Below are 72,089 nucleotides of genomic sequence, written 5' to 3'. Positions count from 1 at the left end.
AAATCAGATCATTTTCTCAGCTGGGTGACTCCTGGGCAGATTCGTGGTGTCTTCCTGAGGCCCCAGCATTGCTTTCTCCTCCCCTGAGCTGCCGTCAGCTTGCATTGACTTGCTGTCTTCAACTATATTGATTGCAAAGCTATTTGCCACTGAGTGGAACATAGTGACAGAGCAGAACACTCAGCTGGCACCGTTCCTCCCACAGGTCCTCCGCATTGCTGTGGTACCCAGTCACAGACAAGGAAGGGGTAGGCTACAGTGGGAGTCTGCCCACTCAGTATCTGGATGTAAAGCTCATAAAGCAGAAGGTTATAAAGGATCCAGAGGGCCAAGTAAACCTTCCTGCCCCATTCCTCCCAATCCCCCAGCACGATTCAGCCAGACAAAGGGACTGTTCTCATGGAATCCAACTTGCAAATTTTACACCTAGCGGGGTTGACATTGTAATTTAAGCTTCCTGCCTCTGGAAGTTAATAGTTTACCACTCATTGCAACCTACGCTGATAGAGATCAGGAGAACAGAGATCTGGGAGAGGGCAGCCGATAACAGGACACAATCCAAGGGAGAATGTGTGTGTGTTCCCACACAGCATTGAAAAAAATGCATAATTTTAAGCTTTTTTACTAATGTTAAAACCACAGAAGTTTGTTCACTTTTTCAGTGTTACATTATCCCCAAATAGTGTTTCTCAAAAGCTCCCAGAAATTTCTCCCTCTCTCATTCTCTCTCTCTCTCTCTCACACACACACACACACACACACACACACACACACACACACACACACACACACAGATATGGCATCTACCCCTTTGTGAAGGAGTTGGCAACTCTAGTTTTATCTGCATAAGCTGGTTCATATGGGACAACTGCGTGTAAAAACCAACCTGACAATACGTTGTTTTTTCCTTAGAGAAAAAATTTCTCATGACATGAGATGTCCAGTTAGTCTCTCTCTCCCAGTTTCTCTCCCTCTCTCTTTCTCTCTCTCTCATTTTTTCAGTTGAATATATAGCTAGAACCACCCTAAGATATTTAACTTTTATTCAAAAATAAGGGAGAAAAGGGGAAAGGCAGCCAAGTACAGTAGAAGAAACATGTTTGGACACACAGTGCATTACCACGCCCGGAGTAGGCACTGAATTCATTCTTGTTGAATGAAAACAAAAACAAATCAGATGGATCTTGAGGTAAATCCTGATTCTGACCCTCACTTGGTGTGTGACTCGCCCAAGCTACTTAGCATCTCTGAGCCTCACTGTCCTCATCTTCAAAGTGAGGAGGATGCCCACTGTCATAGAGACATGAAGATTAAATACAATGAGATAATGTATGGGAGGTGCCAGGTCCTTACACAAGACCTGGCCAACTCAATAAACAGATGTTATTATTTTGTTACCCTGTTCTTGGCTTTTCTACAGAGGCTTCTCTGTGAGCTACATGAAGCCAAACCCTGTCTACTTTATTCATCTCTGTATACAGAAAGGTGCCCAATTAATGCTCTCCTAGACAGTATTTCCCATTGACTTGCCTTCTTTTACCCTAAGGAGGACAAGATTTGCCTCTGCTTCAGGATGATTGCCATCAATTACCTCATGGGCTTAGTTCCTCAGTGATTTACTGAGCTGGGAGGTCAGGAGAGGTAGGGACCCATAGCAAAATAGTGCCCTACACTGGGAGCTCTGAGATTCTCTGCTCTGGGCCCAGGTGCTAGAAGCTTCTTTCGTGCCTCTGATGTGCACAATTGAGTTTGAAGACTGCAGGTCTATAGATTCTTATGCAGCTATTAAAAAGAATAAATGGAAACTATGCCATTTAATTTGCAAGAATATCTGCCAAGCGTTGTGGAGAAAAGTGAATGTAACAAAAGTATGAACAATATAATCCCATTTTTAGAAAACAAATAACAACAACAAAGATAGTTGTAAACTGGATATCTTTGTTACTCCCCTGCACATCCATTTCCTACCTTCTCCACTCTGATCTGCACCCTGAGAAGCCAACCTTGTGGACCAACCCAGTGGGTTCTCTGAAACCAATGATTTCCTGTTAGGCTCAGCCAGTCAGAAGCACTGTCAGGAGAGGGAGTTCAGGCTGAGTCACTGAGCATCACAGTTTTGCTCAAGACAGCCCCTTCTCTAGGGCTTTCCTTCTTTTTCTGGCAACTACTTCCTCCCCTTCTTCCTTTAGTCTTAGGGATATTAACAGCCCTGGTGTATAGCTCCAGTCCTTCTAGTTTTCGATACCTATCTGCACTTTTATAAACAATCCCATTATTAGATTCTCTTTGAACAATCTTAATTGGAAGTTGCCATCTGTTTCCTGCTGAGACCCTGGCCAATACAACCTCTATTCCTGCATGTTTACATATGTATATTCACATTTGTATACAATCACATAAACATGGAGGAATGTAGAAGGATCTATACTATGTGGTTAAAATGAGACACAGGAGTTGGGTAGAGGGGAATGGTGTGGCAGGAACAATGGTGGGTAGAACAGGGAGACAGGAGAGCTGCGAAAAAGGAAAAGAACAAAAAAAATCTGCACTAAATTACCCAAAAACAAAAAAACCCACAGAAAATATACATGATATCACATTTAACATATATATATGTATATAGACATACATAAATACATGTAATTTGAAAAATCCAGTGGGCAATATGGCAAAAGGGCCTAAACAACACAGATTTCCTGGTCACAGGGTAATGGGGGAAGCAGAGTGAGATGCTGAACATCTGGTCTGTAATGCCGAATGAAATTCTCCTAATAAGAAGCAGGGTGTCCCAGTGGAAGACGAGATTCTTAAGCAAATTGATGGGCTTGTAAAGAGTAAGAATTCTTTTCTTAGTGATCAAATATGTTCAGAGGGAATAAGGAGCCACACATCTCAAAAAAATGTCTTTTTAGAATCTTCCTTAACTGTAGGAAAGTGAGAAGAGACAAAATCATAGTTGAGAAAATGACCTAGTCTTACGCTGGAAGAGGGTTGTATTTGGAGGACAGCACAATGGAGCACGTACTCAGAGCTGGTCAAGTAGTACTGTACTTTATTCAGTGATAAAAGGAAGACATGATGAGATGAGACTCCCGGGGTTTGAGAGAATGGTTGACTTGGCATGAGACCAATTTTATTAGCCAAGAATGACAAGACTATTGAACAGAGGTGTCAGAGCTGTGAGAAGTATATAAAGCAGAAGTCCAGAGCAGAGAGGGCAGCCAAACTAATGAAGATAGTAGCTCGGTGCTCCAGAAGAATGCCCGTGCCCTTAATTTCTGTCCCTGGAATCAGACTCTTTGAGAATCTAAGATGCTTCACTAAGAAGACAAAGTAATCACATCATGTTGACCAGCAAAGAGGCTAGCATATTATGGAACCATTGTGTAAGCCATTATAGGTTTTGCTAAAGGTCCCTAGTAAACAGAAGGTCAACTTTGAATTTGAGTTAATCGGAGAAATAAAAGAGAGGATTGAATTCTAGCAGGATACTCACCCATTCTAGGGAAAGCTTTGGGGAGAGATCCAACCATGCCCTGTCCAATGAACACGTTACAAGCTCCAGGTGAATGAACATGTACGGACTGGAGAAAGTGGTGAGACCCCCTCATCCATGCATTTTAACGGAAGAGTTACCTTATTACCTTATGCTTGATCAACAGCCTTTACTGCCCATTGATTTGGTGTAACATCCTCGGCAGGGAAACAGATCAGCAAACAGCCAACTGCTAATAGTATGATACATCCTTTCTTCTCCCCCTGGGGAGTGTTATTTAGTCCCTGGACATCAAATGTATTGCAAATGAAAGGCATTTATAACACATCAACAAGTAATTATTGACCATCTCAAATTCTAGAACTATAAAGCTAAAAGAGACCATGGAGATGATTTGTATCAAATCCTTTATTTCACGGATGAAGTAGCTGAGGGACAAAAGGGGATAAGATATTTGCCCCTAAGTTTTACAAGCAACATACTTTCAAAATGGACCCACAACATATGCATAAGGGAATCTGTAGAGTTATAAATATAATACCGCAGTTACCAGTTTAAAGCATTTATTAATTAAAGAAATCTGCCCAACTTCCTTCAAACACACACACACACACACACACACACACACTCTTGGCATTCATCATCCTAACAACCCATGGAGGCATTTGTAACCTTGCATTTGTAACCAGGGAAATGGCCTTGTTTCTCAAACTAAAGAGACGATAGGGACATGAGCCAGCACATGATTAAAACAGGAAGACATTGTTCTTGAGCTCTCTCTGCATTTTCTATAATCTTAATTCCCTGCCTCACATGTCAGTTCATGGTGCCAACTGATGTCACAAGTGCAGAAACCCATCCCAGAGCGTCCCTGCCACCAGAAGTCCAGCCAAGACCAACTTTCCTGTTCCTGCCTTACTTGCTAACAATTGTGTCACAAGCTTGGACTGACCACTGAAAGAATGATCAGTCGGAGTGACAACCTTTCAGTTCTGCAGAAACTAAAACTCAAACAAGGAAACAGACGGGAGTCCTTTGAGCCAGAAACGTGGATCCATTCAGTCTCTGGCATTCCATCTTAGCTTCACCCTGGTGGAGAGAGAGAACGGTTAGTGACAGTGTAGCCATGGCGTGACAAGATGAGTGTCTGGAGAGAGCCTGATAGTCAGGCAAGGGCACCACGACGGGAAGCTGATCTTTGCTGACATAATGGTATTCCAGTTTAAACTAGTTAATTCAGTAAAGTCACTATAAATCCTCTTGTTTAGGTGAGAATGGTTGGGATGGCTAATGCTTTTGTCAAACCCGCTAGAGGACAGCTGCCCTAAATGGGCTGTTGTAAATGGATCTGATCAAATATTGAGATCTGGACCTCATCCATGAGCAAGTAGGTGGGTCCTCTAACCACATTAAATATGCTCATTCGGATAGGACCACAGACAGCAAATGATATTAATAGCCTCATGCAGAAGTCTTATCTCTCAGAAGCATCTTCTTTTCCTGGATTCCGTACCATTCTTTCTATCCTGTCATCTTCACTTCTTGGCTTGTTGTTACCTGGTTCCAGCTCATAGAGCACTGAGTGTTCAAACAGGTAAACTGAATCTATTGAGAGGCAAAGTTACATAACCTCTCTGTACCTTAGATTCCTCCTCTTTAAAAGGAGGAAAATAGTAGTCCTACTTCCTAGGATTTTGGTAAGGAGTAAATTAACTCTTTTACGGTGAAAAATGCCTGGCACATCGTAAGCACTATTTAAGTATTTGTTATCATTATTTAGAAGGGATTTAAAAGGCCTCAAATATTCCATGTCCCCACATTTGCCTGTGCCTTTAAGGATTTTAAGATTCCTGTTGGTTGGGTGGTCATTCATCCATTGAACTAAGGTTCCAAAATTCCCTCCCTCTCTCTCTCTCTCTCTCTCTCACACACACACACACACACAGTCATGAGTTTTATTGTGCACTGTAACATGTATTCATTATTCCCACATTTCAGTTATATTCGTTCCAGAGGCTTCATAACGGAGGACTCTACTGAGATCACCTACATGCCAGGTATTGTGGAAGGCGCTAGGGATATAAAGAAAAATAAGACACAAACCTGCCTTCAAGAAATCGATGGTCTAATTAGCAAGTGGGTATGGCTGACAAGTAATTGCCAAACCTTGTGATGGGTCCTACAATAGAGCCCAGAGATGCCATAGAGCCCCAGAAGAGCACACGCCTAAGGCAGGGAGGGGCTGGGAAATGGATCCCTGAAGTGTGAACTGGAGTTTAGTGAGCAAACAAAGCAGGAAAAGGGGAGTTTTTGTAGATGGAAGGACCAGTGTATACAAGGAAGAATGGTGTACAAGGTCATTGCATATGTAGAGCACTGTAAATTATTACATTACAGATGGGACAATAAATTATATCTGTTAGAAGGATCAAAGGATAAGAAATGACAGGAAAGGTGTCAGGAGATGAGGATAAAAAGGGGCCTGGTGGCCACATCAAGAAAGGTCACTAATGGATCTTGGTCATGATCAGCAAGTGGAGATGGAAGGATTTTTGAAGAGGAGCATGCACAGTGGATTTACATCTGAGATACACAAGGGAAGAGGGTTTGGGAGAAGGTGGGTGAAGGGGGAGCCAGGACCAGTGGCTGCTCACCATTGTCTAAGCCGTGACTTCATTGCTTTCCTCCTCCGCCCCTACCCTCTCTGTGCACACAACGAACTTAAGGCTCATGACCAGGCATTTGGCTCACCTGGCCCTGTGGGTGGGCATGTGACCAAACTAGCCAGAGGTCTCCTTCTTCCTGTTGTCAAATGGCCTTCGCAGCTGTAGCCTGTGGGAGATGGGACAAGAAGGAAGCAAACTCTACTTAGATTAGCGGAATCCAATCAAGTGATGCAGCCATCTGGGTGCATGATTAGTGAATCCCTCAATTCAGATCCGCTGGAACAGGTGAAGGAAGTTATAAATGAATTAGGTAAGCATTTAGCTCTCAGCAGGGGACCTCGGTTCAGCCAAAGGAACCCCATTTGTGGGTCACGGGTGCAGCACCCCCTGATGGCTGTTTGAGGAAGCCGTAGGGTGCCTGTCATGAAGGCAAGAAATTGAAGGTCCAGCTTCCCCAGTTTCTGAACTCACTTCTGGGCCTAAATCTCAGGATAACGAGAAATGCCATCCATTGAGAAGGTAGCTCCAATTTTCTGGCAATTATAAAACTGTTCCTTTATCAGGTAAGTGTTTTCCAACCTTGGAAGGTTTTAGAATTAACTACGGAGAGGACAAATTAAACAAAACCCACACTTTTAACATTTTTGTCTTGAATTTCAGACAACCCCTATATGCCTGCTAGTGAAATTGTAATGTTCGTAAAGTGTTTTTAATGTTTAAGAGATCCTGGCATAGTCGACCTTGTAATTTGCCATGTGATTCTCGTTTAAATGACTAATTAAGTGGTTGATTACAGACTAAAGCTTTAAAGTTAAAAGTTCCAAGAGAGGTTGGCTAAGTTTGTAAACAGTATTGAAAGGTTTAAGAGAACTTTAGGGTCATGATATTTAAAAGCTTAATTTATTAGATTTATAAGAACTGCTTAGGTACTTGGGAAAGTTTTGCTTGTTAGTCCAGCATTTGAAGTACTTAAAAAGAAAATCGTATATATTACATTCATAAATGTGGTTTAGATTGTTTAAGGGAACTTAATTGCCAAAATTGTAAAGTACCCCTTAAAAATTTATTAGATTTATAGATAGAATAATAAGATTTGTAGTTTGAACTTCAAAGCTAAAGAAAAAAAAAACCTTCATTACTTCAGTATACTGAATATTTATCTTAGAAACCAAGTAGCTGCAAACAGTCTTTTATGTGCATGAAGGCTGGCCTCAAGGACCCCAGAAAACTCCTACTGACTTCTTCCTGGGATTTGTTTGAACTGAGGCAGGGTGCGAGACACCTTTTCCTCTCTGGGCTTGAGTTGAGAAGCGGGTGGTCACGCGTGAAGTGCCTTCCTGCCCGGAGAGAATGAGGTGGGCAGGCAGAGTGCGCTCAGGAGGTACTGTGACCCCAGGTTCCAGTCAGACCAAAGACCAGCTCCACTCCCACCTTTATTTATTTAGGTGGGCTATTTAGGTGAATCAAAGCATGTTCCTTATCTGTTTGAGCTGACTGGAGCTGAGTCTCCAAGGCTTCCAACTAAAGAGATCCAACTATTGCCTAGAGCGTGAAGGGAGAGACCCATATTAGTGGTCCTGTGGGTTGAATTAGGCTGTGTAATTTGAAAACAACAAAACAAAACAAAACCCCTCAAACCCGCAACATATATCTCATATTTTGGTCCTCACACCTCCTTGCTTACCGTCTTCTTTTGACGATCTGGATGCTTGGCTTTGCCCTCTCCTCTCCAGAGACTCCTTCCCTCACCAAAGCCAAGGAGGTGGGCGGCCCCAGGCCGAGCCAGAAGGCAGGGTCTAGACCCTTCTATACTCCTTTGCTCTCTTTCGTCCTCGGATCTGAAGATATGGGAGCAGGAGGAGGTGTAGTGATGTAGAGAACCACTAGTCCCCGTGTATTTTGTCTCAGTTCATTATGTGGCTAGTCTCCAGATTTAAAAAGAAAATACTCTGGCCTACTTATGGGTCTCTAACTAGGACTTTGAAACTCTGTTCAAGCCCCACAGAGTACTAGTTGAGAATAGTGCCTGCGTCCTGACTTCAATAGTTATGGGACTATGGTGCCATGAATTGGAATTAGGAACTCCGAGGAGCGGTTTGAGGGGAAAAAGAGGGGTTGGGTTTGGTATAGGGAGAGTTTGAGGTGTGGGGCCGTATAGTGTTGGGAGTGCCCTTTAGGCTGTGGAGTGCCTGGTTCTAAAATTCCTGGAGCCAACTGGCATGGAAGTAAAAGTGTGAAGCATAATTATGGCGCCTTCTTACCTTTTCACTCTGCCGGGCCAGGTATAAGATGTCTCGCTAAGCACTAGACAGGGCACTGTATCCATTCCAGGAATAAGCTTGGCTCACGTAACAGAAAACCATCACGAAGTGGTTCAAATAGCTAGAGATACTTTTTTTAAGTTTATATATTTTTAATTTAAAAAATTTATTGAATATAATTGATGTATAGCATTGTATTCGTTTCAGGTGTAGAACATAATAATTTATATGTGTGTATATAGTGAAATTATTATTTTAATTTAGTTAACATCCATCACCACACCTAGTTATAGTATTTTTTTTTCTTTTAATGAAAAGGGCTTCTTTTCATTATTACCTAATAAAGTACTTGGAAGGAGGCAGCGGGCGGTATTGGCTCCCTGGCTCGATGACGTGAGAGCTGGTGTGTCTGCCGTTGTCTTGGCATTTCCCTCGTGGCCTCTGGACGGTTACTGCGTCTCCAGGCACTGAATCTGCATTCAAGGCCAAGGCAAGAGGCAAATGCAAGTTCTACTGTTTCCTTTTATTAGGAAAGAAAAATCTTCCTGACCTTCTGGCTCTGCGTGTGAGACTTCTGCTTGTGTTTCATCACCTAGCACTGCGTCCCATGGTCGCCTCCAGTTGTGAGGCGAGGCAGCAAATGAAAAGGGCATTCAGCCTGACTGTGGATTCAGCCTGTGATCTCTAGTCCCCACTGCTAGAGTCAGAGCTCGGGTCTCTGCCATGACGAATGCCTTGATTAGGCTGATGACTGAACAATCTGATTGACCTCCTGTAATTTATTTTCTTCATCTCTGGAAACTTTCTCTATAGTCTGGAACTCAGTCATTTTCCCAAGTCTGCATTAAAAAAAAAAAAAAAAGATATGGTTAATAGCTGACAATTTTGGATCTTCCCAAATGTATAGTCTGATAGTCACAAAAACCTCTAGTCTATCCCTGCAAAAATGGAGGAGTGGGAACTATGACCTGATAAACCTTGTCAAGGGCGGAGCCCCTGTGGCGTTGGACTAGGACTCTGGTAAACCTTGGCCGTGACAGCCATTTGGGGGATTATTTTAGGGAATTTGGAAGTACGTGGGACACCTGGATGTGGAGGGCTTGTCTGGGCAAGGTGATGCTTGAGGCTGGAACACTGCACAATTTTGAATTTGCCAGAAAGCTTCAGGTTCCGTCTTGTGCTACTCGGACCAGTGAGGTATCCCTCCCAAAATGGCAACATTGCAGCAATTAAGTGTTTTAGCACAGTTAGAAAAGAATAAAAGGAAAACCTCACAAGAAAAGGAAGAAGCTCTTCTGTGGTTTCTTCGGTGCTCAGGGCTGCTATTTTTAACATAAATAGGTCAATGCAGGACACTATGGTGTAAAAGTTAAGTCTACGTTTATTTTTGAGGGACACCTAAAATTAGAACTTCTGTCAGAAGAGCTTTGGTCTAGTGTTCAAATCTCTCTCTTGCTTTGTCAGCTTCAGTGGGGGCCTTGCTTTCCAGCTGTGCGCCTAGAAAAATACTTGATTCCACCAAGTTCCAAACTGGAAGGTGAGTGCCCTTTATATGACCTACTGTCCATCAGATACTATAAAAAACTGCTATTACCACATGTTAATTTTGTAAGTTATTACTTGACTTCCAATTTGATTTTCTGTTTTGTTCTGTATAGTCAATAATGCCATTGATTTCCTGGTAAGGAGCTTACATATACATTGAGTCTTAAATATATGTTCCTTTAAGTTGCCATGAATGTTCTCCCCAATTTCCTCCCTGTATCAGACACTTAGACGTCAAGAAATGTCCCACAGATTTTTATTGTGCATTGAGAAATGTTTTAATTGTTGATTGATGCTCAGTTGGTAAAGGATCCTCATGCTCTAAGCATAAGATATCCTCAGCCTGTAAGTTCTGTGGCATGTTGTTAATATTTCATAGGATCTGAACATGCTCTAGGAGCTTATTAACCTATATAATGAGATGGAGAATTTTATTCATGAAAATTCTAGGGCCTGTTCTCTATGAAATTAATACTAGTCCCAGGCCTTTCCTGGGGCTCTTCGTGAAGTGGGGGTCATGAGTTGGGAGTGGAGTCCATGAGTGGAAGGACTAGGTGGGAAGGAAGGAGGGGCAGTTAGCGTGGCGATCGCTGGTAAAAAGAGAAAGTCAGACACACAGAGAGAAATACGCATGGAGAGAAACACACACAAAGAGAACATGTGTGGGAGAGCTGCTCCTGTGGTCTTTTGGCAGGAGGATGTGTCCTTAGGAATTTTAGGATGTTTCCCTGTGTAAGGTGCTATTTAAACTCATACGCAACTCTTTCAAGAAAACCAAATGTAAAAATTTAGTTAATATATCCAGACTTCTGAGGTCAGACATGTGTAGTTCTGGGTGATGCATTCATGGACAGAGACTGGCCTCCAGGCCACCCAGACCTATTTGGGCTTCATCTGAGATTTAAGCCTCTTCCTCCTCATGACCACCCCCTTCCTGTCTGTTCTCCAGCTGCTGGGAAAAATTATTTCCTTAAAGTGGGGCATCCCCCAAATGAATTGCGATTTGTCCTAGACAGCATGTGTATAGTGGGAAGGGTATCTTGAACTTGGAATCAGAAGTCCTAGTTTCCAATCCCAGCTGTGCCATTTGCTAACTCCACACCTGAGTTTTCTTACCTATAAATGAGGCTACAGCCCAAGGTTGTGAAAATAATATCTGTAAATGTTCCTTCTACCGTGTCTGGCACATAATGAGTTTAACGGATCTTACGTCTGGATCAGTGGAGAATACCTAAATTATACCATCGGACTATTTTTACCCCGATCTTCCCATATGGGGTAGAAGTGAAGAGTCATTTCTATTACTAATATGATTTTCTAATCAAGGGCCATCTCTGGGGTCATCAATAAAAAAGAAAAATCCAAATTAGTATCAACAGACTCATTATCCTCCCCCACTGCCCTTAAATACAAAACCAGTTAAATGTTGCTGAATTTTAGACCAACAGGAAAGTTAGGGGAAGAAATGGAGGTGGGGGGAAGATATGAATTGCTTTCGGCTCTGTGTGTATCTCCAGCCGGCCCACTAATTTTTTTTTTTTTCCATGCATCGGGCCAAGGAAAATCTTGGTTCCCTGAGCCATGAGGGGGTTTGGTGGCAAGATGCTCAACGTGCATTATATACCCAGAAGTTGTGGATAAGAGCAAGTGGCTTCTGCCCATGGGACTGAGTATGTGGAGAGAGAGAGAGAGAGAGAGAGAGAGAGAGAGAAAGATATGAAAGGAGCCCATTACAGCATCTTGGGCTGGATTCCCAGAGCAGGGCATGTACATGGCTTTCACAGCCAAGGGTCCCTGTGAAAACAGTGGTTGCTGAGGAGACCCCTCACCTCATTGCCCATGCACACTTCAGCTCAGCGTTGCTGTCTTATCTAAGGAACGTCCCGGATGACATCAAAGTGTGGTCCCCACAGTAAATGCCAAAATAGTACCCCCAGGACTATACCTTGGTCTCCATCCAAAACAATGACATCTCGCAGTTAATTAAAGCTATGTAGCACTCTACTATGGTTTCCACCAGGGAGAGAAGCAACCAAAGGCTTCTCCAGTATCATTTCCTAAATTGATGGTGATTCCAGAAATAACCTTGGACACTCCAAAAACACTGCTGGGTAAGAGCGGTGCACAGAGGGAACTGAAAGGGAGCCAGGAAGGATGTTTTTCTTCTAATCCCCACAATGTCAGCCCACAGATCTGAAACAGAGCATCATCCTTCTTTGTTGACTGAGCCAGAGTCCCACCACACTTCGGTTCTACCCCTTGCCTTTTACATTATCAGGAACCGGAGTGCCTGGGTGGTTCATTTGGTTAAGTGGTTAAGCGTCTGCCTTCCACTCAGGCCGTGATGCCAGATCAAGCCCCATGTCCAGCTCCCTTCTCAGCAGGGAGTCTGTTTCTCCCTCTCCCTCTGCTCTTCCCTCCCCGCCCCCACTTGTGCTCTCTCTCTCAAATAAAATCTTAATCTTAAAAAAAAACAAAAACCCTAAGGTCTTCCAGTTGTTACTCTTTTTTTTTTCCCCCCATATAATGGAAATATGTGGGCCCTTGCAGGGACAAAGGCAAAGAAAGAAAACATTTTTGACTAAAGCTTTCTAAAATATATTTTTCTTTAAGAAAAGGCATTGATATTGCAATGCTTAGCAATTATAGCTTCTAAAAATTGCCACATTCAAAAACCTCTGAGAATGAGCTACATGGATATCTAATTTAAAAGGGAACCACAGACTGAATATAGCTAGATTTCAAATTTTGCTTTGGATTCAGAGACCGCCGATTGTCCCAGCTGAGCAGTGGGGGCCATGGCTTTAAACACAAAGTACTCTAGCTCCCTTGTCTCAGGAAGAAGTGCTTGTTGCTGGCGGTTCCTTATTCCTACAAAGCCCAGATGATTTTTTGTGTATCTGTCAAATAAGAGGTACGGTCTAGCAAATACTCCACGTTTGCGTTTCTCTTTAATGATGTATGTGGCTTGCATTAATATGGAAATAGATGCAGCCCTAAGGCACTTTTGAAGTTGTCAGGGCTGTTCTCATGTGACAAAGTTTTCATGTCTCCGATCATTGTACAGTGCTCCCTTGATTTTAAAATCTGTGCTTACCTGATGTATTGTAATTATGGGATCAAAAATGACAGGGTGATGCTATTCCAAAGTTAAAATGAATGATAATAATACCTTAGGTTAATATAGTGTCTTTCTTCTGGAAAAGTAAAAGAGTTTTTGCATATATTATCTTGTGTGAGGTATTATTAGCCCCATTTTACAGATGGAGGACCAGAAGGCAGAGAGGTTACCTGACTGATCCGAGGTCAGCTGTGTGCTCTGGCCACCGAACCACCAGAGCAGGAAACATGAAAGGCCCATTTTCACTGCTGAACTGCCTTAGCATTTAACATACTTCATCTGGAGCACACATCATTGTGTCCCTCCCGTTATGAATGACACTATGGTGTCTAATCTTTCCTCCTAGATCTTTGATAATCACATCAATTCTTTCTTTCCTTCCTTCTTCCCAGCCCCACCTTCCCTTCCTTTCCCCCATAAACATTGCCCACTAGCTTGGCATTCTGTTAGATTCTACAAAGTGAAGGAGGGCTACATTGCTCTTCCTGCCTTCCAGGAGCTCATGGATTGGTAAGACAGCCAGAGAAACAAGCAGGCAATTATCTCACGATGGCATTAGCATGCTCGGGTGTCTCCCAAGGCAGGAGGCTTAACAATGACTGGGGGGACAGAGGACTGATCCACAAACAGTTTTAAAGACAAGGACCCTGTATTATTCCTATTTGTAAGTTTCCCACACCTACCTAGCGACATGCATATGCAGTGAGATATGAAAATTTATATTCTAAATCAAGCTCACGAGCTGTTAAGAAAATTAATTCTGTCTCGTACCTTGGCAAATATACCCTTATAATGATCTGGAAGGCTGACTCCTTAGAGTTCTAAGCTGGCAGCATGGAGAGAGTGAGCCCTACCCCAGCCTGTTGCACTTAGCCTGCTTCCCTTCCCTTTTCTTCTTATCCCAGGCTCTGGCTGCACCTGGATGGGCTCATGGCAACCTGTGGGGAGACCCAAGCCCTCATGTATATAAGCTCCATCCAAACAACTTGCAAACATCAGCCAACAACTGCGAGGGACACATACTGGGGTATGGTTTGCCCCAGCTGGGTGGATCCGGAGAAGAAGCCCACACCAGTCCTGAAAGTGGGTTTAGGGCAGTTGGGCAGGGAATTCTGCCGTTCAGATTACCTGGAACATGTTTTAGAGGAAGGGTGGTTCTGAATGGGCACCTCCCCTTGGTCTCATGGACTCCTTGCCCCATGCAAAGGGTTATAGCTCTAGGAGGACCAGAGCAGAGCCTCAGGCCGGTACTCTTTTGTGAGAGCCTAAGAACACTGCTCCTGAATGGGCACTTCAGAGGTCCACCCAGTGTGTCTTGCTGAAATGTCTTTGAAGACTTTAGCTTCATTTTAAGAGGTCATACAAAATTTCTTTCTCCCTAACCAATCTTAATAATGGCAGATCCAGTTTTTCAGCTGCTTAGGTCAAGACCCTTATAGTTCTCCTTTACCTTTTCCCTGATACCCCACTTCCATGGGCAAATCCTGACACATACATCTGGACGCTGACCTCTCCTCACCACCCTCGCTGCTACTGAAGTAGTCAAAGCTACCATCATGTCTTGTCCAGACTTTTATATAAGAGCCTCCTAACTGGTTTCCCTATCTCCACCCTGTCCCCATCCTTGCTCTCCTTACAGCCAGGGGAAGCCTCTTAGAATCCAAGTCAGATCAAGTCTGTCTTCTGCTTACTATCCTCATGGCTCCCTAACCCACTCAGCAGAAAAGCCCAACTCCACACTTCTTACCTCCCACATCACTTCTTACTGTTTTTCCCCTTGGTCACCCAACTCCTGCCACATTGGCCTCCTTACTGTTCCAGGAACCTGTGGATCACACCGCAAGCTCAGGGACCTCTTTCTTGCTCTTCACCCTGTTTGGAATACTCTTCTCCAAGATACACAATCACCTCTCCTTCATTTCCTTCAGGTCTCTGCTTAAATTCACCTTTCTGGGCAATCATATACCTGACCCCCATCACGACCACCTTATCCTCATTCTACTTCATTTCTTCCATTGTGCAGATCACAGAAACCACACATCATAGACATGTCTTTGTTTTATATACATCTCACCACATACACATACCAGAATGTAAACTCCATGAGGATAAACACTTTGATCCATCAAAGACTAGACCCATGTGAGCACATGGTGGCCCCTCAATACAATATTATTGTATGAATGAATTCATTCCAGAATTCAGTTCTGAAAGGTGTCTTTTATTGTTTTTTTTTTTAGGATCTTATTTATTTATTTGAGAGAGAGAATGAGAGAGAGAGAGAGAGCACATGAGAGGGGGGAGGGTCAGAGGGAGGAGCAGACTCCTTGCCGAGCAGGGAGCCCGATGCAGGACTCGATCCAGGGACTCCAGGTTCATGACCTGAGCCGAAGGCAGTCGCTTAACCAACTGAGCCACCCAGGCGCCCCTCTTTTATTGTTTTAAGAGTAATTTCTTTTAGCTCCTTAAATTAAAATGGAAGTGTTAGGGGGACGAGTCTGTGATATTGACGTTGGCTGGTGTATTACCTCAGATCTCTAGATTGAAAGCAATGAAAGCTGGTGTGCAGTAAATGTTTGTTTTATAGAGGAAAGAATTATATTCACATTAGTGTGAATCTTGGCATCTTGTCTGTGATTCTGAAATTAACCATGTCCCGCCTTCCGTTCTCTCCGGTGTTAAGTTAGCTAAAGTTGATTACCCTATTATGACTGATTTAAGTAGTTCATTGAACTTCCTCAAGGTAACCTATGGCTTTCATGACCCCCTCTCTTCCTCACTCTTGTTTGTGCTATACTTATATGTCCTTGTTTATTTGTTATTTTGAAATGCTATTTAATTATGCCCTCCTCACATAACTAATTTCCATAAACCACCCATAAAACCCTAATCATTATAATGTAGTCAAAGCTTGCCTCTACAAATTGTAACCTCCTCAAGGTCAAGGGCTATATCTTGTATTCTTTTTTGTTCTCATCTCACACATCCTGCGTCAGTCCTTCTCCCAACATAATATCAAATGAGTCATAGGTATGAGAACTGTTGCTCAATAAGTTAAAGTCTCATGAAAAAGAAACTACCTTTGTAACTTGAGACTTTAGGGGAAGGCTGAGCGCTAACAGCCTGTGGTCCGTGGTGTCATCATATGGTTGTTGATGCCTTTAAGATCTTAAGTAAACTTTAAGTTAAGTAACCTTTCAGTTCTTCTAAGGTCTTACTGTTAATCCTCCTCATTATTTTTGTAGTTACCATGGGTTGTTAAGTTTGGGTCACTTAAAGCAGAGGAATGTAGACTATTCACACCTTTACTAATTTTTTTCTAACCTGATATATATTTATTATGGAAAACTCTGACAACATAAACAAGTGAAAGGAGAAAAAAAAAGCCCCCATGGTCCACTCCCTAGGGATTGCCATTGCCAGCATGTTCCCTGTGTCCTTTCTGTCTTTGCTTAATCATAATGCATGTATTGCTCTGTTCCCAATCTTAAATTTTTAAACTTATTTACACAAGCAATAAGTCATCCTCATTTTAGAAAACATTAATGCACAGAATCAAAGAGAAGGGAGAATCACTTATAATCTCACCTTCTAGAGATTTCCACTGTTAATATGTTAGGAATTTTCCCTTCACAATTGTACCTATGCATGTAGTCATGCATGAATATCACAGAGTACATATTATGTTTCCACCAAAATGATAAAATATGATATATACTACTCTATAAACTTCCTTTCATAAATCATATCATTAAATATTAATGATAAATAATAAATACATATCGTAAATAAATAATGATAATAAACCATACCATTAAATGTTTTTTACATCATTATCATTATTTTTGTGACACATAGCTTATTATAGAGATGTACCAAAACTTATTTATTTCCTAGCATTGAACCTATCTGTTGTTTCCTCTTTTTTTTCTGAAGTGAACATCCATGCAAGAAAGCACTTGCTGACTTTCATGAAATTTGTGGTTGTGAAATCGCTGAGACAAGAAACATCAATATTATTGGAGCTTTGTTTCAAAGTCAAATCTTCTCTGGACTTCTCTTTAACTTTTTCAGATTTTTTCGGTCATGGGCTTCTTCTGTTGAATCTTTTCCCTTCTGGAATAGTCACCACAAACAGAGCACTTTCACTTGATTGGCACCTTGCTATGTATGAGGCAGAAGGAACATCATATTGAACATAGTTTCAACTTTGATGCATGCTTTGGTTGTTCAACCAACACTCAAGAGCAATCTTGCTGAATGGAACAATAGCACCAACGTCCCCCATTCCAGATCTCTGACGTGTACTCGTGTTAACTCTTAAGACTGTTTGGAAATTAAATTGAATGTGTTAAATTTATGAGAAGTACTTTTTACTGGTCTTACGTGCCATAGGTTTTCTTCAATCAACATTAGTTCAACACTATAACCATTACTACCAGGAAATTGCTGCTGGCCCACAGTGTAGCTAATTTGCCAAGTCTCACACATGCATAAATAAACATACTTATTGTAATTCTGACCTTTCATCTCTCCACACTCCTTGAGACAAGCCAATAAGCCTCTTAAGCAAACAAACCCAAAACAACAGGGTTCCTTCCAAACTTGTTAGGAAAATAAGAGAGGAATCAGTAAGAGTCCACACTGCCTTGTACCTGGGTGTAGGTGAGATGTGTTTAGATTGATATATGTGGTGTCATTTTCTGGACCATTAAAAATTCTGTCACCTCTGGAATGTAATGCTGCAGTGATTTACCAGCAGATGACATAACATCGCACTATCATTTAGAAAGAGAAATGAGAAGCACAAGTATTGAACCGATCATATTTTTAAGTTTATCACCTTAAAAAGAAAAGATATTCTGTGTAGGAGAAAACCTGTAAATTTATTCTCTCCGATCAAGTTCTTCATCTAAATCATTTTGATTTAAATGACAAACTAAGCTTTGGGGGAATAAACAAGTGAATGAGAGAAAAGCTTTTACCAATAGGGCTGAGAGAATGACTGGTAACAAATTGCAAGCTCTTTGATGTAGGTTTTCAAGGCCATTTAAGCGATTTAATTTTTTTTTTTTTTCTGTTCTTAAGACTTCATTCACCTTTAGACTGAGCCAGAGTAAGAGGATGCCAAAACAATCCATTTTTTTTCTTTCTATTTCACATAAGCTTCTCTATATGGCTGTAGGGGTAGGAAAGCCTCAGAAATAGCAGACAACTATCTGTGGCCCATCCAAACAAGTTAAAGCAAACTGCACGTCCTGAGTCTTTCTCTTCTGACCTTGATGTGGTGATACACATGTGGTCTAAGCAATAGAGGATAGAATAGATTTTGAAGACTTTTTCTTAACATAAAAAGGATCCTTCATATTTTTTATCGTAATGGATCTAGCATTTGTTAATTTAAAAATAGAGACGGATGCAAAATTTTGTAAAGATTATCTATAATCTGTCTAACAAATGGAGTCGGTATCTATCCAGAAAACATTTGCAGCATCTGAAGCTTTTCATGATCAGTAAACAAAGTCAAATATACGTTGTCATAACTACAGAAGCTCCATTTAGGGATAAAACTAGATTTTTTTTAAAGTTTATATTCATTATTTCTGCAGCACTGGCAAACTGGAGAATAAGTCATAGAAAATAGGTTGTAATGAAAGATATTTGAAGTCCTTAGATCTAAGAACACCTAGAAGGAAAACAGTAGTTGATGATTTATTAGATGAAAGAAGGAATGAGTTTATTTTGTGTTGTTCTGGGAAAAAAAATGAATGGGCCAGTAATTCTTCTGGAGACATTACCTTCTTTAGCGGAAATACTGAAAAGGTACTGCCTAGTCCTTACTTTATAACTGCCCCTTCTATCAGAGGCACGTAAGCCAGAGACATATACCTGCTGAATGATACTAACTTGGAGGCCATGTTTGCATAAGATGACCCCATTCTCTTGGTTCCAACTAATTGTGCCAGGGCCGCATGTCTCAGATCCCCTTTCTCAAAACCCCAAAGAAAGGAACTGTAGTCAGATGGCTGGGGACAGTGGAACTGGCTTCAAGGTCAGAGTCAGCCTAATGGTAAGTCAGCGTTACTGGAGCCTGTCTGAGGAATCTAGTCTGCAAAAAAAACAAGAAAGAAGCAGATGTGTAGGGAAAAAAAGAGGTAAGAGACTGAAAGCCCAGAGAAGGGGATGGAGGGAAAAATAACTGGTGGAATTCCAGATTCTGGAAGTCCAGAATTAGGGTAGCCAAGATGATTCCGTATCCTTTCAATGAGCCATGCTCACCCCCATTCTCTTTGTAAGCCATGTTGAGTGGGTTTTCTATTCCTTGAAATCAAAATTCCCAAAGAAACCCAGCAACTCAGAGTCTCCTCATTTCTTCTCCCTGTCCTTCAAATGCTAAGACTAGGACAAATGAGAATAAGTTATAGAGAAATGGATCTCATTTAATGATTAAAACTGTCCAGGACTCAGAATGTGCTGTCACCGAAAGTGTTGAGGGTTGATACAAGCTTTGTAGTCCTCGCTTGCTATCACAAATCATGCCATGGGAATTGTTTACGTCTGGTCGGTTTTGTTCCACTTATAATCTTTGCTTATACTCAGAACAGTAGTTAAGGTTTGGAAAACCAAAGCGATTCCCTAACCTTGTATGCACGTGACTGTGTCCCTCACCAATTGCCCCCAGTCTCACCAATAATCTTGGTCTACATAAGGTCTGGTGGGGAAGTGACTCTGTAGGGTAAAAGCTGTTTGACTTTGGGAAGGTTTCTAAACCTCTTAAAGCCCTGATTTCGTCATCTATAAATTGGGTCCACAATCTCTTCTCTACAACCTTTGGATCAGAAATATTTCAGATTTCAGAATTTTAAGATGTAGATAGTTCACATGGTTTATATATACCGTGTTTTATGTAGCTGCCTCTTTGAGGTTTGTGCAAGTGCTCGATGATGATGCCATGTCTGCAGTAAAACGTTTGGTGGTTCACACCAGCTGGCATGAAGCCCATAAGTAGGCGTCACGTCAATTCAGGTCAGATTTTGCTTTCAAGTGAGTTTGCCACAGATCCAGCACAACTTTTTCGTGTTTTGGAACTTTTTGGATTTCAGGGTTGTGGGCAGGGCTTGTGACCCGCAATACTTACCTCCTGGGGGTGTTATAAGGGTGGAATGTGACCATGTCTCTGCCGCCCGTGGGAACAGGCTCTCGTTACCTCTTTTCCCATCCACTCCTGCTTTGGATGAGATTCAACCCTGATCCTGGGACCCAGCCTGTGCATCTAAGGCCACCATCTGGTCCTCATAATTTCTTTCTGTCCCTTCTTCCCTCCCAGCCTTGAGCAACAGCTCCAGTCCCCAAACTGACTATGGGAGAGGTTTTAAAGGCAGCTCTATAACCAGCTGAAACTTCTGTTGAGAGAGCTACTTGGCACATAGTGAGTGTTCCGTGTTGACCACCATCACAACTGTTTCTACTACTCCTGGTGGTATGATTATTGTCTTTCTATCCCAGATGCCAATGCCTGGCATGGTTCCATTTTTAAGGAGAATGTGCATCCTGAGTGACATGTTACTGTCAACACAAAAGCATAGAAAAATGAAAGATCTGGGAACAGTAAACAAATGGCTTCCTTTTCAGGAGAGAGTACAGGTAAAAAGAAATGAACATGCAAGTTTGCCTTCGTGGTCATCTGTATCTTGGCTGTCATCACACCACTGCTTCTAATGATTACAGAAAGAGCACTGGAAATTGGCCATTTGGGTCATCATCTTTGACTCTTAGGCAGAACCACACAGAAGCACATTCTTATAAGAGCTCTTAGAACATTTTTAATTGACTGAAGAACCATCAAAACTTTAGCAGTGAGGGGCTCTCCTTTCTTCTTTACCCTAGTAGTTTCTTATACTTGGGAAATGTGCCATTGAAAAGTCTCAAACACTCCTGCAGCCTCCAAAGGAGGCAAAAAATGATGTCAGCACTGAAACCAGCATAGCTTCTGTTTTTCCATCTCTCCTCTGTAACCAAGAAGGCTGAGAGTTTCTATGTGCTGCCATTTCAACCATTTCAAATGGAATTCTGATGGAAATTTCATTTTTCTACCTGCCCCCTCTCCTGGAACTAATTGCTAACTTCTCCTTTTTTTTTTTTTTGGCCATCACCACTGAACCAAATTCTAAATTTTATAAGCATAGGACAGACTAGCAAAGGATAGTTAGGGAATTTAAAGGAGAAACAGAGAGTTCAAAATGTTTCATCAACACTAACAAGATTTCCTGAGAGCACTCATGATCGACAGAAATTTTCAAGAGCACATTCCCAAATGAGTCTACATAGGTGAGGCCAAACCTTCCTGTGCCAAGAAGCCCTAATTTGTTGCATACCAACAAAAAAAGTATCTAAAAGCCCATTGATTTAATCTCATTAATGGTTTAACCCCAAAAGCACTGATGTGAGAAGTTTTCCACAAATTTGCTTCTAAATAAAAAGAAGAATAATCAAATTTAGAATTAAGCAGATTGCCTTAGTCTGCCATTTAAAAACAGCACAAGTAATCTAATTAGCTAAATTTATTAGGAGTAAATGTGAATGAACTCAGAATATTGAATCTGGGGACTAGCACTGGCACAGTCTCTGCATTAACATGTCAGAGAGCAAAGCTAGATAAAAAAGTCTTTTTCTTTCCAAAGCCTGAACATACATTAAACAAAACAAAGGATGATGTGCAAATAAAAGAAACTGCATTGGTTCCCACAGCATCTTACACCAGAGTCAATAAGATCTATTGGAAGCAACAGACCTATTTTTATAGGGCTTAAGTGTCTACATATGTCCTTACTCGTGGTGTTAGGCTTAAGTAGATCTTACTACTATTTGGGAAGCATTTTGAGCTTAAGAAAAAAAATTCTCTAACTTCCCATTGCTGGTTCAGATTTATGGTTTAAATTTTGTCTCCATTGTGACTGTCCAGGATAAGAAGTTAGCATCTCACTATAAGAGAGGGGCGAGGCAAAGAAGGGAAATGACATTTCAAAGGCTGGATTGGGAGAACTCTTACTGCTCCTTTCATGTTTATAAAATCAACTTTTCTTTGATTACTGGCATTGTCCTATATGCCCATACCACTGTCATTCAGGTAACAGGAAAAGGGAACTCACTTTAGGCCAGATTACTTTATTTTATTTATTTATTTTTAAAGATTTTATTTATTTATTTGCCAGAGAGAGAGAGAGAGGGAAAGAGCACAAGCAAGGGGAGCAACAAGCAAAAGGCACCCAATTTTATTTTATTTTTTTTAAGATTTATTTATTTATTTGAGAGAGAAAAAGAGAGAGAGACAGCAGGGGGTAGGGGCAAAGGGAGAGGAAGAAGGATAATCCTCAAGCCGACTCCCCACTGATCTTGAAATCCCGCCCGATGGGGGCTCAATCTCGCAACCATAAGATCATGAGCTAAGCCAAATCAAGAGTCAGATGCTTAACCAACTGAGCCACCCAGGCATCCCAAGGCCAGATTCTTGATACAAGTACTGCTGTCAGGGGCGCCTGTGTGGCTCAGATGGTTAAGCGTCTGCCTTCGGCTCAGGTCACGATCCCAGGGTCCTGGGATCGAGCCCCGCATCGGGCTCCCTGCTCTGTGGGGAGCCTGCTTCTCCCTCTGCCTCTGCCTCTCTCTCTCTCTCTCTCTCTCTCTCTCTCTCTCTCTCTGACTCTCATGAATAAATAAATAAAACATAAAAAAAAAAAAACAAAAACAACAACAAGTACTGCTGCCAAACTCCCACAGCCCTGGGGGGGTGGGGGGTGGTGACTATTATTGTCCCTCTTTACAAATGAGGAAACTGAGGCCTAGAGATTTTAGGTCACTTACCCCATTTCATTCAGCTGGTAAATGATGAAACTGAGATGCATGTCCTTATTTGTCTAAATTCAAAGACTGTCTTTTATTAAAAGCTATTCAATGAATATTTGTATGAATGGTTGTGGTCTACTTAAAGAAAACCGTCCAATTTTTACGTCTAATAACAACATCCATAACCAATGGTTTTCTACTTTCAAATCCAGTTTTTCTTTTCCTACACTGCTGGTACCTTCATTGAAGTCTTGGGTGTTGGGAGAAGGACAGTCATCATTCTCATTTTACAAACGAAGAGCCCGAGACACAGTGAGTTTAAGTAACATACTTAAAATCAATCACACATTTATAAGTAAACATGGATCTCAAACCAGATGGGTGAGCTCAAACCCCAAGCTTTGCACTATTCTCCACTGCCTCCTGTATCCAAGGACAACGAAACACGGATAGAGAGCCAAAGTCTGTCTTCTGGCCTCTGATACCTAACTACGACCAGGTCTCTAAGACTATGACCATTTGGAGAAGAAAAATAACTATACAGCAAGGGCTTGATTACTCAATTCGAACTGGAAGGAGCCGGTCCGTCATTTGGTGGTCCATTGCTTTAGACAAGAAGTAGATTATAATTTGGGCAACCCAACGAACATTCTCGCAGGACACGTTAGTCTGGTCCTCCTACCATGGCACAACATTTCTACTATAAATTTTCCTTTTGGTTTATTCTGTATAAGCCTCCGGATTACAATTTAATCCCACCTTTGCTCGGCCCCTCAGGTACCCTGGGTCACTTTCCTGATTTACAGGGAAAGTATTAAGCCTCATTTTTCTTCAACTGAAAGACCAAAGCCACCAGAGCAGAGACAACAGGGATGTGACAAGGCCGTGAGGCAATTACATGTCCCTCTCCGGTGTACCTGCCGGAATGCTTATGTGAAATCGGGAAAGGACAAGATGCCCTTCTTCCTGTGAAGTCTCTACTGATCACAGAAGCAGATTCAAATAATCTTTTCCGTTTTGCTCCTCTGGGCTGCTTGGCTTTGTAAACTGTCAGCAAAGCCGTCAAAGTGGGAAACCAGATATTGCCAGCTCTATAGGCGGATGCCGCCCAAATCACACGTATGTGCTGGCAGGCGCAGAGGCCGGAGCAGACCGTGTTGCTGCGATATTCCTGAATTCCCCAGGCTAATTAGGCCTTCACATTGTCTTATAACAGCGAACAAAAAGCAGCTACTTGGAGATTCTGTTAGAAGCTCTACGCTTGCGAGACACTTGAAATTGCCCAGGTATTGCTGCGGGTAAAATGAAACCTTCCTCTCTTGATTTGGGATCATTAGCTTTCTGTTTTACAGCCGATCATCTGCTGTTCTCATCTCCAGCCCGAGATGCAAGGGAAGCCCTTTCATCAGCCCCAGGGACAGCATTGTCAGCCACAGTGGCTGAGCGCTCCCCATCGCATCGGGGAAGGGAGCGCTCGGGTGCTCACAGGGCAGGCAGGAGGAGAGAGAAGCAAAGTACCGGGCTGCTTTGTGGGGAGTCCTGACTCTGTGCCTGGCCGGGGAAGAAAGAACCAGATGCCTGATTTTACTTTATCTTTCCATCCACCCTGCGGAATAGGTCGGATTGTTATCCCCATTTTACAGATTGAGGAAACTGAGGCTTGCCTAATATCAGAGTGAGTGGTGAAAAATCTTTGGACTGTTTTATGACGAGTCACGTAAAAAGGTACCCTGCAGGTACAAATTTTCTTCTTCCATGTGAAGGCTCGCTCTTCGAAGTGTAAATTTCTTTTTTTTTTTATAAGTTTTATTTTATTTTATTTTATTTTAAAGATTTTATTTATTTATTTGAGAGAAAGACAGATAGAGAGAGCATGAGAGGAGGGACGGTCAGAGGGAGAAGCAGACTCCCTGCTGAGCAGGGAGCCCGATGTGGGACTCGATCCCAGGACTCCAGGATCATGACCTGAGCCGAAGGCAGTCGCTTAACCAACTGAGCCACCCAGGCGCCCTCGAAGTGTAAATTTCTTACCATGGAAACCACATTCTCTTTATTCCACAATATTTTAGGTAGAATCATCAAATCATTTCATTTCCTACATTAGCCTTCATTTACCTTAAAATCATATTCAGGCACCTGGGTGGCTCAGTCAGTTAAGCGTCTGCCTTTGGCTCCGGTCATGGTCCCGGGATCCTGGGATGGAGCCCCGCATCGGGCTCCCTGCTCGGCGAGGAGCCTGCTTCTCCCTCTCCCTCTGCTGCTCACCTTGCTTGTGCTCTCTCACTCGCTCTCTGTATCAAATAAATAAATAAAATCTTTAAAAAAAAATCCGTATTCAATAGAACAAATACAATGTATAACTAAGAAATGATTTAAAAGCTTGCACTGATTACCCTGACTGGTGTGACACCATAACCAAATATATAACAGGTCATCATAGTCAGAAAATATTATTCCCATATATGTGCATCAAATGTCATTCAGCAAGTAGTTGAGTGGCTACTAAGTATCAGACCTATGTTAGATGGTAGAGATTCACTGGTAAAAAGATAGCATTTTTTTTAAATGGACTTTATACAGAAAACATACTTTAGAAAAAAAATATCACTTACATATAAATAATTTTGTGTTTCTGAAGCTGAGATACGAAATGAAAAGACCCTAGTGTATTATAATCTTTCACTTAAGAGAGCACAAAATGTGCATTACATAAAACAGTTGCATAAGAACAGTTTTATTAGAGGAAAAAAAATGGCCATCACATCCCTTAAGGAGTAGTTATTGAAAAGAATTAATGAACAAATGAATAATAAAAAAGTAAGCTTCTAATCTGATTACCACTGATAAATAACATCCAGCAATGCTTTTGATATGCTCCAGAGCCATATGTCAGACTCTTCATTCTCAGCTTGACAGCATCTAAAACAGGATTCTCAGCAAACAGCAACATTTTGTACATAAGCTGAGTGTACACTTGACTATCTCTGGAGACAATACCTTTTACCAGATGATGTTTTTCTTTTTTTTTTTTAATTCTTATGTTAATCCCCATACATTACATCATTAGTTTTAGATGAAGTGTTCCATGATTCATTGTTTGTGCATAACACCCAGTGCTCCATGCAGAACGTGCCCTCCTCAATACCCATCACCAGGCCAACCCATCCTCCCACCCCCCTCCCCTCTAGAACCCTCAGTTTGTTTTTCAGAGTCCATCGTCTCTTATGGTTCGTCCACCCCTCCGATTTCCCCCGCTTCACAGATGATGTTTTTCTGACACAGTTTGAGCTCTGCAGTGAGGAGCACAGTTCAGTTATTTCCCAGTTTGCAAGGGAAAGGGTTAGAAAAAGAGATACAAACTAGTGATTTCTGTTACCCACAGAGATACACCCAAAAGCATGGATACAATGTTCAACTGCTTAGTGGATTTTTTGTATCATTTTACAAGACTTCGCTGAGCACACCTCAATTTAGAAGAATAGCCATGAGATCTCCAATTAGAACTATAATTAAATGTCATTTGGGAACTAATAACCAAGGCTTGAATCATTATCTGGGTTGATGATAGTGGGGAAGGGATGAGGTTGCCCCGTTCAGCTTCTGGTCAGAAGTGCCAGCTGGTCATTATACTCCAGTAAATTTCATGCACCGATGTATTTATTGCTGCTATAAAATGAAAATATGACAGGAAGAAAAAAATAGGGAGCTATTGGTTGCATGATAGGCCTTGGAGGTTCAGTTTGCTATCCGTTATTCCTCAATAACAAATGTGCCTTTTGGTTTTATCCAATCCAACTGGTTTCCCTCATTGCCAATCTTTTGTGAAGATAAGCATTAAATACAAATACGTTTACAAAACAATCTCTATCTGCTTATAAAAGTATGGCTTTTCACCTTGGAGCAGTGGTCCGGCCCCAAACCTCTCTCACAGTGGAATGCTGAAGGCATTTAGGACTTGGGATCTGGATCTTGAGACATTTGGGCGGTTTTGCTGTCTTGATTTCCCTGCAAAAGATGGGAATTGTAGGCTAACTCTTGAGCTAACAAATTATTTAGCTACGATAGGTCTAGAAATGGTCCTCTCTGGGGGTAAATTTTTGAGAGAGCTTTATAATTTCTTTGCTTTACTTTTAGATTTTAGAATCACACAGAAAATTAAAACCTGCCTTTAGTAGATTTTTCTCTTAGCCCAGTATGGTTTTTTTTTTTTTTTTTGGTGCATGTTGGGCTTTAGTACTTAAGCCACAACTGAAAATCCACTGCTTCTAGGCTGTTCTGTTCAGAAATCAGGAATGGGAACTCATGGCAGGAAAATGGCTACAGCAATTGGAATAACTTGAGGTTAGAATAGCATTGAAGAACATCATGTAAAAGAAGCAAAAATAAAAAAAAAATACTATGCTTATTTATAAATAGATGAAGTGAGCAAGTGTGGATTTAGGCTGCTGTGAGGTCAGGGAAGAAAGTGGCTTTTGTATAAATAGGAAGACGTTGAGGAAGTTGGAACATAAAGGCAGTGGGAGGATTTGATCAGTTCAGCAGCTGGCTCATGGCTTTGTAGGACCTATTTTGGCAAATCTGGCATATGTGGTCATGCGTCAGGCTGGACTTTATGGGGAGTCCTATATTTACCAGGTAAGTGACCAGATGTCTTTGCCAATGTGTAATAATTTCTGACGAAGGGATTTAAAATTCAGCCATGCCTCCCAAAATAGGAAGCTAGCTCTTCTTGCTTTAAAGGAAATTTATGGATAATTCAAGATAAGCCATCTGTGCACTAAGAAATACACATCCTACAGATGGTGAGAATTATAGGATACATAATACTGTTAATAATAGCATCATATTCTGATGTATTGTATGAGAAATATATGTACATGTGTGCATTGGGTCCATTAAGGTAGCATTTTATATTTATACACTGTAATTAGACTCCATCTCTGATATAGTGCTAGACACATAGTAAGCTATCAATAAGTCTGGAAGGAAGGCAGGTAGGAGGGGGGTGAATGAAGGAAGGAAGGAAGGAAGGAAGGAAGGAAGGAAGGAAGGAAGGAAAGGGTGAGTTTTAGGGTTATCTTGTTATGTGTTATACTTTAGGAGTATCTGTTATGTGTATTAATTAAAATTAAATATGCTAGGCCATGTAACTGAGCAAATTTGGGTCTGACTGATTTGACAGAAGGGAGGAAGCAGAGGCAGATGTTTTGTGTAGCCAGGTCCTCTCCTCCCATCATAATATGACTCTGATATTTACCTCTGTTCCCAGTACCTCAGGGCCAAAAGTGGGCAGAGATGAGGATGCAGATCCAGACCCTTCCAGGGTGGGTGTGGGCAGGAACCAGGAGGTCTCCTGCATCCTGAGATTGCAGTTACCTGAACTCATTTTGAAAGGAGGAGCCAATTCCTTCTTCCCATTGTGACTGCCTCAGTGTATATGTAGTAATTTCGATTCATTTTATATCCTATTTTGACTAGTTTTGTTTTAAATCCACGTGGCATGCTAAGCCTGCTGGGTGGCTACCCGTTAAATTTCCAGGAAATTGGTGAGCCAGCTGTTCAACACAGCATTTATTAAAAATTAAGTTACCTACACTTGCAATTGAACAACTTGTATTTAAAAACAAAGGTAATGAATATTCAAACTCATTCCTCGAATCCCTGCATTTTACCAGGATCCGTGCCCTTGAGGTTGTGGGCTTCTGTCCTATCTGCAGAGGGGAGACACCTTAAAATGTGAGGCTACTGCGTGGATCTTCCCAACGCTGCATTCATTCCGTGATGTCACAGGGGTAGCCCGAAATTTGCTGTAGCAGCAGCGTTCACGTTGCAGAAATCGTAAATGCTCCAAGTCAGGGTTTTCTTTTTGTGAGAGAGGAGGATGGTGGTTAAACTTCTACCAGCACCCTGCTGAATAGCCATCTTGTTTTTCATTTCATCTGTATCTACCACACCCTGTCTGGGCACCACATCCTGCTTCTATTAGGTAACCACCTTTTCCCTCTTTACGTGGTTTGAGGGAGGCTTCGGATTATACTACCCCATTCCTTGATCACAGATACAAGAACATGACCTAGGTTTGGCAAATCAAAATTACCCTTCCCCTTGACCACAGTGATAAGCCCATAGGGATGAGCATGTGACCTAGGCCAAACCACTTAGTACTTCCCTGAGAATTTGCTAGATGGATGCTGGGAAAATTAAGGCTTCTCTTTTTGTTCTGGAGTAGCTAAGCTGGGATGGTGTAAGCCCAAGGTTGCCTGTGGCCATGTTTTCCCCAATATCCACATCACACTTAAGCAGCCAGTCCCTATTATAAGGACCTGAAGGCAGCCACGGAGAGCAGCAAAACCCTGAGGCAGAGGACAACCTGGTAATATCATTGGAGCCCTTGGGGCCAGACGGGCCTTTCATCCATATTATTTCCAGGTATGAAAGTCAATAAATTCCTGGTTTTGCTTCAGCTCCTTTGAGTTGGGTTTCCATCACTTGCAACTAAAAATCCTGGCTAATCCAGTTGATTTGGGATGATCCACTTCTCTCTTGTTGACTCTCTGTTTTCCTGGTTCATCAGTGATATGTATGTATGAATTGTATGTTGATACCGTAAAATTGATCTAGAGAAAAAAAAAAAAAAAGTCATTCTAGAAAACCAGATGCAGTCTTTCAGGAAATCCATAAATCTCTCTTAACTAGAACTTCCAAGGTTTTGCTGCCACCATGGGGCTTGGGGTCATAAAATGCAGAGGTTTATCACCTTTAAACTCAAAGTCTGCCAAGAAGAAACAAGATTCCGACTCTGTAATTCATTAGTGTTGCTCCAGCAGAAGAGCTGTATAATGGTGGGAATATCTCTTGAAATGCAATCCCCATGAAAGGACTGGTTGGTTGGGGGCGCCTGGGTGGCTCAGTCGTTAAGCATCTGCCTTCGGCTCAGGTCATGATCCCAGGGTCCTGGGATGGAGCCCCGCATCGGGCTCCCCGCTCCGCGGGAAGCCTGCTTCTCCCTCTCCCACTCCCCCTGCTTGTGTTCCCTCTCTCGCTGTGTCTCTCTCTGTCAAATAAATAAATAAAATCTTTAAAAAAAAAAAAAGGACTGCTTGGTTGGCTGTCTTGATTAAGTTACAGAAGCGGAAGCTTGTTACATTATTCACAGTAGAACTGATTGATTGGTATAAGAAAATAAATAAAAAAGAATAAAGAAAAAGAAAAAGAAAAACTGAGAGAAAAGAAAAACGGGGGGGGGAGAACAGAAACTAGCTTAAATTCCTGTGACTTCATCCTGTCCACCTGTCCCTCTGTGTAGGAATTGTGCCACGCTGGGACTCGGTGTTGGCTTCTTTGGTTGGTAAGTTGGACACTTAGTAGGGCCAGTGGCCATGTTAGCCTTGGGGAAGTAAAAAAATATTACGTGGTTAAGATGCTCCAAGTTAGGATTGTTTGAAACCTCTTTGCCCAGCCACCCTGATGCTTCTTGAATAGGTGATGTGACATGGCTTTGGAGGTAGTGGTAGAAATTATGTGTAGGCTCACAGAGACCTCTTAACAGAAGTGTCCTGTGCTCACTGCCAGTGGTGTTACTTACTGCTAGTAGTAACACCTCCCAGCTAAGGGGAGCATCACAGTGGTCTTCACCCGACTAGTTTTGTACTATGATTTTAGATATTAGACTTCACTGCATAATACTGAGGCCTTTAGACTTGCCACTCTGTGAGCTAGTCAAGAGACCTTTAATAAATTTTCTTCCCCACGGAAAGCAGTCGGAGTTACTTCTGTTACTCACATTCAAGCTTCTTGACCAACTCACCGAGGCATCATAGCATCAGGGTCATGGTTAGGAAGGCAGTGATGAGCACTGAGGCCAACACAGGGGGTGAGGTTCAAAATGGAGGAGTAAGGAAATCATCTGAGATTAGGGTGGGATGTGTGTGTGGACTGTGTTTAGATGTGACCCTGAGCAGCCTACTGAAATTCTACCTGCCTTAGGGAGTGGGTCCAACGGCTCAAAACCCCGGGCCACACTAAAACACGGGATGTTCAGACCTTCCCAGACAATAGAAAGTGGGAAGGCTTCATAATGAATATGGTAATTTTTCCCAGAACTGGTATTTTAGCTGGAAATATGTAATTGTGGTAATACATCTGTTGAACTTCAAATGAGACAGATAATAGGGTATAAAAGGTCATATTACTCATCATATACAATCTCTGTTCCAAAACACACTGCTCAGAGCAAAACTGTTCTAGAAGATACTACTGTATGTTTCCTATCTTAGGAGCTAAAAATATAAATAATTTGCATTCTTTGTTAAGTGAACATTTCCTTAACATACATTCAGTATCATCTCTCCTTGGATTATTTAAATTTGAATGAATTACCATCATAAAATAGAAATCATTTACCTAATATTTTTTCTTATTAATATGTGGCACTTAATAGCACTTTTTCATCAGATAGTTCTTTCTCCAGCCATTTATTCCTAATTAATTGTTTCAGTTTACCATATTCTTGAATCATTTACTCTCCATCTTTTTTTAAATTATTAATTATATTCTAAATGATCATCTCTGGAGGCACCACTATTTCATCTCCACTTAGAGGATTTTTCTGCTTACCATTAATAGATTGTGGTCATCTTTTTGTATTTTGCAGAGCAGGAGGTGATGAAGGTGATGCAGATGGAACTGAGTCCATCAGGCTTTGGGTGCCATGAAAGCCCACTGACAGGGAGGTATTTTTTTCCAGGAAAGGGAGTGGCTGTTTGCACTGACGACTTCCATTCTGTCCTGGGATTGTAGGAGAGTGTATGGGCTAGAAAGATTAAGTCATGAAGAAGGTACAGGAACTTCTGGACAAATTAGATCCTCTGTGATTGACTGACCCACCTTTGTCACCTGTGACTCTGGTCCCTTCTGGCTTCTTCCTTATCAGAAGGACAAGCTTAAGAACAATAAAACTCCCCCTGACTCTAGAATACCGATAGTTCAAAATCTGCATGAGAAAAAAAAAATATTCAGGGTGCTGGCAGTTAAGGACAAGAGCTTGAATGGAGAGCAATCCAGGTACTCTTTGAGAATAATCAGGAAAAATAAATTATTTAGAAAGTTTCTTTGATTTAGATAAGCGCAAAAATGTTCCCTTTTCTCCTCCTCCTCATTCAGTCTTTCTGTTATAAGACTCATGTATTCTTTTTCAAAACTTTAGAGTGCCGAGCAAAAGCAATGGGCTAGCTAAGCTGTGGTTCTCCTGATTAAAACTGCAGCCTGTAAAGTCCCATGTTTTACCCTGTGGGTCCCATCAGACCCCCACATTTGTGGTGATGTACAAAATATCACTTTCAACAATCAACTCACAGTAAAGTTACAAACCAAGTGTTTGTTCCCTAACACTAGCATTCAAATGAGGTTGACCATAATGAAATATTGTCAGATATATGAGCTCAAGGATTTTCTTTCCTACTTCTCATGTTCCAGGTCTATTAAGTAATTGATGTTCACAACTGAATGCACAGAGGACCCATGGATATTTATGTGGTTGAACCAAAAGCCTGCGAACAGACCTTCCAAGCATATGACAATGTATAATTTGAGATCATCCAACACAAACATGATACTGGAAAAGCAACTGATGTTTTGCTAAGAATGTAGACTTCAAATCTACTAGTATACTTCTAAATCACAGGCAGAGTACTGAAATGGCCTTGGAGCTCTGCTTTCTGTGACTGCCTTTCCAGCACCATTTACTATAGAATCTATTGCAAAGACCACCCTTCTTAAACAACTGTTCCCAGCTTTAAGACAAGGAATCAGGTATCTCATCCTTGGGGGTGTAGTGAAAGGTTAAAAGTAACCACTGAAAAGTTATTTTTTAGTCATGATGTTACTTGTGTGAATGTAAAAAAAATCCAGTGCTTTTACTCATTTGTCTATTCAAATTACATTATCAGACACTGTCAGGACAAGAGTTAGAATGATGGATTATGAACGGTCTCTCAAAAGTAGGTAGGTAGGTACATAGATATATAGTCAGGTGGATGAGATGGACAAGGGCAATCACTGACCTCTGTGTAGTCAGGAGAACAGGAGATGGACGTACGTGCAGGCTACTACAAAAGCCATATAGCAAAGCAGTTGGAGGTTTAGATTTGGGCTCAAATTCTGACTTTTCCACTTACCAACTGTGGTAACTTGAGGCAATTTCCCTGACCACTCTGGGCTTTAATTTCCTCATCTGTGAAAGAGGAATAATAATCATTTTCACCTTACAGAGCCTTTTTGAGGATTAAATCAGAACAGCTCTTCCCAAAGTGTGATCTTCTCAAAATGTGGTCTGGGGCCTCCTGAGGTCCCTGCAATCCTTTCAAGGGTTCTGAAGGATCAAAACTATTTTCATAATTATGCAAAGACATATTTAACTTTTTCACTCTCCTTTTATAATAATACTAAGCTATTAAATGCCTTTTCCTTCCTAGTCTTTCACGAGTGTACAGTGGAGTTTTTAAGAGGCCACCTGACATGTGCTATCTCAGCAGACTGAACACAGAAGATGGAAGAATCCAGATTTCTTCTATAAAGCCAGACATTAAGGAGATTTACAGAAATGTAAACAAAATCGCTCCTCACATTTTTGTTTTGAAAAGTACATTCTTTTTCATTAGAAAGTATTTATGTTAACACTTTATCATAATTCTCATCAGAAACTTATGATTTATCTCAGTCATTATTTTTAAATGAATTGATATTTTGAGGTTTTCTCAGCTTTAATTTCTAGTATTACAAATATTGATAGATATGACCCACATAAACAGAAGCTCTTTGGTGTCCTTAAGGGATAATGTAAAGGGGGCCGAAGAGCAAAAAGTTTGGGAACAACTAAATTAAAACATTGTCTGATACATATAGCAACTAGTATAAGACTTAGAACCTAGATTGTTTGTGATGGGGATTCTGTTGGGACTCAGTGGAGCAAGAGTAGTCAAGGAAGCCTGAGGATTAAAACCTAAAATGAGGGTTTTTTTTTTAAATTTTTAATTTTTTAAAAGATTTTATTTGTTTATTTGATAGACAGGGGAGGGGCAGAGGGAGAGGGAAAAGCAGACTCCCTGTTGAGTGGGAAACCCTACTTGGGGCTCGATCCCAGGACCAGGAGATCATGACCTGAGTTGAAGTCAGACGCTTAACTGATCAGACACCCCAGAACCTAAAATGAGCTTAAAAGAACTGATATCACCTGCATCTCTGGATTTAAAAGGTGGTGAGTAAGTTAACCTGGACATTGGCCTTATTTGACACATTCTATTCATCATGGTAGGGTTAAAATTAGAGGTATGAGACCATGCTGGCATGAATGTAGCTGAAAGTCTACTTGGAAAGACAAAACTTGGACACAGGAAAGATAACTCATGGTATAAGATTACAAAATGAGGGGCTAGTATCAGTGGGGGAAGGAAGGGGTATTAGTGAGGGGGTATGATAAGAGGCAAAAAAAAGACCAGGAGGTATTGGAAGAGTCATAGAGGGTTCTCATTGAAGGGACATGCAGTTATCTTTTGGAGCAAACATTTTATTTCTATGTTTTAAAATTATACAAGTATTGCAGGAATAGGTGTTGTACTTAAATATTCTAACAGTCCTCAGTGAGGATTTTTTGGGTAGAGGGGTAAGGTAGGAAATGAAATTGAAACTTTAGCTCTCTACCCAATCATCCTCTTCTGCCCTGAGTTGATTTCCACAAAGTTTGGTAAATATCTTTTAGACCTTGTTTAATTCATTAGAGAATGATGAGATCAAAACTTATAGCACTTACCAGATGCCAAAAGTTATTCTAAACCATACAGTCTTTATACAACTCATACAATCTTCACAGATCCCATAAGGCATTTACTATTATTACTCCTCCTTACCAGTGGGGGTGAGGGGAGAGTCTGAGGCACAGAGAGACTAAGCAACTTACATAAGCTCATGGAGCTAGTGCATGAGATAACATGCTTCATTTAAATGGGTAGACAGATATATAGATAGGAAGGTATATAGAAACATAGGGTTTTTTTAATGTTTTTATATAAATGGGATTGTATCATACATGTCATTGTATGACTTGCTTCTTTCACCTAACAGTGAAAATGGAACCTCAGTGTATTTGACTTAAGAGTTCCACAGTCTTTGTAATGGGTGTGTTTTCAGCTTCATGAACACTTTGGGATGCTGGGATACAAGCATGAAAGTGTTTAATATTTCTCCAACCAAAGCCTATCTAATCTCATTTTCAAGCCTTTTAATGACACCTAGGCCTGATCTCTCAGTAATTCAAACAATAGCAAACTCAGTAAGTCCAACTTAAAAGCCCCATGTCTCTTCCGCTGGGCCTGTCCTGCAGAAGCTCCTGTCTCTGGTAGTTAGGACTGGGGTGGTGGACAGTGGTGGTGGTGGTGGCCCAAAGGGGCAAATGTCACTTCACCTGCCTGGAAGTGCAGCCTGCACCAGTTGGTGTTTGGAGCCTCCTGTGTGGCAGGCGTCCAGACGCTTACTTAGTTTGGGGACATGCATGAGTTCCTCTGGACCCTCAGGACCTCTCTGAGAGGCAGGTAGCTGTATCTGAGTGCTTATCATTAAGTTAGAATCCTTGAAGTCTTTCTGATATGGGAAGGGGAGACCTGCACCATCTTCCGTGGGCTTTCAGTAGAGAAGAAGTCTCCTATAAAGAACAGAAACCCCTACCCCACACAGGTTTGTGGGATGTGAATTTACACTACTTACATGGTTTGGGATCCCCAAACAAGAATTAATTAACATAGATAGGAGTCTAGAAGAAACAAATGTAAAAACCCTCTGTAGGTTTGCTCTCACATGCCAGGGCACAATCCTGCAAAGATGAGCTCACACTAAAAAATTGCAAACCACAAGAAGAAAACCACCATGAAAGTGAAGGTGTGTCTGTACATGCAACACACAAGAGAATGAGCCCCCCGAGAACTAAAAATACTAGAATGGTATGAAAGAGATGATGACCTAAATCTTTAAATGATTAAAATGGGAAAAAGAAAACAATGAAAGAGTAGGAAAAGTTAAAATGTAATTCATTTTCTATATTTTTCTTAATCTTTTATGGAATTACTTTATATGTTACCTCTTTAATATGCCTATAATTTATTTATTCAGAGGATTCAGGGATCTGGCTTATTTTGCCAGTGGATGCCTCTTTTCCCTAAATCATTTTGTAAAGAGTTTCCTTTCTTCACTGACTTTGAAATGCCAAGATGGTCATAATAAATTCCTAAATATTCCATATAGATGTGAATCTATTTTAAGATGCTGTTCTCCATTGTCTATTACCATACCAACACACTCTTTTTTTTTTTTTTTAAAGATTTTATTTATTTATTTGAGACAGAGAGAATGAGAGACAGAGAGCATGAGAGGGAGGAGGGTCAGAGGGAGAAGCAGACTCCCTGCAGGGAGCCCGATGCGGGACTCAATCCCGGGACTCCAGGATCATGACCTGAGCCGAAGGCAGTCGCCCAACCAACTGAGCCACCCAGGCGCCCCCAACACACTCTTAATTAATGTAATTTTTAGCATGTTTTGATGTTAGTTTGGAAAGGTGATCTTTCATAATTCTTGTTCTGCATTTTTTTTCAAATTATTTTCTACTTTTTAAATTCTAGATCGTGCATTCTCAATGGAAGTGATATCACTTCCAAGGAGGTGGGAATTAGCTGTTGGAGGGTGGAAGATCTCACTCTTTCTATGGTTAAGCACTTGATAGAGATACATATAGCAGTTAAATAGATATGTTCTATATTTGTGGTATTAAAATTTCATGGGGGGTCATTAGAAAAAAAATATTAAAACATCCCCTTAGAGTGGTGATAATATTAATAATAATATTAATAATAAAAACAATGATCATAAAAATATCAAAAGACACTGTTTTAGGTGAACTTTGGAATTAGCTTGTCAATTCCTCCTGCTGATTTTTTTGGGGGGAAAAAAAAAAGGCTTTGGAGACCAGAGAGATGACATGATTTGACCTAGGTCACATTGCAAATTAGGAGTAGATCTGGGATGAACACCCACTCTCGACTTTTACTTCTAGTTTCTTTTCACCGTACAGCCTATTCTGATTTATCTTGGCACCTTGAACATAAAATCTCTTCCAGACTTTTGAGCAGCTTCTGTGCATCAGACCGCTCCCAGCACAAATTGCCCTTAACCCTTCATCCTTAGTCCAGGGAGGCTGCTTCTGCATATGCCAGTGGATGTCCATCTTCTGGCCTATCCCTTTCTTTCCCCAATTCCATACCCTTTCTTAGAGCCTGGCCGGTCAGTAATAGCATCAGTTGGGACCCTCCAGTTAAGAGCAGGGATAAGTACCCCACCATGAAGCCCTAGGGTTTGGGTTCCAGGCTCTACCGAAACCTACCAGAAGTTCAGAGGAGAGGAAGATCTGTGGGCTATGTTGATCAGGAAGGCTAAGAGGGGATGAGAGAAGATGAATACAGCAAGGGAAAGAGAGCACATCCATAAGAGAGGGGGAGCAAAAGTTTGACAATTGCTGAAGATTGTTACATTATATCTTTCTTTATATCTTTCTTTACTTTTGTGTAATAAAAGTGAACAAAACAAGCAAAAAATTTTTATTTCTCATCATATTCAAAGGTTCTATTTTTTTTCACCAGCTCACTCCTCATCTGTATTTCTGCTGATCATCAGTGAAGCAAGGGGCATTATCAGTATTTTTTTTTTCTTTGATCCATCTATCTCTGCTACCTCTGACTCCTTCAGGGAAGGGAATAGCAGAGCAAAAAAAAATAAAGGAGAAAAAACTCTTTTATTTAGCAGGTGCCATCTGTAATTCTCTCTTGGCTATTAATTATGCTGGTCCCGGATGGGATGGCTACAGAGGATTCTTTTGCTGGCTTTTTACAATTCCACTCCTGATAACCAGCCAGATGTGCCCGACGATCTCTGCCTTCTAGTATTCTCCCTCTGTAATCCCCTCCCATGTTGTACCAGGGTTGCCTCCATCTTTACATTAATTCTCCTTTGTCAGGGTCTTTTATTCCTCTGTCTCTTATAAGAACACTTGTCATTGGATTTCAGGCCCATCTGGGTTATCCAGGATGATCTCATCTCAAGAACCTTAATTATATTTGCAAACATGCTTTTTTCCCAAAAAGGTCACATCCGCCAGTTTTGAGGGGGAGGATAAATGCATCTTTTTAGGGGCTAGAGTTCTTTTATCTCAGCAGTCACCAGGTGACAAGGAATTACTAATTACTCTTGATTCCGTCTCATTTAGCTTGAGGATGTTACTAACACTCCTCTCTTTCTCTCCCATTTTGGCCAGAGGTGGATGTTGGGCTCAGGATGAAGTGACTGGGAATGCTGGTTTACACCTCTTGACCAGTGTAGTTATTAATAGCCCCCCTTTCACTTCCAAATTGTCCCAGTTGGGATAAGTTCTTGAACATCCAATTAAGGTTTTGGCCAACTTTTAGCAAGCCTTGCAGGTAAATGTCTAGAAACTTTCTTTAGAATCTATGGATACTTGATACCCAATAATCTAAAAGAATAACAAATTTTTATTTAACATACAGTTATAGTTATTATTATTAATATTCATTTCCTGAAGAGGAAGTACCCCCAGAGGTTTGGTGCTAATATAATCATATCGTATGTGTCACGAGGAGGAAGAAAAGGGATAGAGAGTGAATATTTCAATGCCTGCATTTTTACAAAGCAAGGCTGAAGGGACCTGGTCTGGAAATGTCATGAAGCAAGGGCAGAGTTCTCACCCCAGAGGTCCTCTAAAATTGGGGGTTATACAAATAATGTTTATCAGTGTCCAGTTCTACAGGGAAAAGACAGGATATTGGGGACCTTGAAGTTGGGAGCCACTGAGTTCCAGACTCCTTGCCCAAACTTAGGGTGGGTTAAGAGCAAGCTCACATATAGGGGCAAGAACAATCCCAACAGGCGAAGAAGGAGACCAGGTCAGCCAAAGCCACCATCTACAGTAAAACTGGCCTCATTGGGTTGATTAATTGATTCCCCTCATGATGTTAGGGCTTTTCATTCCCAACCACTAACATGGGTAGATAAGCCCAGGTGAAAGGAAAATGAGCATTGTCAGTGTTCCACAACAAAAAGGTCTTTGCTTTCATTATTTGTTTACTCATTTGTATGTGTATACCAAACTTTTCTTGCTCTGCTTTATTCCAGTGACTTGGGAAAATTTGCTGGGTGTTAAGTTGTCAGTTTCTTCCTATGTGAAGTGAAAGTGCTACATATATTCTGTGGTTCTTAACTATTTGGGAGGATAATCACCTCTTCAACTGTCCAATTACTACTCACCCTCCAGATATTAACTTAAATGTCAGTTCTTCCAATACTCCATTCTGATGACAACCATACTCCATGCCTCCCAGGCTAGGGTAGGTACTCAGTTTATGTACTTCTTTTGCCACAAGATAACCATGCTTTATTATAATTGCTTATTTAATTGTGTGGCTTCTCTTCCTTCTCTTCTGGACTTAAAAGAGAGATAATGGTCCCCATTTTGTTTGCTTGCTAATTTTTGCCCATAGAATCTGACATATAGCCAGTACTCAAAAAATATTTGTTGAATGACTGGAAAAGCCTAATATATGGGTGGTTCTTACCCATTTTGGAATATTTGAATAATGAATGAAATCTATAGACCTTTTTCTCAGAAAATTTCAAGGGATTCACAGTTACCACCCACTCTCAGTCATGGATTCTGGGTTAATAACCCTTAGGCTCGTTGACTTGTCATCAAGCCTCTACCAGCCCTGACATTCTAAGATTCTATAAAATCAGAAGCCTCCAAACCTCTGAGAATATGGCCCTCTGTAGTGTCCCTTGATGCAAGAGATGAAGCAGAATTCAACACAACCACAGTGAAATATCACATGGATATAATGATTAGTGCCTGCAAATAATAAAAGGTATTTCAAGGAAGGGAGGTGCAGAAGCATCAAGTCAGGGGGTTTTGAATTGGGAAGGACCTTACAGATCATTCAGTCAATCCCCTGTTCAAAGCAAGAATCCTTGCTATGCCATACCTGATGAGAAAACACTCACCCCCTCCGTACACAGCCAGATAAAAGGCACTCACAATATTTTAGCAAGGTTTGAAAACTGGTGGTTGACATCTTGTGTTTAGTTTAGAATCACCCCCCACCCCCAACAGTGTTTTCAAATTCAGAAAATTTCACATTAAAAAAATCCGTATTTCTGGGTTTCTTCATGAAACTGTGAGATTGAAAAACACTGGCTGCCCTTTCCCACATGGAAACATGGCTAGAAATGAAGAGATTCCCTTGCACGAATCTCTCCAGATAACTACAATCTGGACTGCTCCCTCTTCCTAGATACTACCTGGTCTGATTCAGTCATGTACAATTACCTTCCTATGCCCTGTAGGTGGTGTTAGACTGGAGGTGGAGTGAGGAGCCCTGGTTTGTAGCATTTGCCAATTTCCATAGTGTAAATACTCCCACCATGGTCAATTTCAAGCTAATAATCTGATGCCAGCCTGCTAGATTTCTTAAAATGTAACAAGGCTCTTTCATGAATCAGTACAAGTTGACAGAGCATACCACTGTTATTTGTGACCTTAAAATGTTGGAAAAACTGAGTTTGCTTAAGTTGAACCAAAACTTCACTTCCTGTATTCTCCACCTATATTCTCAGGTCTTCCCTCCACATCAGGGTTTATCGTAAGACAGCCACGCAATTATTTTTAACAGAGGAACTATTACTGACTACTATCAAAGCTTCAAAATCTGTTTCCTAATTTTGATAATTAATTGAAGTAGATCATCAAAAACTGATAAAACAACAGAAAAGAAAACCCAACATGATAAGAGTAGTAATCTCAGAGCAGTATGATTATATGTGATTCTTACTTTATTCTGTGTACTCTTTAGTATTTTCCAACCTTTCTACAGTAAATATGTATTGCTTATGTAAATGTGCTTCCATCATACTATAAAGAAAATTTAATCATTTCAGTCTTACTATGTGTGTAGTATAGCCTGAAATAAACTATCCTTTGTTAGATAGGAAACAAAATGATCTTCAGATCACCATTGTTTACTTCTGAATGCACACTGGTGAATGATTTGGTATAAGTTGACCCTGTTAGCTAAATGTTCCTGTGAAATAAGAAATGTGAAAGATTGAAAATGAAAATGAAGCTAGAGGCATGAGGACGGCATCCTGGTGTAGGACAGAAAGAATTAAGGTGGTTGAAGGGGGATAGAAGAGGATAGGAAGTCGCATTTTTAAAGAGCTAGTTTCTATTTATCATATATTTTTCCTGATGAAAGGATGATACAGAAAGTAGCTTATGCCCTCTATTTTGACAGCAATCTCTCAATAGTAATAAGGTAAATTTCACATTCAGCAAAGTTCACAGTTATTTGGTCTTGGGCTCATAACATCTCATAAGTGTCTAAAGCTCTTCTGCAAATCAAGCAGGTCTACTCAGTGGAATCACACACACTCTCTTACACACATCCACACACACACATAATCATTTCTAATTCTCTCCCAGAACTTTCTTCAAAATAATAATGTCCAAATAAATTCCTAAATAGAGGAAAAAAGTCTTTTCTTGTGTGATATGCCATGGATATGATTTCTGAATTGTACAGCACTTGATAAATATTAAGTCAATTGACAAATTCTCTGAATAGATCATTTTTAAAAATGATCTATCCCCAAGAGAAGACAATGCTACTCACAATGAATCTCTAGAAGACTGACTGACGGCAGTAGATTTCTTTTTAATAAATAGAATAAATATACTTTTATAGCTAAAAATAGAGTCAGTAGACGTGCTCATGATTTAAAGATAGGCTTCGTTTAAGTCAAGACACCTCTTGATACAAAGAAAATAAAGCATAATGTTTATAAAATTTTTCTCCCTATAAAAAATGCCTGTGTAATTACCATGATGGGTTGAAATACACAAAATAGCCTAACATCATTGAGTTCGTTATGATTCTCAGAAGCATTAAAGCTCATTAGTCATATTCAGAGTATTTTCAGGAACCACTCTACTTTTCTGAAAATTGGTCAGTAAAGGGGAAGAATGAACTCTATGCAATCTGTACCCCAGGGTATTCAAATCATCATGGAAAGAGAGTTCTTCTTTATAAATTTTAGGTAATAAATACATAAGGAATAATACGATTAAAATACCACCACTTGGCAGCCCTGAATGAAGTAATGGGTTAGGTAAAGACCATTAAAAGCTGCTAAAATTGTTAGATGAAACAACAATGGGGAGTCTTTAATGGATGGATAAGCTGGCAACACCTACGAAAAGAGAGAACCAGACATGGTGAGCTTCCCTATGGTGCAAAATGAATTTATAAACAGCTCAGAAGTATTACTGCCTAAAAATGAAACTTGTGCCCAGCTGAATCCTTAGATCAAAGTGCCAGTTTATGAGAAATAAAAGGAGAGAGGAACATGATAAATAACACCATGGGGATGTGACCAGCAAAATCCAGAGTGTGGGAATTTTAAAGGGCAAAATGACCTAGCTTCTTAACAAATAAATGGCAAAGAAAAAAGTTGGAGGGACTTATAGATTTAAAACAAACATAGCAAGTAAATCATAGATGTGAAACCTGATTCAAGCACTTGAAATGTAAAAATAACTTTTGAGAGATGAGCCAAAAAAGAAATAATTCTCTCTGCCTATTTGATTATATTAGCAACTTGTTGTTATTTTTGATGTGATAATGGTATTGTGGTTATATATTTTTAAAAAGGGTATCTTTTTCAGATTCAGACCAAAGTATTATGAATGAAAGTATGTGTTTGGGATTTGATTCAGAAGAGTCCGGATGGACATGAGGAGTATATGTCAAACAAGGTGGGCCACATGTTTATTGATGTTGAAACTAATAACATGTGGGGATGTGTTCTATTATTATCTCTATTAAATATATAAGTTAGTTGGGGCGCCTGGGTGGCTCAGTCGTTAAGCGTCTGCCTTCGGCTCAGGTCATGATCCCAGGGTCCTGGGATCGAGTCCCCACATCAGGCTCCCTGCTCGGCGGGAAGCCTGCTTCTCCCTCTCCCTCTCCCCCTGCTTGTGTTCCTGCTCTTGCTATCTCTCTCTCTGTCAAATAAATAAATAAAACCTTAAAATATATATATATATATATATATATATATATGTTAGCTATTGTAATAATGCTTCATAACAAACAACCACAAACTTCAGTAGCATATAGCAATAAATATGTATTGCTTATGTTTCTGGAATCAACTGTGATTTGTCTAAGTGGTATGGTTTCTTTTGGCCCGGATCATTCGTATATCTGGTGTTTGCTAGATGTTAGCTGACGTAAGATGGCTATGGTTGGAGCATTGAAGTGACTCAGCTTTGTTTCACAAATCTCCCATTCTTCAGCAGGATAGGCAGGCATGGTTTTACAGCTCTGACAGAGGTGCAAGAGGGCAAATAAAACACACAAAGCCCTTTTGAGACCTAGGCTTGAAGCTAGCTTCGTTCTGTTGGCCTCATCAAGTCACATGGGAAAGGGAAGGAGAGTACAACAACGTTATGTGGCAAAGGATCTGGATTGAGACCAGTCTATGTCTGGAATTCTCCATATTTAAAAGTCTGTTTTAATGGTTGTGTATGATATATAAAATGCAATAGCTAAATAGATAAAAACAATATTTTGATACTAAAACAGTTTGCTTGAATACTGTGATGAATTCAGACTATTTTGCTAATTTTTAATCATAAATCATTGATAGGATAATAATACCTGCTTCATGAAAGCAGCATCAGTATTAAATTAGATTTTGTTTAGAAAGTGCTTAACATAGTATTGGCATGTAAGTTCTCAATAAATGAAAATAGTAGTAACAATAATAGCTACTATTACTGTTATCATTATTAGCTAAAATTATTGATCTCTGCGGACATCATGGTTATAACATGATAACACCTATAATTTCACTTTAGGTCAAATAAATTATTTGATTATGTGTGCTGTATCTCATTTAAAAATAATGCAAATTAAGTAATTGTGAATGCATTATCAGATAAGCTGTCAGAATATTTTTGCGGCATTGCTTATGAAAGCAACATACAAACCAACAGAAAACTTGGAAATAATCTCAATGTTCAAAAATAAGGGAATGTGTAAGTAAGTTATGGTATACACAAGGGTGCCATGCATTCATGACGTGATAAAGTTGTAGAAATATATTTGATTATGTATCATGTAGGCTCATTTTGTAAAACTATACATAATTGTTTAGATTCATGATATACATGCACCTAAATGTTAACAAGACTTTTCCTTAAGTGCTAAGATTTTTTTCTTTCTACATTGTTTATAATAAATTCTTTTAAGCAAGACCATCTTCATGAAATCCTGGAGTATTTGATATACTGTTTAAGGAAATATGTGGTGGAGCCCAAGAATCACTATTGTAAATGACGTCATTAGCTACATCCACATGTGCATAATTAATTTAAATTATTTGTTAAATTATTACTATTGGTAATGATTGCTCAGTTGCTGACTATTTATGCTAACTTGTTAGAGGCTCCATGGAGTGAAAATAGTCAAATCAATTGCATGTAGTCATGACCTCATGCCATGAGGTGTGCTAAAATGAGCAAAACCTGGACTTTCTCCAAAAAAACATGTTCCCTTAAGGCAAGGGACATGGGAACATATACTTGACTAGAAGCACGTAGCAGTATCCATAGTGGAGAAGCATTTGTCAGTATCAGGTCCAATGAAGGAAGCAAAGGGGAAGACTTAAAAAATGAATTGGGTATGTATTTTTGGACTTGACTAGCCAGAGTCCATATCTCATCTTGCCTTAGGGGGAACAACGGTCAGTAAACTTTCAAAGGGGTTGGAACTATTAAACATGGAATGATTTTTATTGACCCTTGTGAAGGCAATAAAAATGCCAACTCTTAATTTTGGTCAGTTGGCTTGGCCATGTATAGACAATTTGGGATAAATATTCCAAGGCTTTCCTATAACTATTGTGGAATGCTTGCCATTGGGTACCTCTGTGATTGAAATATTGTGGGATGTCTGAAATGACCAACTTGTTCACATTTAGAGTGAACACCAGGGTCTGGGTTTAGTTGTTTGAGACACAGCTCATCACTTGGCTCATTACTTGGCTCATCCCTGAGATTACTAAGATAGCAAAATATCATGATGGGAAATATTCTATTTTATATAACTTAGAGAAATGTGGTTTGTATGTCAAGCACACTATTAGTGTAATGTCTCAATTTATAGCAATCATATAAGTAATGAACTACACAGTGACTATAATGTGAACTGTTGATGATCTTTCAATCACTGAAAGTCATTTTGATAATGTAAGTTAACAAAAAAAGTTAAGATGGGATTCAATTTTTTTATTTGCATTTATTACAAAAGGGCAAGAGAATGTTCACTTTGCTCATAAGAAAAAGAAAAACAAATACTTTCAAAAACTAATAACTCAAGGCAATTTTACTAATTACTTTTATTAAAAAGTCACAGAAGTATTGTGTGACTATTTCTTCATTTATCATCTATTTTGTCTATCTTCAGCCAGAAGGAAAATTGTGGGAAGATAAATCCAGGGGATAGAAATCAAATCACTGAATTTTAACTTTGGTTTTGTCTCTCATGGGCCCTGGCTTGAACAAAAGTAGGGGCCAATCTAGACCTTAGTTTTCCCACTCACAAGAAAAAGACAATATGTATTTAGAATATGTTTTTCAGTCAGTGACAGGAAAGTCATTGAAGTTATACACACAAAGAAGATATTACTTGTAGTACTGGCACCATTAAATACTCTTTCCTATATAAGTTAAGAACATTTGATTTCTAAAATATATCTTGTGAAATCAAATTATTTTTCACAGTTCTGGAGCCAAGATCTACCTAAGTTTCTCTCCATTTTTTTCTCACTACTTCAAATTTCCATTATTATGGGGGACACCTACCATCTGCCAGGTCCTGTTCTTGGCGGTGGAGATTGAAGATGAATGAGCAAGACAAGGTCACTGCTCAGTGGAATGGACATCCTAAATGGAGAGACAGGGAATGAGTGAACTCTTGAGTTAATTTCCAGTAGTCATAAGTGCTGTGAAGAAAATCAGAGAAGGGCGCCTGGGTGGCTCAGTTGGTTAAGCAACTGCCTTCGGCTCAGGTCATGATCCTGGAGTCCCGGGATCGAGTCCCGCATCGGGCTCCCTGCTTGGCGGGGAGCCTGCTCCTCCCTCTGACCCTCCCCCCTCTCATGTGCTCTCTCTCATTCTCTCTGTCTCAAATAAATAAATAAATAAAATCTTTAAAAAAAAAAAAAGATCTTTGGAGTTTAAAAAAAAAAAAAGAAAATCAGAGAAGGGAACGAGAGAGAGTGTCTTCACACTCTTGAATAGAGAGTGGTCAGAGAAGATATCTCTGCAGAAGAGACATGGGAAATAGACTATGAGAAGAAACCAGTCACACAAGATCTGCTAAAGAGCTTTGCAGGCAGAGGGAAAGAGCCAATGTTAGGTCTATGAGACCTGAAGTAGCCTGGTTGAGTATCAGAAAGTAGGCCACTATGGGCAAAGCCCAACTGGTAGGGAGAGTTGAGGCAGGTAGGCAATTGGAGGGCTGGAGTTTGGCTTTCTGAGCACAAGAGAAGGCAATTGCATGACATCTAAGCAACAGTGATCAAGGACCAAATGGGTCCCCTAAAATAATTGTCCAGTGGATAATTTCCCATGCATTTCAGAAAAAAATACATGAAGAGATGTTTTTCCCATCATTTGGTAATATCAAGTTGCTGGAATAGCATTTGTGAACTAATTAATCTTTAAAACATTATTCAAATAGTCTCAATATATTCCAGAAAATTTCCATCCCTTAAAAACCTCTCTACATTCCAGAAAATCATGCTTGCACTTGGTAAAATGTGCTTTATGATCTCAAAATGCTGGGTTAAAGCATTTCTTTAAATGAGCTGCCATAAATTAGACTATCTGAATACTGCAGATTACTCCATAATTTGTTTTCTGCCAAATAGATAATGCATTCAGCACATCATATTTATTAGGGCTGCTAAACTTCTACCCTTTGCTCTCTAATTAGGCTTTTCTTGTTACTGTGTGTTTCAGAAAATATGACTGTTCCATTCCTTAAACCTAATGAGCCCCAGCTGGGGCAGGATTAGAGTTCCATCAAGCAGGAGTGGGCTTACGCTTTGTTCAGTTGTGCTCATTCAGATTATTCAGCCTTGGGGGTCTGCAGCTGAATGAGAGGGTCCTGCCAAGATGGGCATAGCTACCTTTGTGTCACATGCCTGCCATTCCCTTAATTCTGCCCTATTTGTCATGGTAGGAGAAGGATGTCTCAGTCAGCAACATCTGGAAGGTACTTGAGAAACGCCTTGTTGGTCGGCTATTCATCGTGAGATATATTCAGGGTTGGTTGAGCGGAGACCAGCTTGATTATTGGCAAGTCTTTCTGTCTTTTAAGACACAATTGGATTTTTACTTTGTCTATGCCCGAAGCCACTTCAAATGTAAAACACCAAACTGCCACGAACATAATCGTCAGGTCCTTTACTTACAGTTTTTTTCCTTCAAATAATAAGAGGTCATCAAATGTGCTTCATTGGGTATGGATTGGGAAGAACACATGGGGAAATTCTGGAAACTAGTTATGTTCAATTTCTTAACCCAGGAGGAAGTTATAATGTGTTCACTTTATACCTACTCATCAGGCCATACATATGTGTTTTGTATGCTTTCAGGTATATATATTTATGTCACATTTTTTAAAAATGTGATTTATTTTTATGTATAGGCATATGTGTGTATTAATATTTATAATATTGTATTAATATACATTAATGTATTAATATATATAAATGTATAAAGACAAAGAACATATAAGAGAGATTTCATCTTTTTCCCAGACTCAGATCAAGGCTTATCTCTTTTAAATCTGCCAGTCGCTTCATCCTCCAGTGATCCCAACATCTCAGACAGTCAAAGTCTGGACCATATACTTTTCTTTCCCCCATTAATTCTATTCATTTCTGCTCTGTTTGTTATTATTTTATGTGTATTCTTTTCTTCTTCCAACTTCAGATTGGAAACTTCTTAAGGCACAGATCATCTCTCATGCTTTTTATCTTGGCTGAACACATTCTAGATATTCAAGAAATGCTCACTGATTAAACCTAGCAGGTTTTAAATTGTTCTTAATGGGAAAGCTAACAAATAAGATCGGAGATATTTGTTCTGGTTTTGTTGCTAAGGAAAAAGGAGCAATACTGAGTCGCAGTCGATAATGCGACTCTAGAGCCAGATAGGCTTGGATTCGAAATCCTATTCCAGCACTTGATAATTGCACATCTTTGTGAGGGTGAAGGTTGAGATTATTATCTTAAAATGAAAAAAAAAAAAAGTCCCTAGTTGATACTTTTGTAAGGATGAAGCACAGGGGATGCACCTGGAGCACTTAGAAAGCCACCTTGCACGTTGTAAGCATTCTACAAATCTAAGTTATGGTAACTATTACTACCACTTCTGCTGCTACAAGCTAAATAACTTCAGCAAAAACCTGTAATCCCCTACTTATCTCAACTACATAAACTTTGACTCTAAAATGTGGAAACTCTCCAGTGCTGTTTAAAGTTTTAATATGTCTAGTTTGGGCATACGCTAGAAAAAGAAATAGAGTCAAATATATAGCCATATATTTACCCACTTGAATGGCATTTTTTAAATTGAGGGACACCATTAAAATACAGTGTATTCACAAATGGCTGCTTAGACATGGAATTCTGTGTCATGTGCTCTGAATGGATCTCATCCAAGAGGACGTAGTTACCAAATCCACCAGAAGGATCTCGTTATGTTACAGTTTCACCTATAACAAACTCTGTGTCACTGATTCCAAGGGCAGCAAAACATCAAGGCTCCAGGGCAGTGATTTGTGTTGGCATCTCTTTGCTCTTCAGGTGCCGTATTGAGATTAATTATAGCCATCTATTTGCATTATGTATACTGTTTTACCACTTGTACATTATAAGACAGAGCACTTTCAGTAATAAAAGCTACCACTTACTGAATCAGGGATGAAGGTGGGGTAACACAGCCAAGCCCTAGGAATTTTACTCTAGGAAAGTAAAATGCAGCAGTCTTCAGCACCTGCTAGCATCCACCACGCCAACCATCCACCACTCCAGCAGTCCAGCGACAAATTGGGATTTCTCATCTCAACTCTTGATCCTTTTCCAGATGCTAGACTCTGGCCATTCAGCAATTTTCTGCTTCTTACCACTTCTATGTGCCATCGGCCAACTTCCAAGTGCCCTGTGTCCTTTGTTATCCAGCCTTGTCCCTGGACATACATACACACATATTGTAGGTACATATATTACTTCTCCCCAGCCTAGGTCCTCACCTTCTCTAATTAGTCTTATGCCTGGGACCTACTGTGTAGTGTGCAAACCAGTTTGGGTCTGAGCTGAATTCCCTGCTGGGATCCTGCTCTGTCTGAGTGTTTCTGGGAGACCCGAGGGGAAACTTGGTCCTTGCTAAAGTTTATTTATATGAAGAACTCAGCCTAGGAATGAGAACAGCAGCACCTAGACCTTCTCAGTCATCAAAAGGAAGGAATCACCCTAAGTCAAAGGATATTATTATTCATTCATTCATTCATTCATTCATTCATTCATTCATTCATTCATTCAGAGGTTAGAGTGACCTTAGGTCATCTAATAGCTTCGACAGTATCCTTTTAGGTATTCAGTGACCATCTAATTTCTGCTTAAGCATTTTCAATGTTAAACAAGTAACTACCTAAGTATATATCACGTGGTTTCCACTCCCACTGTTTTACTGGTAGTTGAGGAAGTATGTGGTGGAGAGAAAGGGGGACATAGTGGCTGTTGTGAGGAGAGGAAGGACTTCTCCAGTGGGTCACTGTGTCCCAGGGTCTAGCCTGCCTTGAAAGCTGTTTGACTGTCCTAAGGCTTCAGGACTCTCTTGACAATCAAGTCCCAGTACGCTGTTTACATGAAGCTGACCTCAGCGCTCCTGAACCTCAGGCAGAAACCAGAACAACAATTTGTTAATCTGCAGCGATGCACTTAAAAGGTACAAGAAACAAAACATCTATGGACATCACTCTCTCTCTCTGTTGTCATTTTTATGCAAAGGCAAATCATGACCAGAAGTTACTTTATTAATTAACCACCACTAGAAATCAGAAATATCTTAAAGTTCACAGGATCAGTGCAGACTTTCTTTGTAGGCAGACCCCCATGGGAAGCCAAATTATAATCAGAAGTTTGGCATGGATTCAGAACAGGGGATGGTAGATGAGTTGAAAGTCTAATGGCTGAAGCTAAGGTTTGATAGCGGAGGATAAGGGAGCTGGCTCTCTACGGCATGTGAATCTTGCCAGGGGAGCCCCCATCTGCCACCATGTCAATGATGACTTTGCTGACACCCAAAGTCTCCAGGCTGAGACTTCTACCTTCGTGACTCTTCATTTCAGAGACGTTATGGCTGAACACACCCTCTTCGTTTGTCAGATATGTTTATATTTTCAGTCAGGTTATAGTTCCTTCTGTAGGTCTCAGCTTTAATGTCTCTTCATCAGGAAACTTCCCTGCCACCAATTTACATTTTGTTCTGGATTACACTGTCATAACAATTTGCACATTTTCTTTGAGAGCAAGCTTCCCAATTTTAATAGCACATTTACTTGTGTTTTTGTCTGTTGTCTCCCTCTTCTGCTTCCTAATTGGCATATTGCGATAGGATCCACTATGGGCTGATCTTCAAGTTTAACTTTCAGAAGGCAGTGTTTCCTAATTCCCAAGTCCGCACTGGTCAGGATGATAACAGTGAGCCCATCAACGTTGTCTCTAAGTACCTGCGGTACTTGGGTTCACTATTGTTGCTGGCCTTTTTATTCAACCCTCCTTAAAATCTGCTTCTTTATCACCATTCCTTGTCAGAATTGTTTGGCTGGCGTCGATGGCTCTATGCTGTGATTGATGGTTTTCTTCATAACATTCTGTTCATTCTTTCTTCCTCCTAACTACTTTCAAAGGTGGGTAGTTCTGAAGGTTTTAGCACTGCTATTCTCCTGTCTTCAAAAAATACATTGTATATATTGATTTGTGTTATTCCCATTAATTCGTTGAATATATCATGTTTGACTATATACTACTGTATAATAGTATATAGCTTTATATGCTGTGTAGTTTATATGTACTACAATATAGTATATATAAATTACATATACTAATACATGGATTTGACTATATACTACTATGTGCCACACACTGAATTACAGACTGCCTTCCAAAGAACCATGTGACATGTGTCTGCCACCAAGTTTCTCACAATCCCATTGGTGAAAATAGTCACTCTGTTTTAAAATATGGGGTATTAATAGAAAATGTGAGGTATAGTAAGGATAGCAAATGAGAAAACAATTGCCCCATTGAAAGATAGGTTGTTACTCGCAGTTCCCAAGAGGAGGGGCCGCACCATTCTCCATGGAGGGGGGCACATGAGGCACCTCGGGAGAGGAGAGAGGTGTGGATAAAAGCCTTCAATGTGGCTTCTTTGAGAAGAAACTGGTGAAGTATGGTAAGCAGGGTAGTTTGAATACATTCAGTGTGCTGTGGGATGTAGAGCCTGTCCTTGTTGCTTAGTACCTGGCCCTGGATGATTGGAGCTGGTGGATTGTTGCCCAGAGTATGAGAGCCAAGAAAGAAGGTGGTTGGGATATAGGTTCTGGATTGGTTAGTTTGTATTTAAAAAGTGTGCTCACAGGTGAGTTGTCTATATCTTTAGGAATCTGTTAACCCTAGAAAGGGGTAGACTCTCCAGGGTTAGTTAGCAGGACCCCAGATGTCAAAGCATCAAATACAGAAAATTAAAAGCTTAGCTAATACACTGTAAAAGTCAGGACAGGCTAAGTTATGTTGCAGTAACACATAAATACCAAACCTATTTATTTCCCACTTTCATAAAGCCTGCTGTGGGTCTGGTTAACTCTCTCCGACGGCTTGCCCCCACGTGGTAGCTAAATGATTCACATTGCTTCCCATCATGACACTCTGCTGCCTTACCTTAAGGTCTCTATGCTCCTGGAAGAGAAGAGAATTTGCAGCACTGCATAGCCTTTCCCCACTGCCTAAGTCCAGAAAGGAGCACATCACACTTCTGCTCATAGTCCATTCACTAGAATCACTCATATGGCTCTGCCAGTGTACTTGGGGGTCATGGTGGGATGCTGGTGCAGAGGTGGCCAGTGGGAAGTCCAAAGCTAGGGGTTGAATGGAGGCTGGTCTAAACCCAAGAACATCAGCAGCAGCATCAAGCACCTTTGACTCAAGGCCACACCAGAACAAGCCATGAACTAACTACAGTGGACACCAACACTAGGGCATTGATAACAGAGGCTGTTGTCTGAAGGCTGGGATAGGTGAAGGGTACCTCACCTGGAGGTCAGTGGGAGCCAGAGAGAACTGAGTTACAGCACTAGAATGAAAGAACCCTCTGGACCTTCTCCTGTGGCCAAGATGTCAGGTAGGGAGAAAAAGGGGGAGGGAAATTGACACAAGAGGAAAGCAACTGACAAAACAGAATTTCCCCTGAAGAGACTAAGTTAGCCCAGTAGAGACCAGGTATCAAATCAGAAATTAACCTACCCTGAAAGATTAGTTATTTTTTTCCACTCCCAAGCAGAAATAAGGGCTTTGAAACTAAGTTGGGTTCACTGATGAAAATGAAAGAAAGTTATATTTAGCATCCCCCCCCCCGCCAATCTGTGACTATTACATTTAAAAACCCTTGTATAGGGCGCCTGGGTGGCTCAATCGTTAAGCGTCTGCCTTCGGCTCAGGTCATGATCCCAGGGTCCTGGGATCGAGCCCCGCATCGGGCTCCCTGCTCCACGGGTAGCCTGCTTCTCCCTCTCCCACTCCCCCTGCTTGTGTTCCCTCTCTCGCTGTGTCTCTCTCTGTCAAATAAATTAAAAAAAAAAAAAAAAAACAGGGGCGCCTGGGTGGCTCAGTTGGTTAAGCGACTGCCTTCAGCTCAGGTCATGATCCTGGAGTCCCGGGGTCGAGTCCCGCATCGGGCTCCCTGCTCGGCGGGGAGTCTGCTTCTCCCTCTGACCCTCCTCCCTCTCGTGCTCTCTGTCTCTCATTCTCTCTGTCTCAAATAAATAAATAAAATCTTTAAAAAAAAAAACAAAACAAAAAAACAAAAAAACCCCCTTGTATATGTCTAGTTGAATTTTCATTTGTTATGAATGAAGTTGCCATTTTTGCCCAGAACCAAAAGTCGATTATGAGTGGGGGTCCCCTACATCTGTGACTATCATCCCTACATTGCACCCATTCACAAGCCTTGGCACTTTCATCTGGCAAATACATACTGACCATCAATTAAGCTTTAAGATTTGAAGGATATAATAGTGAGCAGAATAGACATGTTTCCTGCAATTATAAAGTTTATAGTTTACAAAGAGACATTTAAAAAAAAAATTGCTCAAGCTGGGGTGCCTGGGTGGCTCAATCTGTTAAGCATCCAACTCTTGATTTCAGCTCAGGTCATGATCTCAGGGTTGTGAGATCGAGCCCTGCATGGGGCTCCATGCTGGGTGTGGAGCCTGCTTAGGATTCTCTCCCTCTTTCTCCCTCTGCCCCTCTCCTAGCTTGCACACATTCTCTCTCTCTCTAAAAAATAATAATAAATAGGGGCGCCTGGGTGGCTCAGTTGGTTAAGCGACTGCCTTCAGCTCGGGTCATGATCCTGGAGTCCCTGGATCGAGTCCCGCATCAGGCTCCCTGCTCAGCAAGGAGCCTGCTTCTCCCTCTAATCCTACCCCCTCTCATGTACTCTCTCTCTCTCATTCTTGCTCTCTCAAATAAATAAATAAATCTTAAAAAAAAAAATTAAAAAAAATAATAATAAATAAACAATTTAAAAAAATTGCTCAAGTAATAAATTAATTACAGGTGTAATAAATGCTATGAAGATGGTCACTGTGCTATAATGTGTCTAACAAAGGAGTCTGTTACACATTGCTGCTTCTGACCTCTTTCTCCTGCCCTCTGCCTAGCATGTCCTTCCCTGACTTCTATTGGGCAGCCTCCCACACAAACTCAAATGTCCCTCCTTCTTGATATTTTCCCTCTCACCTCAGTGAGAAGTGGCCTGCCTTCTTTTGGCTTCCAGTGGTAACCGTGGTCACTATTTTATTCATCCCACATTGAACTTTAGGTGCTTATATGAGAGGGTTTTTAAAAATTTCTCTGTGTAACCCAATCCCTGAGGACAAGGACCAGCCTCTTGCATACCTTTAGAAACCTCCTCATACCTAGTGTAATGCCTCTGAAATAGATTCAAAATAAATATTTGCTAAATAAACAAATCATGTTCATATCCAAATTAGACGATTCTGTCTCTTATGTATCAAATGTCCATTTCAGTAATGTTAATATTGTTTATTGTTGAATTAATAATATATGCCCAATATGGAGTATTCAAATAAAGTATGAAAAAATAAAAGGTTACTTCTTATTTCTTTAAAAAAGTAATATTCAATGTATATATAGCACTATAAAATTAAAAATTTTTTTGTGTTTTTTTCATGTTCTGTATTTTTAAAAAATTTTTTTTATGTATTTGATAGAGAGAGCAAAAGGAGGGGGAGCAGCAGAGGAAGAGGGAGAAGCAGGCTTCCTGCTGAGCAGGAGCCCAATGCAGGGCTCGATCCTAGGTCCTGGGATCATGACCTGAGCCAAAGGCAGATGCTCACCTGACTGAGCTACCCAGGCATCCCTTGTGGGTCAGGGGCCTGCATGGCTTTCAGACCTTAGTAATTAGAACAAGCTAATTAGGATTATGGAAGAGCTGCACCTTACCCAGGCTCTCTTCCCTAAGTGACCTCTTCTCACAAGGGACATCCTCCCTTTGTCCCAGCTCACTCCTTTCGCTCGTGTGCTACAGGTAATCTGATTGGTTTTGAAGAGAGAAATTTTGATTCATTCTTTCATGTCTCTATGAACCAGATAACCGTGCTAGATGTTGGGGCTATAGCAGTGAGTCAAAAGCAGATTCCATCCCCTCCCCATGATTAGGACAGCTTAGCTTTGTGTTTTGAGAGGTGTGTGGAAATACATAAAAAGCACCCAAATGAGTACCAGCAAAGGCTATCTATACAGAATTTGCTGTGGCTGGGGAGTAAGCCACCATCGCTTGAGTTTCAGCAAAGACTCAAAGGCAAGCAGAGGAGAGGGTCAGTTTTTATAGTGAAGAAAGAGGAGGGCTTCAGGTGTGTTCTAAGTGGAGGTGGGCCCTAAGTAGAGGCTGTTGGCTTGAGGAAGCTAGACTAGATGTGGGCTAACTAGAAGCGGGACATCCTATGGGGCTGGTTAAGGGTACCTATTTGACCTTCTCCATGTGGTCCTAAGTTAGAAGCTGGAGGGAAAAAAATAGAGATGTTAGTTACTAATCAAGTCCTGGCTGTTTGGGGATGAGTTTAACAGGGATTATTGTTTGGCTTCCTGGAATACTCACTTCAGATAGTAGTTGACTTCTTGGATCGCTTACTGTAAACAGGCTATCTTCTTGGGCTACTTGCTGCAGGTTGCCACAGAGTTTTATTTTTATATATAATCTGGTCATTGTCCGTATACTCATTCTTTCAAGTATATTTGACCAGTTTTTCTGCTCCTCAACACAAAGTAGGCAGTTCTATAAGTGCATTTCTAAGTGACAAATGGGACTTCCAAGCACATTTTTCCCAAAGAGCCAATGACTGAGAGCTGTCTTTTAGTGATCATCAGTGTATGTCAGCTGAGCCTAATGGATATAGCCTCCCATTCAGTCCTCACAGTGACCCTATAAGAAAGATGCTGTTAGTGTTCCCATTTTATAGATGAGAAGACTGAGACACAGAGGAGTTAAGAAACTTGCCCAAAGTCCTCTAAATTGGAAATAGAGGAGCAGGGATTTTTACTAAGTCAGTCTGACTCTAAACATTTTGATTTTAAGTAATGTGTTATTGTCTCTGTATTACTGTTTCCCTAACAACGGTAAATAGCTGTTCCTTTCTTATAAAGTCAGAGTATGGCTATGGCCGCCCACACTATTGCAGGGGTGAGAAACACGGCCGGAATCAGTAGGGACTCTGAAGACCGAATAAATGGATGGCTCCCTCAGGAGTATAAATGTCAAGTACAAGCAGAAAGGGGCTTTGGTGGAGGGCACAGCCATTCTGCAAAACAGATCATATTTAAGGTCAGCTGTTCATGGTCACGGACACCTTGTTTTTTTTGTTTTTTTTTTTTGTTTTTAAATCCCTGACATTTCTGTGATCTGAATTAGAACATGTGTGTAGCAGTTTTAGGTGCCACAGTAACATGACTTAACCCTTCCATCCCTGCCTTCCCCATGCCCTTGTCCCCAGCGATACAATGGCTCACTGAGGGAGCCCTGTATACTGCTACTTACCACCATTTTATACCTTTTTTGTTCATAATTATTTCTTGGCTTTCCAGGCATGGGAAGGGGTTGCTTGAGTACAAGTCTTTGCACACAGTGGGCGTTCAGTACATGTGGCTGGTGTACCAAGAAGAAAAAAAGAAAAACATTGCCAGAAAGACAACTCCCTGGGGTCCGGGAAACTAAATTATAACAAGTCAATAATTTACCCTTAAAGGGTATTTTTTTATACATTTGTAGCATGGGAAATAGAAGAATAAAAAATTCTCTTTAGATATCATGTATATTGTTTCCAAATAATTTGCTCTTTTTTTTTTCTTATAATGAAAATTCTAACACTGTTGAGATGGTATAAATACATTGGTTACGTTAGAGTAGTCTCAAAAATGTCCAACAAAGTTTCTCAAGAATTTTATCATTCTCTATTTATCTTAAAGCAGTGCTCGTAAAGAGGTGTAACTGTTATCACGGTGTGACAAAACCCATATAATAGGGTTTTGATGTCCCTGTTACATTACGGTCATAACATTCCTTTTATAAGAAAGGACAGGCAGGTTTACCACTCCAGTATAACCAGGCAAGGCACTTGGAAAGCTTCTGTAAGTCTTATAAGGCGATGGTGTCCTCTTTAGTAAATGACTACTTCTGTGTGCTAAGTAGTATGATCCTAAAGTTCCCATTGGAACCAAATTCTTAGCTCAGTTCTGGAAATACCACTAATCAATTGGGGAAATCCTAATAAGAAATGATTGGATTGACTAGATTTTGGGTGTTTCTCTCAACAACATCTTAATCTACAACTTTGTGGTATGTCAGGACCGGAAGTGAAACCACTCCATAGCGAGAAGGTAATAAGTGTGTTTTTCTCAATACACAAATTGGCCATTTTGACTCATTTTCAGTGGGTGATGGTGTCTCACTTACTTACTTGTTCTTTCACTCATCCCTCCTATCACCAAGAACCAACTTTTTTCTGACAATTTCCCAAGGATCAACTTACAGAGAAGTGCCCATTTGCCATTTAAGACATCACTTCTGGGCTTGGCTAAGGCGATCATCATGAATGCAAGTACCTGAGCTTATTTTTCATGCTGGATGCTGTGCTGGCTGGTCTGCTCCAGGGCGTCCAACTGGGCTCAGGCCACCTGCACACGAGACATCTGATCCTTTCTCATCTGAATGCCAATCCATACAGGTCCAGCTTTTTGGTTCTGTTTCCCAACCCATTCTCAATTCCTGGCTCTTTATCTAAATTTGGCATTTAGACTTTCTCCAACAGGCTTGGCTGTTCCTCTTGCTCACATTGTGCTAGAAAATGTAATAGAAAACCCATCTTTCACTCTGCAACCATAGAAACCAGCCCTAATGCTAGCCATTTAATAGCTGTGTCAACAGGAGCAACCCCCAGAATTGTGGGGGGGAGGAGAGTACATACAGCCTGTGGGTCAAATTGAACTGTAAAGGTCAAAGATAGTATTGAATTTCTATGGACAGCTCATTTGGAGAATTAAAATAAAATAATAAGGGTTTGATACCTATTTCCTTTAATGTTAAGTTGCAGCTGTGAAATTTTAACACCTGTAACTAGCATTTTAATCAACGTAAGAAATGGGATATAAGCATTTCTAGACTAATGTGAAAATCCTCTAGTTTTAGAAAGGAAACTTATTCTGCCACGAGAAACCTTTATCCAACCCTCTTGGAATTGACATACTACAAAATGTCACCTTATCGCGGCATCTCTATCCAATGACAAGAGAAGTTTTGTGTTGATAAAAGATGGAAGAACCCATTTCTGATTGTTGACTCAGCACTTTGGTAATACAACACCAGTTTAATACACAATTAGCAAAATTAGGCTCCATTCCATCACTTAAACTTCTGCCTACGGAAGATGGCTGCGTCATTAGCCTGACAAATTTGAGCCAAGGGACTCCGGGCTACACTGAACAATGCCAAACCTTCCTGCTCTTCCCCCAACCCGTGTCCTACTTCTTGAGAATTTAATTTTCACCTTAATAGAGGGAGCAAGCATTCAAAAGAATTTTCTCTAGAGTGGGTAATATTCAGAGATTACACTGGCTGTCTTAACCCTGAGAGAGCTGTTCATTTAGAGGGTCAAGGATCTCCAAAGGATTAAATGGAGTAAAGAATATAAAAATGCTTTATAAAGTGTAGATTTTATATAGGCAGAAAGAATGAATGCACATGTTCAATTGGGCATCACCATTATGTAAATCCTGCCGGGGCTCCAAGGTACCGTTCAAGTCTTCCCTCTATGAAGAAGCTTACAGTGGGTCCCAACACTTCTCTCACTTCTGCTGCCCTACAGAGCCATGATTTGATATTTCACCTGCATAACCTAGCACATAGCCTGCCTATTTTCTCTCAAACCCCTGCAGGCAAGTACCATGTGTCCCCACAAAATAGGCACTGGATGTTTGTTGACTAAGGGATCATGAAGAGATACATTTGTCAGGACAAGGAATTTCTAGACAGTCACATCTGATGCATTCGCGTTCTTCCAGCCCACCTCACCTCTGCCTTTAGACTTGCTGACACTGACATCCCAGGGTAGTTGTGAGCATCACAATAGTAGATAATGTAATTGGAAATTTCTTATGAAATACAGTGCACTGACTGCAAATAATTAATGTGGCAGGTAATAATGACAAGTCCCAAGCAGAATCTGTGTTTATGTCAAATTTAGATGATACATCAAACATCAGTTAGGTTGAGTAGAATTTCCTCCAGACAAGAGGTGGTAAGGTAGATTTTCTGGGATTCCGAAAATCTGAGTTCAACTTGTCTGTCTATTTGCCATTGGCTTTGTGTCTAGTCTGAGTTTGATGTTTTTTTCTCTTGTGAAATTAGGTGGCTGGATTGATTTCTAAATTCTCCTTCGATTCTATAAGTAAACAAAATGTAAGATTTAGCATCTGATCATTTCATTTTCATAAAATGTGGCTGGGCAAAGAGTAAGAATAGCTTCTAGGAAATCCAGCATCGTGTTTCTTTTCCTCCAGTTCTATTAGGTTGGAAAAGAAAAGCAATTCATTAATATGATCACTTTGATTCCATTCTTGTTCCAGAAGGTTTACATAAACAAACCTCCACAACAAAATAAAAGCATACATGAGATAAAAAGATGCCAATTTCTCAAGTTTAAATACAATCTTTGGTTCTGAAATTCTTGTGATATTGGATTCCATCTATTAACATAGATTATTCCAAAATTATTTTTTAGCAGAGCCCTTGCTGGGTGTGTGCCTCCAGGGAAGAGAGATAGTTGGCAATAGAACAAGAATTAACATTTCAGTGCAAGGAATCTTGGTTAAATCTAAGCAGATATTTCATGAGTAAACTCTGCAAAATCTCCTTGGTATAAGAGCTTAGGGGAACGATAACATTTCAGACTGGGATGCTCAGAGAACGCTTTACTGAGGAGTGTGATATGTTAGGATGTATTAAAGAATGTAAAATGTACATTGAGTAGGGGATGCCAAGAATAACAGTGCAAAGGTGAAAACGTACAAAGGACGTTTTTCTGACAGTAAAGCAGCCAGAATGCAGAAGGTCAGATATGGTGGTGGTGGAAGATAAGGCTTGAAAAACAATTTAGCCCTAACTGAGGATGACATTGAATGACACTGAACGGATGAACTTCAAAGAATTTTATCCTTTGGGCAATAAGGAGTACATTCAAACTTTTTAAAATGATAGCAATGGATTGAAGTGTTTTATTTTTTAAAATTTCCATCATTCATCAGAATGAGTTAAAAGAGGAGAAAGTGACAACAAGCACAAAATTTAACATATTATTCCCAAAGTCCAGGTCTGCATTGACAAAATCCTGAACTTGGTGGATGGCGGTAGGAATTGGAAAAAAGGAGGAGAAGCAAAATAATGGGAAGAGAGAATTGTAGGTAGAAGCAACAAGTGAGGGGAGCAAGGCAAAGGCCTGTAAGGTGTTAGGTCTGGGACACTGAGCAAATTAGTGGTACTTTTATAAAGAAGAGGAAGTGCAGGAGAATAAACATATTTTGAGGAGCCTAATGGGGTCTTCAGTATTTTAGACAGTGAATTTGGATAGCAGGAATAGAGCCTAGGTGGAGGTAAGTATGAGTCCAAGTGCCAAGAGGGGGTCTTCTCTGACTGAGAGTAGGTATCACAGTAAGGGCATTCTGGGGGTTGAGAGCAGGAGTGCTAGTCAAACCTGCTTTGCATTCACCAATGTGTGAACCTGGCCCTGAGGCAGGAGGGCTTGGATTTTGGGGTCAGACCCTCCAGGCTTTATCTCCCAGCCCCACCACTTGCTAGCTACTTGACTTTAGGTAAATGACTTTACCCCCTGTGCCAGTTTCCCCTCCTGTAAAAAAGAGACAGTAATAGTGCCCTACCATTAGGATTGAGTAAATAGATCTATATAAGGTGTTTGGGACGCTTGGGAACACCAGCCTTCACAATCCCAACATCCGGGACAAGCCGGGCCTGGAGCGCTTCGTGGCCATGAACCGGGGCATCAACGAGGGTGGGGACCTGCCCCAGGTGCTGCTCAGGAACCTCTATGACAGCATCCAAAATGAGCCCTTCAAGATTCCTGAGGATGATGGGAATGACCTGACCCACACCTTCTTCAACCCGGATCCGGAGGGCTGGCTCCTTAACCTGGGAGGGGCCCGGGTGAAGACGTGGAAGTGGTGCGGGTTTATCCTCACAGACAACTGTCTCTACCATTTTCAGGATCCCACCGACAAGGAACCCCACGGAATTATCCCCCTGGAGAATCTGAGCATCCGAGAAGTGGGTGACCCCTGAAAACCGAACTGCTTTGAGCTTTACATCCCCAACAACAAGGGGCAGCTCATCAAAGCCTGTAAAACAGAGGCGGCCGGCCGGGTGGTTGAGGGGAACCACATGTGGTTGAGGGGAACCACATGGTGTACCGGTTCTCGGCCCGACCCAGGAGGAGAAGGAGGAGTGGATCAAGTCCATCCAGGCAGCAGTGAGTGTGGACCCCTTCTATGAGATGCTGGCAGCAAGGAAGAAGCGGATTTCTGTCAAGAAGAAGCAGGAGCAGCCCTGACCCCCCACCCCCCAACCGCATTATTTATTATGGAGCTGCCCTACCCGGGTGGCCGGACCCCTGGGCCCTGGGGCTGCGGATCCTGGTTCTCCAATCCTGGTTCTCTGTTTGGAAAATTCACCACCACTAGCTCCTCTCTCGTTATTTGTAATTAAAAAAAAAAATTAAATTAAATTAAATTACCTTTTCTAAGATTTGATTTTTCCTGTGTATAATTAGGATTGTAATAGTATTTATTTATAGACCTACTATGAGAATTAAACACGAAAAAAGTACACAAAACTCTCAGCAAAATGCCTCTTTGGTAGCAAGAGCTCACTTTTGAATAACCACTTAATTCAATTATCCAATAAATATCTATCATGCGCCCCCTGCATGCCAGGCACTCTCCTAGTAACTGGGAGCGTGACAGTGAAGGAAACAAACAGTGAAGGCACTCATCTTACTGGGGAGAGGCCAGCAATCTCATGCCATGTGAAAAAAGGAAAGCAGGTCCAGGGCATTGAGAAGGATGCGCGTGGGCTTAGGCAGAGTGGTAAGGAAATACGTCCCTGGAGAGGTGACATTTGAGCAGAGTTTCAGCTGAATGCAATGAGGGGAAACCCAAGCAGTAAACCTGCATGGGGTGTGAGCCCGGGTGGGGTGGGTCGGGAGAATAGTTTCCAGACAGAGCCAACCACGCATGGGCTGCCGCCTTGCGTTTGTACGCAGGTGCCTTGTAGTCTGGAGGACCACTGGGCTCGGGGAGGCTGGGACACCGAGGAGGGTGTCGAGGGAGGTGAGGTCTGATGAGAGCAGTTCCTGGAAAACAGTGCGGTCCAACAGAAGTAAGATGCCAGCTGTGTATGTAATGCTGTTAACATTTCTAGTAGCTACGTTTCTGAAAGGAAGAGAAAGAGGTGAAATTAACCCAATGTCGCCAACACATTCTGTTAACACGCAATCGCCATAAAAACTATTAACCAGAAATGTATCATCTTTTTTCTTTCTTTCTTCCGTTTTGTGCACTGTATCTTTCAGACCTGGTGGGCACTTTCCACTTAAAACACATCTCAATTCAGACCAGTCACATTTCAAGTGCTCAGTTGCCACATGTGGCCCGTGGCTACAATCTTGGGTGGCACCAGTATAGCGCAGAGAGTGTAATAACTCATGGGAAGGAATCTGGAGTTTATTCTGTGAGGAATAGGAAGTCGTTGGGGGGTTAGAGGGCTGGGGGAAGGTGTGTGTGTGTGTGTGTGTGTGTGTGTGTGTTGCAGGGTGAGGGATGGGGAATATCATGATTTGATTTCGTCTTTAAATTGTCACTCGATAGGTGGCTCACCAAGTATAAATCTTACTTCTTACACTTGGTTAAACAAAAAATATCTCCTAGACTTACTTCTTTAAAATCACATTAAACCCAGTTCCAAACTCTTTTTGTCAGGTGGACGAGAAATTTATTTCCAAACATTTTTGTGATTCCACTTCCGTTTTTTTTTTTTTTCCTTCTTTCAACATTTTTAACTCATGGATTCAGTGTTTCTGTGGTTGTTGGAGTAGAGCAGGTAGTCAGGGCCAAAGCATGGGAGTCCATTCCAAGCACCAGTTTACTCTGGGTGTTATTGAGATGCCCATTTCCAGAGCCCAGGTATTCCCAGAAGTCTGTGGCTTCCATCCCATCTACGGCACAAGTACGTAGCAGAGTGGGAGGCTGGTATCCTGGTGCCCTGCCTTCCTAGTGCACCTTGCAGGGTCCTGTCACACTTTCCAAGGAGTTCTTTATGTTATGAGCTACACTGGTTTTCCTCTCCTTTCCAGGCCTGGAGACAAATTTTTCCCATTTCTCTTTCTTTCTCCCCTCCCCAAAGAATACCTTGGGTAATCCTTTCAATCACTCAGATTTCAAAAGAGACAGAAAGAAGGGTTGTCTTCTGCAGCTCCTGTTCTCCCACCCCCTGCCTCTTGAATCTCTGAAGCAAAGAATTTGAATGAGCTTGACTACCTGCTCAGAACAAATGAATGAGAAATAAAGGGAACAAATGCAAATTAGTACCTCCGTGACTTACCTGCCACACCAGCTCTTATTATGGCATAGAAGACCTTTAATTGGTGGTTGGATATTTCTAACATCTCTGAACTGGATAGATTCACATCAACCAGAAGTGTGATCTACGTGAGGCTCTGCAAAAGCATAAAAAGCAAATAAATGATTGCTAGATGATTTATTCATTTCTGATTTTCTTCATGTTTAAATCTTGCTCCTCAAAGTGAGATCCTTGAACCATCAGCGTTGGCATTCTCTGAGAGTTAGAAATGCAGCTTCCCAGGTACCCCCACAGTTCTAGGAATCAAAAGCCACATAGTAACAAGATTCCCCAGGTGAGGGATGTGAACACTCAAGTGTGAGAAGCTCTGATCTAAGACACAGTGACTCTAATTTGAAGCTTAGATCTGTTGTCAGCCAGTGACTCTTCCTGATAAATTAAACCATCAAAGGTAATAGCCAGGTGCCTGTAATGTGTAAGGTGCTGAACTCAAGAATTGCAGGGACGCATAACAGTGTAAGACAGTCTTTGCCTTCAAGGAGCTCATGGTCTCATCGGAAAGATAAGATACAAACACATGAAAAGTGAGTAAGCATCTAACAGAGTTCAGACAATAGCATGCCAACAGGAGTTTATAATAGCCAGGTGTTTAGGGGATAGAGAGGACTTCAGCCAAGTTTGAAAGATGGGAAGGATTTATCACTCCAAATTATAGAACTTTATTCTTTTTGTATTTAAGGTCACTGGGAGAAAAAAAAATTCCCGGTAATAAAGAATTACAAGCCAGAGGCAGACCACACTTCTGAGAAAAGCAGTGAAGTGTCTTTCTCTATATACAAACTTAAGCATGCCATTAGAAAGACTCCATAAGGTGACACTTGCCTGCCAGATTTCTTTTTTCCTTGAGGCCTGTTTGGTGGCAGAGTGCTGAAGAGAAATAGCCTACAACATATTCTTGTAAGTAGCAGATGTGTGTCCTTGCAAATGGGGGTCACATCTCAAACGTCAGGCCACACCTGTTGTTTCCAACCAATGTGGGCAGTTTGCAGAGAGAGAAATTGAAAATTCCATGACTCTACATAGTATATTCTTTGTAAGCGAAAGTCTCCTATTTCCTTCAACAGAACAATCTTGAGAGGAATGCAGGGCACAGCTCTTCCTGATGAGCTTGTTCAGAGGTTCAAGGAATCAGAGGCATTTGGTGATGATGGTAAGGGCCCCAAAGTTGGGGCCACACAGCAGACCAGAAAAAGATGCTATGGTTTTCCCCATTTGTGCTCTTTCTTCTTCAGTATTAATAAAACTTAATGGAAAGCCCTACCTTTTGTTGAACTCATAATCTTATTTTAGCATTTTAACGATTATTCTTTATGACTTATAGGGGCCACATAGCCCATAATGCACAATTAGAGGTAGCGTGCCCTTTCCAGGGTCAATGGCTCTACACAACTTTTGTACATATGATTGGTGTATTATACTTTTATTATTTGATTAGCTTTGGCAATCAGGAATTTAAGTCATAATTGAATCATGTCAAGTACATTTACATTGCACATGAATCCAAGAAAAGAATGTGATGAGTACACCATAGGTTTAATTCAGGGTTATCTAATTGTTTTATCCTAAAATACAGCTCCTCTCATCTCGCTGAACCCACACACTAAATTAGGGACTTCTGGCTGCCAGAATTCATTTGTGTTCATGGATTTTCACTTTGAAAACTTCCAAAGGAGACCAGGAATCCTGCTGATAGCAGAGTAAGCCTCAGCTATGAAAGTCAAACTGGTGATAAATATGAAGAAAACCTTAATCAGTTTTAATGAATACAAATAGCATAATGCCGGGATCAGGGGAGTCCGGGGAAATGTTTAGCATGGTTCGTGGGTGGAATTCAACAATTTTTTAAAAGAGAGACTGTTGGAGAAAAGGGCTTCTGATTGTGGCAAACAGTAATGGTGGAGGATTTATTCATGCTTATAGAATACGTCTTTCAAGGCTCAGGCTTTTAAAAAAAAAATTCCTTCTCTATTCAAGGCAGCATGAACTTCCATTGAGCCGTGGAGTGAGTAACTGTCAGTTGGAAAGAATGGCAAACTGAGCTCTGTCCCCGAAGCTAGTCCAAGCAAAGGAGAGAAGCCGAGTGCACACTGGTTAGGCAGGTTCTTGATTTAGACTTTCTGGGCTCAGATCCTGGTTTTTCCAGTGTATTCCAACACTCAGAGGAAGCCTAGCTCTGTTGGATTTACTGAAAAGCAGTTATGTGTGTTTTCTCTGACTCTACCAGACAAGTTACTTTGTGTCTCTGTGACCCTGGTTCCCCATCTGTAAGAGGAGACAGTAATAACAATTCTGTGCCTATTAGAAGAGTATCTATATAATGTAGATATATATACACATATGTAAATGTATATATGAATATATTTATTACATATAGATACACATATCTTAGAAGAAGCCCTGGTATATACACTGCAAACATCGGTGTTTGTTCCTATTGATGTGGTTGTAATAATAGTAATAATAATAATAATAATTGTTACTGGAGTTGAGTTATAACTGAATTGGCATTACAGGAAAACAAGTTAACAGCATGACCCCATGGAATACAACCGTTTCTACGTCTATTAGTTTCCTTAGGGTGTTAAAAATATGGAGAAATGGCTTTCAATGGAGATCTTGAACTGGCAGCCATGGGTTAGAAATGCAAAGACTTAGCCAGTGGGAGAAGTGGCAGTGCTTAAGATATTTGAGGAAGGTCCCAGAGAAGATGATGTCTAAATTGAACTCTTAAGGATGAGAAGTTAGCTGAGCAAAGGTAGAGATGGAGGGCATGTACAGAAGCCCAGAGGCAAGGGAAAGTATTGCTTTTTTAGAGAATGCAAGTAGTCGGACTTCACTGGAAGTGGCAGCACAAGGGTGGTGGGAGAAGAAGCATGCAAAGAGCAGAGAGAAGGCTGTGAACAGCTCCTATGTCATGCCAAGGACTCTACACTCATCCCAAGGATGATGGGAAGCAGGTGAACGATTGCACACAGGGAAGTAAGAGGGAGCCATGATCAACTCCATGCTCTTGACCTATCATGCTGGCCACAATGTGGTGAATGTTTTGAGGAAAATGGTTTGAGGAAAAATACTAGAGAGAAAACTGTGTTTGATTTCCTGAGAAGCAGTATGTCTGTCTCTACTGTCTTCCTGGGGAATTCTCAAGGGCAATCATAACTATACACGACTCACAGCTAGCCTCAACTATTTAGAGCCTAATCCTTATGTGAGGTGGGACCTCCCTGCAGTGACAATGAAACACAAAAAAGTAGGAAGATTGGACAGATATTTAGTGGGTGGAGCTGATGATACCTTGTGGTAGCTTGAATGAGGGGTACAAGAGGCCAGGGGGAGTCAAGATTGATGCCTGGGGTTCCGACTTGTCAACAGGATCCAACCCTCACCTTCCATTCCCCAGTAGTGCAAAAGAAAAAGTGGGGAGTTATCCCTCTACACTTCTGAATTCTGGCCTTTATAGGGACAACCTGTGTTCAACCTTGGAGAGTAGTATCAGGAAAGTCATGCTGTGGACTCATATCCTCTATCTTTACGTTTATACAGTGATAGGTTCAGATGTAAAGAAATGTGAAAGACAGACAAAATTGAAAAGCTGTGATCAGATTTCTCCAATGGTTAAAAAGGAGTCTGTGGAATTCCCAGAAATTAAGATACCTAGACCCTATAATCTACCCAGTAGGTTCAAAGCAAGTCAACTCCCTGGAGCCAAAAGAAATATAGTTGCCATCTGACAGGTGAATAAGCAGTGTGGCAATGAAAGGAAGAAAACGAGGGATTAGTCTAAACTCTGGGGAGGTAAATAATTTCCAGGGTTGACAGACGGTCAAAGGCAATCCAGGAAGATAGATGAGCCAAGTCCAGTAAATTGTACTGTAATCCTTGTGCCAGAGACTGCTCTGACATGAATGACTAGTATATAGTCTAGGAATTTATCACATTTTTTTGACTAGAGCCTCCAAACAGAAATCTGCCTACATACACCCATGCTAGCTCCTAGAGAGGATGCGTGGAGGAGGAAACGGGAAGGGTGATTAGGGGAATATATTTGTCTGGGTTCTCTAGAGAAACAGAAACAATATGAAAAATGATTGATTGGAAGGAATTAGCTCACATGGTTATGGAGGCTGAGAAGTCCCAAGATCTGCAGTTAGGCAGCTGGCAGCCCCCGGTCTAGTTCCAGTCTGAGTCTGAGTCTGAAGGCAGGAGAAGACAGCTTGTCTTCCGTTTGAAGACCATCAGGCAGAAAGAGAAAATCCTCTCTTACTCCACCCTTTTGATTCTATTCAGGCCTTCAGTAGATTAGACGAGGCCCACCTCATTAAATTAGAGCAATCTGCTTTACTCCCGTCTACGGATTCAAATGCTAATTTCATCCAGAAACACCTTCAGAGACAATCGTATTTAACTAAATATCTGGGCACTCTGTGGTCAAGGTGACACATAAAATGTCACAAGGCTGGCGGTCTCCACACTCTCCATTTAAATAGAACAACTCTGGTTGGATCCTCCCGGTGGGATTTGACTTGAAGAAAGGGTGCTGGCTATAAAGGAAAATTTGTAGGACACTTCTAGAGCTCAAATCACCAAAGCCCTTAACACTATTTCCTCACAAGAGTAACTTGCCACTTGCTTGTTTTCAGTCTCCTAGATGCACCTGCCAGGGGTGATCTCCTTCTCCTGTACAACGCCTGTTCCGTACAGGGCATTCAGTTGGACAATCCTCACCTTGCCTATTCCTTTGGGTTCCCTGGGTCCTTCACGGCATCTTTCCTGCATGACCGAGGCTTCTTAAGACAGGCAGCTTCTCCACCAGAGGCATTAGTCCATCTCTTAGAACAAGTTTTTGTTGCAGAATTCACCCTTCGGTGTGCACTGTATTATGATGTCATCACTTCCAACGATTACCTGGTTATGAAGAAGGCTATCACAACTAGAATCAGGGGCTTGCCTTTGGAAGACAGTGGGGCTGCCATTAGAAGAATGCCAGTTCCTCCTGAGATTTTCCCCTAGAGCTCCTGCTAGAGGTAATAAGAGGAAACAGAATAGGATTTCGAGTTAAAAGACGTGCAGGGAAAACTTGGCCAGATTCTAATTTTCTCACCACTTTATTTCCCATTTAGCATTGCGGCAATTCTTATAAACCACCCCCACAGGTATTTTGGAAGGTAAACGGGGAAAAAACAGCAAACGTATGCTCCACAAGGCTAGTGTTTCACTTGGGTGGGCATAACTACCCAAAGGAATGACATTTTTAAAGAACACCATGAGGTAATCAAGTTTATGTTACAAAATAAATATGTATAAATCAGATATTATTGCTGACCATAGTCTAGGAAAGGCCAGTGAGACCAGGTGCCAAAGGTTTAGGCCAAAGCTGTGGAAGAAATACTTAAGATGAAAAAGATGGTATCTATAAACTTAATTTTTCCAGGGGTGTGGGGGAATGACTGCTATCAATCAATTTTAATGGTAGGTTTCTGTGGCTCTTCTGAACACCACTGAATTAGGTTATCAAGGTTTGCCAGGAAGGGGGTGGTAATTAGAAAAAGGATAGAACTTTCTAATCCCATAAAGGTGGATGCTCTTATAAAAATAATTACTCTGCTGACCTTTGCCAAAACGGTTTACCTAGACGGAATGTAGAGCCTAGCAGCGGGTTTTATTCCACAGCGGCCATGGGATTCCGACGTATCAATGTCATATTTTAAACCACTGACCCTGTTGGGAAAGGCAGTCATGCGCACTCAGTCTTCCCAACCCTTGCATGGGTGCATACGAACGTGCCTTGGGAACAGAACATTCCCTTTGAGGGATAAAGAGCCCTCACAGCCTGTTTGGGAATATTTGTCCCTGTTTTGGATTGACATGTACTTCTTTGTTCTGCTTAAGTGCGTGCATAATATGGCACCCGGCCAAACCCACTTATATCTGTTCTCAGCACGGAGGGAATGGGGTCCCTCACCTGCAGCCTAACAGGGGTACGTGCACACCATCTCCGTGCAGCGGCTGTGTGGGGAGACATCTGGCCACGAGAGACGGCCACTAGCGAAGCTGATCTGTGTCTTAGTGGCTACGTGAGTAAAGCATTGCTCCATGCGGTGCCTGTGTGAGTCATGTGTTTCGTGATGGCCTGACACCTGCCAACCGTGCCGTGTGTTGGCATCTTGGAACTGCAGCCTCTGATGGCAGGCATTGTTACGCTCTTTGCTATCGTCCAGGCAGGGAGACTCCACCCCTGGAGGTGTAATGGGTGTCATTTGTTCAACGGTCCTCACACTATTTCTAGCAGCGGCACAGATCCTACAGAATCTAAGGACTGGTTTGAACAAACAGCTAAGGGAAAGCATGGCGTCATCTTCAGCTTGCCTATTGGCCAGCAGGGAGCTCCCCTGTGGCTCTGGGAGCCCAGAAGTCCTCCTGAAAAACAACAGATCCTCTGATGCTGGTGGTGGTGTTATCCCTGTGCTTCACAACTTTGGGCTTTTCATTCTTTGTATTAAAATAATAGCATGCTTTTAGTGTTACTGCATTTTATTGTGATGTAATGAATCTATGCATGCAGAGCCTGAGACCAGATTTGTTTGCAGACAGACAGTTTATTCCAGAGGAGGAGGGAGGGGCTGGGAAGGGTGAGACAGAAGGAGAAAGGACTGATGCAAAAGTCTGTGAGGCATGGGTGCCCGCAGCCCTGCCAGGACCAGGTGTGTGCGGTGAAGAGCCAGGGGTCAGGTGCTGAGACCTGCTGAGGGACCCTAAAAATGCACCTCTGCATTATCCACCTGGGGGAGGCAGGGTCAGGGGATTCATCTGAGGGCTCTGTCCGCCCTGGTTAAGGGCGACATGTGCCACCTGCTGCCGGAGACATGGAGAAGCCTCACAAGAGATGCGTCCTGCGCTGCCGCCATGGTTTGAATGAGGATTTGGGGTGGGTCATAGAGGAGTCTCACTGATGCTTTATGGAGAAATTTGGAAAGCACCAAACAGACAAAGATTTCGTTTTAATCATAATCGCCCATTATCTCACCACCAGAGAAAAGCCACTGGCCAACGTCCTAACATCATTCTAAAGAGGCATTTTTTTTCCTTCTAATCTCACATTTCATAGCTTCTTTTTCATTAAACATTTTTCTATCTCCAATGTATATTTTCATGTTGAGAAATAGTCTTCTTGGCACTTTTTTATACGGTTGAACAGCATTCCACTCTTCAGATGTGCTAAATAACATCTCTAATTTGCATCTTTTTCTCCTGGTTGGTTGTTTAGACTGTTTCTGATCTTCTGCATTAAAACAAACAAACAAAACCCTGCCTCGTGGTACTGTTGTTCAATCACTCCTTTAGCATTAACCCACAGCAGTGAAATTCCCAGGTCAAATATATAAAGTATACACATTTTAAGGCTTTTAGTCCCAATTAGCCTCCAGAAAAGTTGTAACTATTCCCCAGTGATGTGTAAGAATCCCCATACTCGCCACATCTAAGGCTATTATTGTTTCTGACTTCTGGCAATCTAAGATACAATTATTTTTTACAATTAATTATTGTAAGGTATTTTGTCTTTTTTTAAAATTTAACTCATGTACCTCTATCTCTAGTGAATTTGAAAATTTTTCACAACTTTGTTGACAATTTTTATGTTTATCTTTGTGAATTGTTTATTCATATTATTTGCCCATTTTTCTGTCCAGGGCTTCATCTTTTTTTTATTAACTCATAATTAATCTTTTCCATATATTAACGCAATTAAAAATGAAATATATATCCAGCCAAAATATGGAAGCAGCCTAAGCGTCCACTGATAGATGAATGGATAAAGAAGATGTGGTATATATACAAAATGGAATATTAGTCATAAGAAAGGTGTGCCTGGGTGGCTCAGTCAGTTAAGCATTTGCCTTCGGCTCAGGTCATGATCCCAGGGTCCTGGGATCGAGCCCTGCATCAAGCTCCCTGCTCAGTGGAGCATCTACTTCTCCCTCTGCCTTTACCACCGCCCCCCACTGCCGCTTGTGCTCTCTCTCTCTCTCCAATAAAAATAAAATAAAATAAATCTTAAAAAAAAAAAGAAATAAAGAATGAAATCTTGCCATTTGTGACAACATGGATGGGCCTAGAGTGGAATAAATGACATAAGCCAGACAGAGAAAGACAAATATGATACGACTTCAATTTCATGTATATGTGGAATCTAAAAAACAACAACAAAAGAGAGAAACAGAATCATGAATACAGAGAACAAACTGGTGGTAGCCAAAGGGGAAGGGGTGGAGGGATGAGCAAAATTGGTAAAGGGGATTAAGAGGTACAAACTTCCAGTTATCAAATAAATAAATCACAGGAGTGAAAAGTACCACATAGAGAATATAGTCAGTAATCATACTGTATTCCACTTATCATGGTGAGCATTTTGTAATGTATA

The 72,089-nt window shown here is 41.0% G+C and overlaps 1 pseudogene; it reads left to right on the top strand.

Annotated features, from left to right (window-relative positions):
* Positions 1 to 27,525: 27,525 nt before the first annotated feature.
* Positions 27,526 to 61,732, top strand: LOC123838486 (cytohesin-2-like; annotated as a pseudogene).
* Positions 61,733 to 72,089: the final 10,357 nt, after the last annotated feature.

Source organism: Mirounga angustirostris, unplaced genomic scaffold (assembly GCF_029215605.1).
Source record: "Mirounga angustirostris isolate CCGP_5_RB_7025 unplaced genomic scaffold, mMirAng1.0.hap1 SCAF_3, whole genome shotgun sequence".
In the NCBI taxonomy this organism is placed as follows: domain Eukaryota; kingdom Metazoa; phylum Chordata; class Mammalia; order Carnivora; family Phocidae; genus Mirounga; species Mirounga angustirostris.
The sequence above is the reverse complement of the archived record's forward strand: the minus strand, read 5'-3'. Positions and strand labels throughout refer to the sequence as shown.